This window comes from Ruditapes philippinarum, unplaced genomic scaffold, assembly GCF_026571515.1.
Source record: "Ruditapes philippinarum isolate M1 unplaced genomic scaffold, ASM2657151v2 ctg3009_1_1_1_1, whole genome shotgun sequence".
Lineage (NCBI taxonomy): Eukaryota > Metazoa > Mollusca > Bivalvia > Venerida > Veneridae > Ruditapes > Ruditapes philippinarum.
This window is the reverse complement of record NW_026855695.1, coordinates 1-62,571: the sequence shown is the minus strand read 5'-3', so window position 1 is coordinate 62,571 and position 62,571 is coordinate 1. Positions and strand designations below refer to the sequence as shown.

The 62,571-nt window shown below is 32.1% G+C and overlaps 3 protein-coding genes across 6 annotated transcripts in view; 2 read left to right on the top strand and 1 right to left on the bottom strand.

Moving 5' to 3' along the window:
• Positions 1-10,107, top strand: part of LOC132744129 (uncharacterized) — a 16,299-nt gene extending 6,192 nt beyond the window's left edge. Inside the window, exons 2-6 of the mRNA XM_060732747.1 lie at positions 3,141-3,443; positions 7,263-7,379; positions 7,855-8,028; positions 9,215-9,354; positions 9,747-10,107. Of these exons, the coding sequence (XP_060588730.1) occupies positions 3,141-3,443; positions 7,263-7,379; positions 7,855-8,028; positions 9,215-9,354; positions 9,747-9,800 (788 nt within the window). The 3' untranslated portion in view covers positions 9,801-10,107. The remainder of the gene's footprint in view (positions 1-3,140; positions 3,444-7,262; positions 7,380-7,854; positions 8,029-9,214; positions 9,355-9,746) is intronic.
• A 10,759-nt stretch (positions 10,108-20,866) lies between these two features.
• On the bottom strand, positions 20,867-44,114 carry LOC132744126 (GRIP and coiled-coil domain-containing protein 1-like). Of its 4 annotated transcripts, none has more exons than XM_060732742.1 (13): positions 43,993-44,114; positions 37,406-37,570; positions 34,450-34,694; positions 33,731-33,877; positions 33,120-33,209; positions 32,358-32,486; positions 28,901-29,095; positions 27,808-27,990; positions 25,274-25,457; positions 23,788-23,915; positions 22,620-22,790; positions 21,950-22,119; positions 20,867-21,385 (listed from the first exon to the last, which is right to left on the bottom strand). In XM_060732742.1, the coding sequence occupies exons 2-13, from the start codon at positions 37,497-37,499 to the stop codon at positions 20,917-20,919; spliced, it is 2,205 nt and encodes a 734-aa protein (XP_060588725.1). In that variant the 5' UTR covers positions 37,500-37,570; positions 43,993-44,114; the 3' UTR covers positions 20,867-20,916. The 4 variants fall into 4 exon arrangements, with proteins under 4 accessions (XP_060588725.1, XP_060588724.1, XP_060588726.1 ...); XM_060732741.1 differs by having other exon boundaries at positions 37,406-37,567; positions 43,993-44,094; XM_060732743.1 differs by having other exon boundaries at positions 44,006-44,065.
• A 2,877-nt stretch (positions 44,115-46,991) lies between these two features.
• Positions 46,992-57,137, top strand: LOC132744125 (major facilitator superfamily domain-containing protein 1-like). Its single transcript, XM_060732740.1, has 12 exons — positions 46,992-47,876; positions 48,233-48,446; positions 49,372-49,427; positions 49,810-49,959; positions 50,846-51,001; positions 51,670-51,785; positions 53,467-53,567; positions 54,350-54,458; positions 54,932-55,069; positions 55,619-55,758; positions 56,120-56,231; positions 56,674-57,137. The coding sequence occupies exons 1-12, from the start codon at positions 47,870-47,872 to the stop codon at positions 57,076-57,078; spliced, it is 1,704 nt and encodes a 567-aa protein (XP_060588723.1). The 5' UTR covers positions 46,992-47,869; the 3' UTR covers positions 57,079-57,137.
• The last annotated feature ends 5,434 nt before the right edge of the window (positions 57,138-62,571 follow it).

The window sequence follows — 62,571 nt, the reverse complement described above, 5'->3', positions numbered from 1 at the left end:
ATAAAGAGAATAACAAAAATCTGAAAAAGGAAAAAAATTGAAAACATACTTGTTGGTTGGGAGGATAGTTTGTCTGTTGTACTAAATTTTGATAGAATGATAAATGTTTAGATTATTTTAAGTGAAAAAAAAAATTTTTCTTATGCGATCATTGTAGGTATGAGTTACACATTTACGCATGTTTTTTAATCATAAAATTTATTTCAAGAATAATAAGACAGAAAATAAATACTAGTTCCTATTAACATTAATGTAAAAAAGCGTGAAGAGCGAATAATTCTATAAGTAGGTCGTAATCTAATGTGCTAAATATAATTTTGTTAAGGATATTGAAAAAAGAAAAAAAAGTAATGATATTAGAAAATTGTTTAACAGTAAAGGATTCGTACATATAACATATTGTCATGAACGACATATAAATATAAATATATCAACTTATTAAACGTGGTCATGTCTACATTTACTTATATCGTCATCATGTGATATAACATAAAACCATCGGCAAATAGAAGATAATTGTACAAGATCAATATCATATCATACATACACAATAATATAAACATGCCATTAATATAACATTCACGGTACCATCAACAATGTCTACACTTTGTACATTATCATTATCATGTTATATATATTTCACAGTGACATATACAAGTCATTCAATACACAAAAATCCATCATCAGGCCATTTTTATGTTACTAAATTATTATATCTGCAAGGCATTAATGTAATGCAAATCAAAACCATTACCATACCACATGCTACGCAATACCATAATAATGGTATGCATGTTATACAAAGCCATTACTGCTATATGTAAAAAAAAAAAAAAATCTATAAGTGCCTAACATACCACATAATTCCATTATATATATAAAAAATTATATATATTTATAACTCGAGCCCATTCAAATGACATATAAGAATGAGCATAAACATGTCATATATGATGCCATATAACAAGAAGAACATGAAATAAACATGTCATATAACGGTATATTGCACCATTGTCATGATATATGTGTAATTGTGAAATAAATTTACTTATACGATCAGAAAAAAGTATGAGTTACGCATGTTGTTTTCAAAATCTTAAAGTTGATTCCGAAAAAAAAAGATAGAAAATAGATAATAGTCTCTCAAACTAGTTTATAATAATATTAGTACAAAAAGCTTCACGTGCAAATGATTGATTCCATAAGAAGGTCGTGATCTAATGTACAAAAGATCATTTCTATAAAGATATTGAGAAAAGGAAAAAAAGTAATAATATTAGAAAATTGTTGACAGTAAGGAATTCGTACATGCTACAAAGTGTCATGAACGACATATAAAAATATATGCATCAACATATTAAACATGGTAATGTCTTCATTTACTTATATCGCCATTGTACAACATAAAAAGCATATCATACCTACAAAGCAATACAAAGATACTATTTATATAGCGTTTACAGTACCATCAACATAGTGACATACTGTCATACTAAAACGCAAACATGCTAAAGAACAGGGTTTACAGTATATAGTTTTCATCATGTTACGCATGTTTTTTAATATTGTAATAAAGACTTTTTGACTTCGCAGACATGTAGTGACTTCTATGAACCGTTATAATTATGTCATATATCCTACGTTACATTTATTTAGTCATTATTTAGATGTACGTTATAAGTATATCAAAAATTTAATTAACCGTATAAGTGCTGTATTGGATTTTATCCGGTATTTACATAAGATCTGTGAAAATCATAATCAAGTATTTAAAACATAGAACAAATTTTACATGCAAAAATGTGTATTCAGATAACACTGATAAATAAGCGTGGCTTTCGGTATTTTGACAACACCTCAATCATAGATTATAGTATATCAATAGCACAAGTATTGCATGATCACGTGATTTATATTTAGTTTATAGATAGATTTAGTATGACACACTAGTACTGTCTGTTCAAATCAGCGATCAAATCTTACTAGGTCGTCACTATTGGTTATTCGGTTGCAATTGCAGTTGGTAGCAAGCAAGGGGATTCGTTACCATTTTCTTTGATAATGAAATTAAATAAAAAGGTTATTTTTTCGTTTTTTTGTGAAATATGGTATATATTTTCACTCAACATGATAAAATGCTACATATTTTCACTCGCCGTACCGGCTCGTGAAAATATGTGGCATTTTATCATGTTTCGTGAAAATATATTCCATATTTCACGCAAACGAAAAAATATCCTCTTAATATTCCGTTTATCTAATAACGTAACAAATAAAATATTAACATATTGCACAATATATCTTATTGTGCTTGAACACATAAAAATTAGATATGACTGTACCACCACATTATCAGAACAGTGGAGTGATGGTAGATCATTTATGGCAGGATTCTCTTTCGAAACAATTCGCACTGGTGCGATAACTGGTTATGATACCCAGGAAGCAGTCAACAGACGTGACGTGGCGTGTCCATGTCCGCTAAATTAGCTTTCAACAAACAAAACAAAAACAGACTTAAATGAGATGCGGGATAAATAAAATCACCGCATAAGATGGATTGGTGGCTCAATAGGTAGAGTGTTGGACTGTGAATCGGGCGACCCAGGACCGATGCGGTGGTTGAACTGTGCTCTGATAAAATTAATGTGGCTTACTGTCGTGATCCGGAGTGAAAACTACCAACACCACCACAATAGACCAACGCCCAGTTACTTGCAAGGATTGTTCAATTTTAGGCACAGATATATCCCAAATGTATGTTGCATATCAGGATGTTATTTTTACTATGCCTGAAAATTATACCTTGCATTTGGGTGTCATTTTGGCGCATTTTAGAATGAACTGCATTCATAAGATGTTGTCATTCGCTCGTTATGAATGAAGTTGTAAATTTAATCGCTACTGTAGGAAAAAAGTAACGGATAAAATGATATTAACTTTCATGAAAAAAAATAATTTGAGGTAAACATTGCAACATTGACATTCCGCAAATGATGCCTTTGATACATGCACATGCACTAAATTTGTTAAAAGTAGTATGTGTATAAAACACAAACTGCGCTTACATGCTTCTGTAGATACAATTTGTGTTGCATCTCTATAAACAGCCATAATTTATATTGGAAAATTCAAAACAGGTACTTGCCAAACCTGCCCAAAACCCAAGGGAAACAACTGTCTCCCGAACAGGAGTCCACCTACATCCTGTATTACACAAGTTGAGGATGGTACGAGATTAACGTGGTTCGACATGCAGGAAAATTGTGGTAAAGACGAAGGGAGACTGGTATGGCTTAGAGATGATTTCACTGCTAGTAGTTTAGCAGCCACTGAATCATCGCTGACCGGCGCAAGCTTTACGACCACAGATTTTCTTGTGATTGGCCTTCTACACTCAATGAAAAGAGATCATTTGAATTTCTGGAGGAACCCTTATAGTAGTAAGTAGAACATGTGACTATCAAATGTTATTTCTAAAAAGGTTTATAACACCGCACTTATGGATCAAACGCACTTTGGGGTCAAATCGAGAAATGAGCCCTTAAGTGCGTTAATTTGCAACATTTCAACGCACTTTGGGTTCCATATTTCTGAGAGTGTCAACTCAGTTCTGCTTAAGTATTGAATACTCACTTATTTTCCATTTTCAACCTTAAAATATTTAAGGTGGAGTTTAAGATGACGGTCAGTAATTAGATACAACATTGTGTAATCAAATATTCTTACTTTGTGCTATTTAAAAATGTATTTGTTGCTTACTAAATGTAAGTGAGTTACCACTATAAATATCACGAAAATTTTGACAATATATATACAATGTACTATTCAAATTGTAAAATTTTATGTATTCTTTAAAATTGTAGATGTTTCGAGGAGCATTCTAGAAAAATTTACTCACACTCCGTTTGCTTTTAATTGATAACATCGCCGCGCACCATTTATAAAGTTCAAAGTTTCAAAGTTTTATTCATATCAAACCAGAAGGTCAACGACCCATGTGGCAAAATGCACAGTACAAATTACAAATATGGCAATTTACATACTAGCATATAAGACCTGCATAAATAATATTAACGAACATATTTCCGTATCAGTGTATGTAACAGTAAACAAAACTTATTTAGCAAAAGGTATAGAGTTTTGCATATATAACAGTTTACATAATTACAAACATATAGAAATGAAAACTGATGACAGATATGAATATAAACTGTCCAAAATACATAGATAACTAAGTGATATATGCAGTTTACCGAAAATAAAGCATATTACGATTTTAGTATTTCTGGTAACAATGATTCGCTGAATGAGTAAGATAATATATTATCTGAGAAGACCATATTTGTCAGCCTTGTCCGAAAAACGAAGGCAACAAGATTGACATATGGTAAAACAAATAGTTGCTTAGCAATATCGTGTATACACTAAAATAAAAGATATATTTACTAATTTCATTTTACAATCACTTAAGTTGCACAGTTGACAAAGTTTACTGCACCTTAATTACCTTAATAACGTTGAATGAAAATAGTGTTGTTCCTAACATTAAAAGCTTTTTCAATATAACATGCAAGACGTTTTATAATAGTATCATTATCAGAGTTCATAAGAGCAATAAATTTTATCATATTTGGGTGTCTCCAATAATATGGCGATATAAACTGCTTTCTTAGGTTAATATATCTATTACATTGTAAAACAAAGTGAAACTCGTCCTCTAAAACATTACATTCAGAACATTTGCGATCATCATAAGGAATAGCCCTTGGCTGGTGCCATCTACCTGTTTCAACATATAATCTGTGTGATGACATACGTAATGGTAACAAAGATATACGAAACTTTTTAAAATTTAAAATATTTAAGTACGGTTGAAAGCAAAAATTGCTAATGTTTCTAAAAAAGATTGCTCTAGTGGAATTGTTTGGTCTATAATTCCATTTCTGAACAAACTGGTCTTTTATTCTTTCTTTGACATTTAACAAAAACGATCGACATCACCAACTGTTTGAAATATCCATGCGTCTATGAAATCCAATTCACAAAGTAAGTTTTTAACTAACGTACACCAATTTCTCCTATTAGGATTATAAAGAACATCATTATATAACATATTATATACTTTTTTAACATATTTGTGATCTGACATATACAAAATTTTTATCCAATATTTAATAATGTTATAAAATCTTATGTTTTGTAATGACATTCGACCTAAGTCTGCATAAACAAAATCATTTTGAGTGGATTTCTTTACACCCAATAAACGTTTACAAAATTGTGTTAATTCCCTCAATGGTAACACCGGGGTGAAATCCCCAGACCTCAGAACAATTACAAATAGGTAGGACTAACTTATCAAATAATTCTAATCTATGTTTTACAGATACATCAGTAAATTTATATAGATATTTGTTCATTTTAAATATTGCCTTTAACCCTTGGCCAGCTTAAGTATTTTGTGCATCAGCAAAACAACCAGATGTCGTAAATACGATCCCTAGATATACAAAACGATTAACGATCTCAATGTTATTTTTACCATATATAAACTGCAAATTTGCTCGAAGGCGCCCACCCTATCTAGATATAAGTATTTTAGTCTTTGATGTATTTACTAACAACTTTTATCTATTACAGTAATCATATTGTAAGTCTAAACTAGATTGCAAATTTGTTTCACTATCAGCAAATATATCAATATCATCTGCATATAAAATAAGGAACATTTTAAAGGTATCTACACTAATGCCATCAAGGTTACTATGAACAAAAATGTCTTCAATATCATTTAAGAACATAGAAAATAAAAATGGGGATAAACATTCCCCTTGTCTCACACCTAAGATACATTCAAAACTATCACTTAATTGATTTAAGTATTTTACCCTAGATTTAACACTTTAATTGAAACATCGAACGCATTATATTTTAAATATTTCCCCTAATACCTAATTTTATAAGTTTTGTCCAAAGGCAGTCCCTACTAACATAATCAAAAGCTTTTCTGAAATCTATAAAAGCACAAAATAATTTTCTTCCACTATTTATGACATGATTAATAAGCCCATGAAGTACAATAAACAATAAATGAATTGCGCTTTTAGGGCGACTTTGTCGTTATAAAATGTAAGTTTTCAAAATGCGTGAAAGAAAATGAATCAAACACCGGCTATTGTAACTTTCCTTTGCACTTTCCTGTTTGGAAACTTCACGATTTCAACTTCACGAACTCAAGATTTCAATTCACGAAGTTAAAATCATGAATTCACGAAGATAAAATCGTGAAGTTAAAAATTCGAATTCATGAAGTTAAATTCGCGAAGTTGAAATCGTGAATTCGTGAAGTTGAAATCGTGAATTTATTAAGATGAAATCTTGAATTCATAAAGTTAAAATCATGAATTCGCAAATTCCGTATGTTCATGAAGTTGAAATAAATGATTGCAAATTCGTAAAGATGAAAAAGAGAATTTAAGAAGTTCAAATGTCACCACCGGTTTTTCGTAACAAAAATAGATGGATTTTGTATTTTTCGAAAATTAAATTGTACGTGTTTAGAAATAATTTCTGTCGCGAATTGACGTGAATTTCATTTAAAAATGGTAGCAGGATGGCACCCGCTGAAATTTAATTCAATGCAGGTCTGTTCTGAGAATTATTACTTAATTGCATGTTACCTCCCTTTAATATAACTATAAAAAATGATATGGGTCGTCACCAGGTGATAATTTTGATCAGATTGAAATAAGTGTGTCACGCAACCGTTACGTACAACCCTAGTGCATGGGCTAAGCTTAAATACTATGTTATCTAATGAACAATGAATTTTTACACTCAGTACATACCAAACATTTTCATATGTATTATCTCTATGAGAAACATTATTGAATATAAAAATACAATCAATTGCAAAAAGGAAACCAAATAAATTCAACTATCGTCTGCTATTGTATCCGACACACACTGTACACGCCAAAGCCTCTACTTGTAGTTAAATAAGATGGTAAATAAAAATGGGTATGGCAAAATTAAAATAAATATAATACCGCAGCACCATCTCGACATGATAAAAATAATTAGTGTTTAAATGGATACAGCATCCACAGGTGAAGCATGTTGCAGAGCAGCATTATAAATATATATAATTGTATAGGTTTGCATAATATGAAATAAAAACTGTTTAAACCAAATATATGAAGTACAAGTATGCTGTGTATTATGTTATACATGTATAATGTTAAATCTCTGTTTGACAGATGATACACTGTCTTGTGGAACAGACGACACGGGTTTATGTTTGCAATCACCTGCAACAGAGAAACAGTGTAACATGATAGGATGTTGTTGGCTACACGGGAAATGTCAATATCCAGGTATATATTAAATTACCAGTGTGAGATATAAGACGACAAAAATCGACTTATTTAAGAAATAGTACATAGCACTTGGGGCCACATGGAATGATAGTGACCAATCAGTCACCCCGCAAACATTTAACGGACCGAAAGGGTCCTTGCTGACTGGGAGGTCACTATAATGCTTTGAGGTTCGAAGAACTGTTTTAAGCTATTTCTTATATTATACCACACTTTACTAGAATATAATGCTAACAGTTCAACGAGGATCCGAAGAAGTCATATTGTTTAATTGGAAAATTTCTAGTTAATTGTTTGTTTTGCGCGTTTTGTAAATCAATTTGTATTGATTGTAAAAAGCAACAATTTATTCATATCTAAGTAATTTAATGATTTATTCTTTCTAAAACCTTGACGTCTTAAATACAAAATTATCATATGTATGTCTTAGAATTTCAAATTAAATGTGACAGAGAAAAATACAATATTTTAGAGCGTCAATGGCTGCTTGAGAAAACCGGAAGTGACGTCATAGATACAACAGCAATCCCTGGGGGTTCAGACAGAAGTTGCGTTGGACTACAAAGAAGTGACAAGGCTTGGTCATTCAAAGCATTTAGCTGTTCTTCACCGCCGGCTTCAAATACAGGATATGTCTGTGAATACAGTAAATATTTCTTTAAAATCCGACAACTCAATATGACAATACATAAAGCATTTTTTTCTATCATTTTACATAACGAATATATGATTTCTATGTCAAAGAAATATTTTTTTTAAAGTTACATTACTGAAATTCAAAAAGTGAAATTTTGTATACAATTTAGAATCTACATGCATTTATTTTTAATAATTTGATAATTACTAATTGTTATTTCGTATTCAATTGCTTCTTTGGAGCATGACAATTTAAACAGGATTTGTAAAGTATGGAAATATTCATTAGTTCCTTTAGGTATTGTAATTGTAATTGGTTCTTTGGTGCGTTTCAATTTGCACTGGTTCTTAGATATATGGCAATTTGTATTGGTTTTCTGATGTATGGCAACGAAGAGTTAAAGGGCATACGTATACCTTTGTTCACTATCTTTATTCTTGATAAACCGATGCAGTGATTATTAAATAACTCGACAGAAAATTAATTCTCTCGTACTGATCTACCATGTAAATATTTAACTTCAAATATTACGTCTTTGATCATTTTCTATATAGACTTTAAGACTTTTTGAGGCCATGATATATCAAATGGTGGAGTTTTTTGTCAATAATTATCAAAGTTGATATAGACATATAGTTGGCACGTAGAATTTTGTTGTTTATCTCAAACTTAGGTCTAAAAACCAAATAAACATTTATTAACATTCTACTAGGTTTATTTCATAAACCAGATCTTTAAACAAAATCAAAAACTTTCTTTGCCACAAATCTCTTAGAATTTCGTTCAGTTTTGAAAATACCAGTCTTAAAGAGTACGTTCTATCAATAATGAAAATATACGTTTTCTCGATGATATAAATATATATCACTTTAATGTTTTTACTTTACTTTTTAACAATAATGAAAAAATCATTATCTGCGTTTTATCTGCGATAATGAAAATACATAAACGTATCTTTATCACGTTCTTCACGTTCTATAAATAATGAAAAATATCCATCACTTAATGTTTCTACTTCATATTCTATCAATAATAAAAAATATCTACAAGTCATAATAAAATTATCTACAAGACATCACTCAAATAGACTGATGCTAAACATCATGCGAAAAAAATGAAGAATTTAAAGAAATGTCTAAATTAAGGACCATCAAGACATTTCAATGCAAGTATATATAAAATGCTTTGTTTGCAGAGTGTCAGTCAGCCTGGCCGATAAGTCCGTTAAAGAACGTGTCGTGGCCTAGGAGCGGCTCGGCCGGGGTAAGTTCAACACCTGGCACAGTGACGACAACAGTCGGAAGAAACGGGGCTGGAGAGAATTTCAACAATCGAGTACGTTTTGTCATTTTTCATGCAAACATTTTCAATCTAACTATATTTCTTTATCAACATATTTAGTCTGGTTCCTTACTTAATTATATTTCCATTATTATCCATACTGTAAGGGATGGGTAAACCAAGTAACCTCAAATGCTGCATGATGTTGCACTCAACAATAAATGCTGCAATCACTTTTGATATTGTATTTATTACATTACATGTAATTCGTTTTTCGTTAGGGTGAGTTAAATTTACATGATAAAAATGAATTAAATTCACATGATGAAAATGTGAAATTGCGTAATTGATTTGAATCTGAACTTCTAATATGTTTAAAAGGTTTGTTCAACATACACACGATTAATGTATATGAGTGATAGCTGATTAAATTCTTTATATTTCAGGAGATGATCGCGATTTCCTACGTCACTGTGTGTCTTATGCTACTGTTTAAGTAATGTGATATGGACTGACCGGACTACTTTATTTCGCTTTTTATTAGTTACACAAACTCTCCAAAACGCTTGTAAAATAAGACTTTAGTTTTCTATGTTAAATGGACTATCGTTATTTATAAAACAAACTTCAAACAACTCATAGCAATTTATCTTAAAGATAAAACATCAAGTATCAATACTTAAAAGTATTTGATATTTAGGTATTTCAAAGCGTTAATATGTCTCCTTAAAGATAAACAGTCAAGTAGACGTGATTATATTTGAATTAAACGAAATTGAAACAAAAAATAAATTGATCCCTGGTGAACTTAATTTGTCTATCATTTCAAATGTGTTTAATTGATAGTTTTTTCTTATAGTAACTGATCTGTTTCTAATACTTTCAGTGTTAAATGTACTTTATTTCTATATAATAATAAAAACATACAGCATTTTGATAAGGCATTGGCATGTACATATTATATAATAACTTGTAAACAAATTTGAAACTCCAGCGACTACTTTACAAAGATGAAAGGCAACCGTCAACAAATAAAGGCTATATCAGCCTGGTCTGGTCTGTCATTAAATAAGGCACTGACCAATATTCTAATTGTTAGCTGTTAACAAGGCTGTCTTGTAGACCTGTAGTTAATATTGCCATTTTAACCGTTGTTTGTTTCTTTTTTAAACCACCATTATTGCTGGAATTGACCCCACCCCCGCCACTTATCCTATTCCTACGTGCCTACTTCCTCTCACTGGTGTCTATAGACCTTTTTACAATACGATTTTTCCATAGCAACCGATGTTGCATTTCGCGCATGCGCATTCTGCGTAGGGCAAAAGCGCAATAACGATAGACTACATTTAGCGTACTTGAAGGCTATAAAAGACGTGATTAAAAGTTATGTCACCCAGAAAACAGAATTTTTGTGATGAATTAAAGTGGTAAGTACTTCAAACGTGAATTGATATTTATAACAGATATATAAAGTTAGCGGGACTAATAATTCAATGACCAAAAAGTCCTGTTCAAGGTATCATACAATGACTTTTTCGTCAGTAATTTAAATTGAAACAGCAGGGTGTTAAAGATACAATTTTATTACCCATGTATTACATAATATTAGACAATCCTATATTCCTTCGAAAGTGGTTTGGCAAGGCGGTAAGTGTCAGACGGATTGACACGTGATCGAGTGACCGCTTAATTGATATTTGCCAGCTATAGTTTTCAGTATCATTCAATCGGGGCGTCTTAGTACCATGACATATTTAATCACATAAAATTATGAAATCATCGTAATTTAAGTTACTTTTTAAGTTTATACCATCGATGTTTATTAATTTTGTAAAGTGACAATTAAATAGTGTACGTGGCGTGTATTTTAGGTGTCGGCCCGGTGAATTTTCGTATTCCTTGTCTATAGTAAATCATTCACATTTGAGGCTTAATTCTGGATTCCACTGTTCTTGTTGAATTATATACTGTCTTCAACTTTAAACATCAACATTATCAGTCAAATGAGGCCCAAAATATAATAGGTTAGCCATCTACTTTTTTCAAAATCTTCATTCTGTTGTAACACTGTTTAAATTCACCACTTTAAAAACTCCTGACTGCTGGTGGGTGGTCCATCTTTAATCCTTCCGCCAACAAATGAGTTCCTGGAGAATACACAAAACACAACTTTTAAAGTCATCATATAACACACAAAACTACACACATGCAATAAATACACATTAATTATGACCAATCTAACTAGAGATGACTTAAATTGGGCCACTTCAAAATTTTAAAGAACTACTTTCTAGACAAAGGGTTCGGTCTAATTCCGTACCGGGTTGAGACCTTTAATGTTTTACGAGAAACCGGATAAAATGTGTGTTATTTTATAACCCATCTTAATCTATCAAGAGTTTGAAACATTATTTAAATATATCTATGTGTCTTAAAAAGTTTCTGCTTGGCATCACAGTCAAGTCGGATAAAGGATAATATTAGGTAAGCTGAAAACTAAAAATACATTAATTATCACGTGTTCCGACTTATTTTCAGAATAATAATTAATACACCTCTATTTTAAATGTTATAAAATTTCTTTAGTTTTTATAAGAACAATTTTAACAACAATTAAATTGACTTCTTTATTTGATAATATATATCGTATCGATTTATTCAGGGAATAGACATATACACATACAATTTTATCACAGATATCAACTTGCATAAATATAAAAACACACACATAAATGCAACAAAAATTATTATAAGATTAATTAATGAGTATATTCTATGTAACCCTAGGTTAGCCCATTAAGCTAAAAGCTTATTTCCAATGGGGTCCATTTTCTGTAAAATTATTACACTAACTTACATAATAATAAATGAGTTATAAAGAAGTTAAAATAAATGACAATTTTCAACAATCAAGACACATTTTTCAATATAATAAGACAAGTACATTGTACACAAACAAAAAGAAATAAATTTTGTTTAAACTAAAACATATCAAGTACACATAAACATGTTACAAAACCTTATCATAAGTTACACATCAATTTAATAATAAATAAACATATTATTCACTTGTTTATCATTTTCATTACTTAAAAAAAGTTTTACTTTCGTTTTAAATGTTTGGATATTGTCAATTGATCTAATGTTATCTGGTAAAGAATTCCAGTCTTTTATGGCATTGTAGAAAAATGATGTTCTTGATTTACATTAAAATTATAACTAAAATAGCATATCTTAACCATATCAAGAGTTTGAAACAAATTGGGATTTAAATAAGATCTATTCTGTGACAAATAAGTTAAACGGGTGAACCTTAATTCTGCTTGGCATCGACAGGATCAAGTCGTGTTATAAACCATAACCTTATAATTTGAAGCTAGTGTTTAAAGCTGGCTAAAGGGAACATAAAAAATACATTAATGTATCAACGTTGTTTCTGACTTATATTTCAGAAGTAAGAATAATTAATACACCTTCTATTTTAAAATGTTATAAATTTCTTGAGTTTTTTTATAAGAACAATTAACAAACAATTAAATTGGCTTCTTTATTGATAATATATATATTTCGACATTTTTTACAACAATTATCTCATTGTCATGTCCGTGATCGTAAGGGGGAATTCTTAAACAATCGTCTTTTCCGTGCCTTTTTGTGGCAACGCAATAAATGTATCTTTCATGCTTGTGTAAAAAGCTAGTTTATATGATTTCCTAACTTTTACCTTAAACTAACTCGGAATTATCAATGAACTTCTACTACATTTCTATTGTAGGGCAACGCTTTTTTGCCCTACACAGATTGCGCATGCGCGAGAAAATACTGCTTCCGGTCAATTTTTCATAGCAACGGACCGCGTTGTAAAAAGGTCTATAACTGTGTGAAGTTTGAAGAAGAATCCATCGATAGTTTATAAGTGTTATCCTAGACAAGAATTTTTTAGTTAAAAAAAGCAAATGGGAGGACGGGAAATTGACAAGGATGTGAGCATGCAAGAAAAGTGCTGTGCATTGTTGCCCATCGAGATTGTATGCACGAAAATGCATTTACTTGTTTTGATAACATTATTATGGAGTTCATACTTGAATCAGCATGTAACTTTATTGTAATCTAATTTTGATAAGCAGACGGTAAAACTTTGACACCGATTCATTCTCGTACAACGTCAACAAGCACTTCAACTGCAAGTACTTGATCAAGTAAATCTTTGAAGAAAACAAATAAATTACCAGATGAAGATTAGCCAAGTTTGTAAGTCATAAAATGAATGGTTAGACTTACAAAATGACTTTGAAAAAAAAGATTCCGCTTGCAGTATTGGCTATAATATGTTTGAATGCATTGTTGTAGAATAATGGGCGGTTCAAGTGCGCAGGAATATACATGTACTCATGCAGGCCAGTAGACCTGAGCGATTAATTACAAATCATTTGAACAATAAACAATGCATTATAGTAGTACAAACAATACAAGGCAGTCTGAAGGACAGCTAAATCCCCTTCTGCAGTGAACATGAATGTGAACCATGACCTTGATGTTGTGCCATGCATATTATAAGCACATAGTCTCATGATACATATTTTTTGTGCCAAGTTATTTAAAATCTTCCATAAAGTCAAAATGTTATGGAGAACATTTAACCTTGACCTTGGAGTAGCAACCTGGATGTTGATCATCTTAAAAACATTGCAGCGGTTTAAACGTTATGGAGCGGACACGAAATGTAACTTTATACTATATGTTAAATAACCAGGTCCCGTGATTTAGGATTAAGATCAGGATCAAATAAAAAACTCTAATATTCTTCATTGTTTATCCTCATAGATTAAATATCTATTATCAATTTGATAAAACTGAATTTGCAATAGCAAGTTTATGAAATTTTAGAATGAATGTATTGTTATTTTTACAAGATACGAGTATTTTACAGTTGATTCAAATATTGATCCCGATCATAACGTTGATCCTTATTTTGATCCGAATAATTTTGTATATGTTTTGTTATTTGTTGATTTTAACCCAAAATAGTTTGCTTTCTTTGCAAATCAGCAATTTTACACATTTTGAATATTTACCATTTAATTCAAGCAAAACACGGTTAATTATTTTAACATCAAACAATGAAAACAAGAGGGCCGTGATGGCCCTGAGTCACTCACCAGAAACAACTGCTTTTCAGTAGTGTTGGAAATTATCCATTGTTAATATTTTCTCATATTAAATTTGAGCATAGAATATCTTATAAATAATTTAAAGAAATGCCATGACCTGGGGCATTGAAGCTTTAGCTTAAACGAGGCCAATCAAAAAATATGAGCAAACGTGATAAAAGACTACCTAAGAATGCTACAGACAAGGTTTGGTGAACATCCATCAATTATTTCAGTAGAAGATGATGTTCAAAGGTTTTCCTATTTTAAGCTTTATCGGCCCCTAAAAGGGGCTAATCAAATTGATATGAGCAAACTTGATAAATGACTACCTAAGAATGCTACAAACAAAACTTGGTGATCATCCATCCATTAGTTCTGAAGAAGAAGACATTTAAAGGTATTTCTATTTTTAGCTTTAGCAGCCCCTATAACTTACCAATAAAATTAATATGAGCAAACTTGATAAAAGACTACCTACCTAAGAATGCTACAGACAAAGTTCGGTGATAATCTTTTAATTATTTCAGTGGGAAATAATGTTCAAAGGTTTTTCTTTTTTTAGCTTTAGTGGCCCTTAAAAGGGGCCAATCAAATTAATATGAGCAAACTTGATAAAAGACTAACTAAGAATGCTACAGACAAAATTTGGTGATCATCCATAAATTAGTTCTGTAGAAGGAGACATTTAAAGGTATTTCTATATTTACATGTAGCTTTAGCGGCCCCTAAAAGGGGCCAATGAAATAAATATGAGCAAACTTGATAAAATAATACCCATGAATGCTACAGACAAAGTTTGATGATCATCCATCAATTATTTCTGTAGGAAATGATGTTCAAAGGTTTTTTTCTATTTTTAGCTTTTAAAGTGGCCCCTAAAAGGGGCCACTCAAATTAATATGAGCAAACTTGATAAAAGACTATCCAAGAATGCTACAGACAAAGTTTGGTGATCATCCATCCATTAGTTCTGTAGATGTTTAAAGGTTTTCTATTTTTAGCTCATTTGAAATGACATGAGCAAATTTAAGGATGCTACAGATCAAATTTGAAGTAAATCTGCCCAGCAGTTTCAGAGAAGAAGACGATTGTTGAAGCATGACGACGGAACCCTGAGCATCCCCCTTTGATACTTATAGCTCACCCTGAACCTTCCATGCTAGTGAGCTAATAAAATTAGGATCACTTGATCCCAATCCTGATCTTTTCTTAGAGAACACGGGCCCTGGATATTTAATATCTAAAGTCAGTAACATGTTCGTCTATCTACAATCAAGGTTTAAACAACTTTATTGCGACTTGAAAGCAACTAAAATTTTGTACATTACACACACATAAAGTACTGTAATACAGTCTTCCAATAATTGTTGTTTAAAAAAAAAACATGGATCTAAATCAATGATCAACTAATAATGAATTCAAATGTCAATTCATTTATGTAGTTTCTTGCAAAAGTAATACTGAAAAGATCCTGTTGATGTATGATTAATTCCAAGGGACAACAGAAAGAATAAGTTCTCTATTCAAATAAAAGGATTAAAAAGACATCTGTTATTCAATTATTTATTTTTTCAATTTGACATAAGATCAAATATATCACAAATATCACAAATAATATTTAACCATTCCTGTTCCAGAAAATGAAACTTCAATTAAATCACCAAACAATAAAATTCACAATCAAACAATCAGCAAGATGTTACCATGTATGTATTAATATTTAACTTTGCAATAAATAAATAAAGCAACCAATCAAAGATAATTGAAAATTGTTTCAGGATGTTTTAAGAAAAAAATGTTAGCTAAATAATAAAGAAATTTAAATACATATACAGATATCAAGGTTTGTTTGATTTGTTAGGTTTTTGTCACACCAAAACAGTAAAGTCATATGGCTACTTGTGGAGGAATACTTCAGGTGCCCCCTGTGCATTATTTCATGCATGAGCGGGCATCTGAGTAGAACCACCCATGATCTGTTAGCTAGCTGGATAGCTTACTTAAATGAAAGAATCGAAATTCCCTTGAGGTGAGGTGTATGAAGTCAATGACCAGAACCACTTGGCCACAGACACCCCTGAATTACAAGGTCAAAACATTAGATGTCCATTTTTATTTGACACTTTTCAATATCTTTTTTTTTCTTTCGTAATAATTATAAATGACTGGTCAATGAATGAATGTTATTGAAAATACACAATTTGAATTGGATCCTGAAACAATCTAAACATTTTTGATTTTGACATTTTCAATTGATTTCTACTCTAAAAATATAGTATATAATGATTCAACCATGGTAAGCCCTTTTACAAGTGAGCAAAGTTTTAAGTGTGAATAAAAGATATTGCACTATAAACATAACAACACATCATATTACCAACTATATACAGCAAGTATCACTAACTCATTAACACCAGTGTGCCATTACAATGTTGTTGAACAACATGACATTTTATGTGACATATCACTTTTCCTGATTCAAAGGGAGATTACTCTTACCAAAAAAAATAACAAATATTTCTTACAAAAGTATTCTGATTTTCAAACAAGTTGAATGTCACTGCTTGAAATATATACAATCAAAAATTTCTTGCATATTGAGACATGGCAGCAAAACATTCAAATTTCATAAATGATGAAATGTGAAAATTTTGAGAATTTTGCCCTATAATTTATAACATATACAGGAAACTTCATTCACCTGTATCAGTGAATATAGTTTACCAGTATCATATGCATCATTACCAAATTAATAACCAAATACCATAAAGCAATACCATATATAATCATATAGCTATATAAATATGAAAATCTACCTAGGAAAATCTAATGCCCGCTAGCCAAATTTCTTTACTTTTGAACAACCAGTCTTCTTGTAATTGTTGTATGTGATAAAATATACTAAAAAGATAAGTAATTAGCAATATCAAATAACTTTCAGACTAAGTTTTCTTCTTTCATTTAACTTTCTTATTATCATTTAATATGTTAACAATTCTAGTTCAAATATCCTATGACATTTCATAAATTTAATGACAAAAATAATAGTATGATATAACAATGTCATAGCATACAAATATAAAACTATACCCTACTTTCATCTATTACCGATAATTAATTCATAGACAAGGTTTGTGACTTTTTTAGCATATTATAATATCCTAAACTCAAGAAAGAAATAAAACGTTATTTCGTGGACAAACAACTTCTGCTAGAAAATATATTCTTTTTTTCTAAGTTGTTCCCTTTTGTAAAAAAAGTTAACATTCTACACATTACATGTTTTTCATTTTAATACATACATTTACCAATAATAAATGCAGTACTTCCACTTAATTAATAAAGGCACTAAATATAATGACAAATTTAAGCATAATGAAATGTTTAAAATCAAATTCTTACAAAATAATTCTGTGGAGAATATTTCCTACAATAATTTTCACCAATCCCTGCTTATCATATAAATAAACTAGCACTGTGGTAGTAAGAAATCCCATAACATTAGACAAAATGTATCTTAATAAAATAAAGAGCAGCTGGACCTGCATATCACATATGAGCCGCGTCACAACAAAACCAACATAGTGCGTTTGTGACCAGCATGGATCCAGACCAGCCTGCGCATCTGTGCAGTCTGATCAGGATCCATGCTGTTTTGCTATCAGCTTCTCTACTCGTTAAAGGGTTTGTAAGCGAACAGCATGGATCCTGATCAGACTGCATGGATGCGCAGGCTGGTCTGGATCCATGCTGGTCGCAAACGCACTGTGTTGCTTTTGTCATGATGCGGCTCATATATAAAACAGTATAATTTATGAAAATATTTATACAGTCAAACACTGTCCTACACCAACCTCTAGAATAATCCATACCTATAAAATCTTCCTTGCCAAAACTTATATTCTATATAAACAAGGTTTGACTGTATAATGAATATGGTCCCTTTCCAATGAAGAAAATGATTACAAAATATGTTTACAACCCAAATCATAAATAGAGAAAAATTTATTAAATAAATATAATAATTTTACTAGAAAAATACCTCATAAACAATGATATATATATATGATATATTCTGTACTGAATTTAAGCATGTTTTCTGTATTAAAATTGTATTTTGGTAACAGTATAGACAGGGAATTTATTTATAATTTGTGCTTGATAATAATATCAATTATTTAATTTTACCCATGAAATATGGTGCTATATCAGTCAAATATATTTCATATTTTTTAAAAATAAATATGAAACATAAATATGAAAGTGGGCGGAGTCAAAACTCATATTTATTTTAAGGGACTTCTTTTGCCGTTTTGTTTGAAAAATCTGATAAATACAAAACAACTTTTTCTTGAATTTTGTTTTGAAAACTATCTAGCATGATAGAAAATGGTCTAACTAAGAAAATTAATCCAAACACCAATATCTTTAATTCAGTAATTAACGCTGTACAGACGTTTAAAGAGTTGTTTACATGACGTCACAATGTAGTGCCAAACAGCGCGTGCTTACGCATAAATTACTGCGCGCTGTACAATTCCAGTTAGTAGCAAGCAAGAGGATTCGTTACCATTTTCTTTGATAATGAAATTTAATAAAAAGGTTATTTTTTCGTTTTTCGTGAAATATGGTATATATTTTCACTCAACATGATAAAATGCCACATATTTTCACTCACTGTACCAGCTCGTGAAAATATTTTGCATTTTATCATGTTTCGTGAAAACATATACCATATTTCACGCAAACGAAAAAATATCCTCTTAATATTCATACAGAAATATCAATAAATACCATTATTTTAATGTAAAAATTTGATATTAATATAGAATTTTTTTTAAATGATAATATGCTTTCTATTATTTTTATATTTTTAGGAGTATTTATGTTAATTATTTCTAAATATTTAATTATGTATTTACTGCATCAATCAACCGTCTGAGTGTAATACATGTACCTAGTGAAATGATCATGATATTTAAAAATATTGATAAAATACAAATAACCTCCCCTGATTAAACATTTGTTTTATTTTTTCAAGTCCATTCAACCATGGGATAAATATCTCTTAAAAAATAGCACTGAAGAGGAAAGATCACATTATGGCATTTTTTACCAACAATGTGTCATGCTAAAAAGTGAATGACAAGTCATTTCTGTGTAATTGCAAAAATGCTAGAAATTTATTCATAATCCAAAGAGTTAAGACAAGAAAAATATGACAAAAAATATAATTATTTTTTTCAAAAATTAGTGCAAGAAATTTTACATTTTCCTTTTAATCTACATTTTTGAAAAATACTTATAAATGTGTAATTCCTTAACAAATGTGTAACTCTGAAATGGTATAATATAAATAACAGACTCCCTAAACAAATGAATTACACATGTTTTTGTCACATTTCAAACAGGGTTTTTTATGATCCTGTTTAAATGATTTGGCCAACCTTTAATCATTATCACTGCAGCACTGATTAAAAGGAAATCAAAAGTGGTGCTAACTTTCATTAAATGCACACAAAACTTGATAAAACAATTCATGCATGTTAAATTTACACAGATGTTGTGACGATAGTGTATACTACCTACTGCCAAAAAAAGACCCAATCACAGTGTAAACCTTTAAAACTCACTGATAAAGAACCAACTGATGCCACAGGTGCAAAACAACAACAGGCACTCGTCCCCTGAAACTATTTATTATGTCATCTTGCTGTTCAATATCAACACATCCATATCGTACTGTCCGTGGACAGATCAATGCCCAGAGACACTGTTTACATTTTATTGACAGTTGCTGTGTTTGTAATTTTTTTAAAGTGGCATTTTTTTAATGAGAGAAATAAATATAATAAAATTCAATCTCTGATATTGGGAATAGGGGTCAGGGTCAAAATACCTGGATTTTTTTATCTTGCTGGGATATCGCATTTATGTGAATTGTTTTGTCCAGACTGAATGATGGACAAGTCTATTTGACATAATATCTAGTGAGGAAAGGGTTAAAAAATACATTTGGAAGCCACTAAGCTATACAGCACCAATTTTTAAAACCAAAAACCCAAAATATATAAGTATTCACATAACAATTAGAATTCACATACAATAATGCCTATACATGAACAAAGCATCATTTCAACTTGTATTCATAACTTTATCTTATTATAGAGAACAAGTCAATATTAACCCAAACACCACTCAAGTCGTGCCTTGCCCTCTTATGGTCTTGACTTTACTTGTGTCAAAATTTGAAATTTAAACATTAACTGATCATAAATTTTCTCAGTTTTATCCCTTTTTTTTAAAGAACCAAATAATCAAATAATCCATCATTCAACTATTTTACCATTTAATATAAATGAAAGGATTTGATTGATTGTATGTAATGATCACATGTATACAGAATAAATATTATCAAAATGATTATATATATATATATACATTTTTGTATCCATATAACCTATACAGAACTTCCCCACCAGCCCCTATTCTGAGCTTGAACTGATGTTTTCTCCTGTGGACTAAACTGTAGAATTGTGGTTATTGCATTCAACATTTGTTGTTTCCCTACTGGATCATGGCATATTAAGAATTTATATGTCACATTTTTCAGATACTCTAAATTAGCACCTTCTCTACTTATACTCCTGTCTAACTTCCTTATCTCTTCCTTCAATCTGTCTATCTCCTCATACAACTGTTCCTGTTTATTTCCTGATGTCACTTGTAAATCTCTTAAAGCTATTTCTAATTCACGCTTTTGTTTCCTCAGAGAAGTTATCTCAACATCCTTGCGTGCCTGCTCCTGAGCAAAGTATAATAGAGTCATCTCCCCTTGTCCAGAAGGAGGTGTGGCTAAAAGTCTAGTGACTGCCTCATCCTCAGAGTTCTGCCTTTCAGATGAAGCTCCACCCATGTCATGATTAGCTCTTTAAAATATAAAATAAAAAGAAAATTTAGGAGTATTGTCAATTACTATAATCATTAAAACATAAAAAGTCATACAAATTCTCCAGCTTTCTGGTAAAAGGGGCACCAAATGCTCCTGCATACATTATTTCAGGCATAGGCAGATGCATAGGGAGAACCACTTGCTATAAACAAACAAAGTACTTTTTCTGCATGTTTGTTTGTTTGTCTGATTGTGTTTTACGTCACACCAAAACAGTATAGGTCATATGGCAACGTGCCAGCTTTACTGGTGGAGGAAGACCTGAGGTGCTCTTCCGTGCATTATTATAGGCACGAACAGGCACCCGAGTAGAACCACCGATGTTCCGTAAGCTAGCTGGATAGCTTCCTCACATGAAAGAATCCAAAGTCCCATTCAGGATTCGAACCCACAGTGGTGTGGGGCTTTTTTCCACATGAAAGAATTCACAGTCATTGGAGGATACAAATCTATCACAGTCAAAAACAAAACTTTGGAAAAAACGTTTGGAAGTTGTCAAACATTGATGTATAAATCATGAAAATCATACTAAGATAATCACCTATACTTCATGAGGTAGTCTGATTGTAACCTCTGTGATGATGATGACCTCAACACCTCTAATTCTCTCTCTTTCTCCGCTAACATTGATACAGTACGATCTCTCTGTTTCTTGATCTCATCTTCAAACTCCTGTAGCTGTGAGTGATGCTCAGCTTGTAAATGTGTCACCTTAATATATAAAATACATGTATAGAATATTATACAAATCTGACACAAATCTGGGATGATTTACATTAATCTACTAAAAGCAAATAATCAACTTACAAGAAACTTATGACATTACCCACTCATTTATATGTCACATTTTTCAGATACTCTAAATTAGCACCTTTTGCACTAGCTTGATGATATTTCAGATTCAAAAGTGTTATTTCATCTCTTGTTTATGTTTATCCTGCAATATAGCATTAATTACCTTTTATTTATATTTATCCTCTCACATTAGCATTAATTACTTGTTGTTTATATTTATCCTGTCATTTTTGCATATAAACTATATCATCAGCATAAATTACCTCTTGTTTATAATTATTCTCTCACATGAGCATAAAATTTTTATGTTTATCTTGTCATATTAGCATATAAACTGTAACATTAGCATTAATTACCTCTTGTTTATGTTTATCCTGTCACATTAGCATATAAACTGTAACATTTGCATGAATTACCTCTTGTTTATGTTTATCTTGCAACATTAGCATGGTTTTACGAAGATTTTCCTCTCTTTGTTTATAATGATCAATTTCCTCCTCTTGTTGTATATGCATGGTACGTAACTTTTCTCTTAACTCATTTACATGCTCCTTTAATATGTCCTCATCTTTAGATGGTGTATTCTCCTACAACATAAATACATGTATATTTAACATGTCATGACCATTGCCATGAGAAAAACAACCCACAAGGCCATTTACTATTTTTATTAATTTACATATTTGATTAAAAAAGTATCCATTTCTATTGCCCTTAAAATAAATTAAGTCTTCTGAAATTTGCTTAAGTCACTTATTCATATTATCTTTAACATTTCAAAAGCAATTCACTTTTTTTATTTTTAAAGTCAGACAACATTATCATCTTTTGACGTCATTTGTTACATGATGGTAAGGGTTATTTTCTCATGCAGGCGTTCATTTTACATTTATTTGCATACCATAATTACTGTAATTATTCAAAATTCAATATTGAATGGCAGAAGTTTCACAGGCAGAAATTGTTTTTTTATGAAAAGGTTAACAATACCGTAAAATTTCAACAATATTTATCACTTAAACTGTGAAATTTTATTTCTAAATAATATAAAAATAAATCCATACACTACTAGCATCTATTTAATGAATTTTATAGATAAAATAGCTGACATGAAAAGTAATTTGTCCACTTTCCCTTTGTGATAATAAAGGCAGTGCATAAAAGTTTATTTCTTTCCCTTCCTAATAAACTAGATTCTGCATTTTCAAATTCTTTTTTTTAATATGACAAATAAGTTTAAGCAAAAGACAAAGAAATCAATGACTAAGTTAATCAGGATAAAGTAATGATCAGTTCTGTTAATTCTTCTGTAGCGTTTTGCATAGACACAATAATATTTTATCATATACTGGTAGTTAGATATTTTATCATATACTGGTAGTTAGTTCCATAACAAGAGTTCTACGACTCTGTTTCCGCAATTAGAAGTTCTACGCAGATTAATTTGAAACTGCAGTAAATAAGAATGATAATAGACAGACTCTATCTACCAAATCACAAAAGAAAGTGCCAGATCAATCAGGCACAATAATTCATATTAGTGTACATGTATGTACAATAACAGTATAACAATAAAGATCTAACCTTTTTATTTTTAAGTACAGACTGTGCTCTAAGTCTGTATCTCTCAAACTCATCTTTAACCTGCTCTAGTTCTTCTCTATACTTCTTACATAGAGGATGTTCACTATCAGAATCATCTAACAACAACTCTGAAATAATGAAAATACAAATGTATTATGTCAGTCATAGTTGAAGTATTTACCCACAGCATATTAAATACTAGGACTAATAATGAAAGAAATTTACATTATCCATACAATGATCATTAAGTTTAGTATTGTAAAGTAAAATTTAAGATATAACTATCACAAGAACTACACAACAATCTGCCTTTTGGTTAAGGACAATAACTTTGGCAAAGGGAATAAATACATACCAGTAACTCTGTATCAAATATATGTGTACAAGTATGATGAATTATTAAATGCACATTATGCCCCAGAAATCCATATTAATTAAATTCTTTAGAAAGGTCCAACATGTGTTTAATCATATTTTGATAATGGCTTTAGCATTTTGAAATCCTTACAAAAATTTGGAGAAACAAGAACTGTCTGAGGACAGTAAGGCTCGACTATTCGAAAAAGTTGTCACAAGGGTGTTTTATTGAGTATAATAATGCTTACCTATGAATACATAAAATTGACTGAAAAGGTACAAAGGCTTGTTATTATGATGTTTCATCAAGTAAATCACTGCTTAATTATTATGATTGCATAAAATTGTCCCAAAAAAAGGCACAAACCCTTCAGTACTTATGGAGATAACAGCTTACAAGCAAAACTTTACCATTAATTTCTTAGTTGAAAAAGAGGAGAAAAATCAGCCTAAATGCAAGACAGAATTATGGATCTTGGTCAGTGACCTACAATTATGACCCTTAATGCATATGTGAAGTTTTAAATAAATATCTTTAATAGTTTGAGATATGTAAAACTTGCATGTAAACATTAACCAAGAGACTAAGTAGAAAAGGGGAGATAAATCAGCCTTAATGCAAGATAGAGTTATGGAACCTGGTCAGTGACGTACAATTATGACCCTTCATGCATATGAGAAGTTTTAAATCAAAATCTCTGATAGTTATTGAGATATTTGACTTTACAAAAAAACTTTAACCAAAATCACTAAGTTAAAAAGGGGCATAGTTCTGTAAATATTGTAGGCAGAGTTATCCAACTTAAGCAATAATTGAGATATCTGACTTTACAAAAAACTTTAACCAAAATTTCTAAGTTAAAAAGGGGCATAATTCTGTAAATATTGTAGGCAGAGTTATCCAACTTGTCAATCTTATGTACATTGTTACTATAAATAAGTATTGTAAGTTTCAATTGAATATCTCAAGCAATAATTGAGATATTTGACTTTACAAAAAACTTTAACCAACGCAGACGCCGACGTCGGGGTGACTACAATAGCTCTCATATTCTTCGAATAGTCTAGCTAAAAATGATTGCATTTTTGAGGCATAATGGGCCTTTAACATATAAGAAAGTAAGACTACCTCCAATATTAACAGGTTGATCTGTCTGAGAATTTGCTAATTTCAGTTTGGATTTTAGATTATTTATTTTCTCTACAAGTGTTGGTATATCCATGATGTCATCATCTTGATGTGACTTGGCAGATGAAGCTTCGGCTAGTACCGTATTCTCCTGATCTAGCTGAGATATCCTATCCTTCAGTTTCTGATCATAAAATGAATGATTTGTATTAATTCTTACATAAACAAACTAACCTTATGGAATTTTAAAAAGTGTCAAGCTAAATTAAGAATTTAGACAAGTCTGTGATATCAATCAGAATGCATCTAATCAGCAACTTAAGCAACATCTTTATACACATATACGGAAAGAAATGTTTAAAATTAGAAATGTGTCCTGTATCTAACAACAAGACATTTCCTGAAATTTTATCATCAAATATTAAAGTATTTTTTAAGCTTCAGTTGATATTTGGGTTGGTAAGAATAATTTGAATAAACAATGTCACACAATTCAAAATACTATGCCAACAGAGCCTGAAAAGTTTCAAAAGGTACAAAATATTTTTCCTTATTAGGCAATTTTATGATGCAAAACTTTCCCAAACTGATTAGAACAAGAGGGCCATGATGGCCCTGAGGTCGCTCACCTGTAAAAAGGCCCCCCAAACCCCCCCCCCCCAACGTTGCAGGGCCAATTTAACCCAAGGGCTTTTATTTGCACAAACTTGGTAGACACCCATAAGAAGATGTTTCATGCTGAACATCTAAGCTCTAGCTCATTGGGCTTTTTAACAGAAGATTTTTTTAAAGTTTTTACTATACACATATAGTTAAAAACAATGACACCCCTGGGGCCGGGCCAGTTTTGACCCTTGGGCTTTTATTTGAACAAACTTTGTAGACACTTACTAGAAGATGTCTCATGCTTAATATCTAAACTCTAGCTATTTGGGTTTTTTCAAAGAAGATTTTAAGTTTTTGCTATACACATATAAAGAAAATCAATGACCCCCGGTGCGGGGCCAATTTTGACCCCAGGTCTTTTATTTGAACAAACTTTGTAGACACTCACTAAAAGATGTTTCATGCTAAATATCTTAACTCTAGCTATTTGGGTTTTTTCAAAGAAGATTTTTTAAGTTTTTGCTATACACATATAAGGAAAATCAATGACCCCCGGGGCGGTGCCAATTTTGACCCCAGGGCTTTTATTTGAACAAACTTGGTAGACACCTATTAGAACATGTTTGATGCTAAATATCTTAGCCATAGCTCTTTGAGTTCTTTAAAAGAAGATTTTTTAAGTTTTTACTATATGCATATAGGGAAAATCAATGACACCCCGGGGCGGGGCCAATTTTGACCCCAGGGCTTTTATTTGAACTAACTTGGTAGACACTTATTAGAACATGTTTCATGTTAAATATCTTAGCTCTAACTCTTTTGGTTCTTTAAAAGAAGATTTTTTATGTTTTTACTATATGCATATAGGGAAAATCAATGACCCCCTGGGGCGGGGCCAATTTTGACCCCAGGGCTTTTATTTGAACAAACTTGGTAGACACCTATTAGAACATGTTTGATGCTCAATATCTTAGCCATAGCTCTTTGAGTTCTTTAAAAGAGAATTTTTTAAGTTTTTACTATATGCATATAGGGAAAATCAATGACACCCCGGGGCGGGGCCAATTTTGACCCCAAGGCTTTTATTTGTACAAACTTGGTAGACACACACAAGAAGATACTTCATGCTTAGTATCTAAACTCTAGCTCTTTGTGTTTTTAAACAAAGATTTTTTAAGATTTTACTATACACAAAACAGGAAAATCAATGACCCCCGGGCGGGGCCAATTTTCACCCCGAGGCCCCTTTTTGAACAAACTTTGTACACACCTATTAGAAAATATGTCATGCTTAATATCTAAGCTCTAGCTATTTGGGTTGTTAAAAGAAGATTTTTTAAAGTTTTTACTATATGCAAGTAGGGAAATCAATTACCCCCCCCCCCCGGGGCGGGGCCAATTTTGACCCCAGGAATTTTATTTGAACAAACTTGGTAGACACTCACTAGAAGATGTTTCATGCCAAATATCTAAGCTCTAGCTCTTATGGTTTTTTAAGAGAAGATATTTAAAGTTTTTTCTTTTGGTTGCCATGGCAACCAGAGTTCTGCATGGAATTAAATTCTTTGAACAATTTTTAAAGGTGACCACCAAAGGAACATTCCTGTGAAGTTTGGATGAAATTGGCTTAGTGGTTTATGAGGAGATGTCATTTAAAGTAAAAGTTTACGGACGGACGGACGGACGCCGGACGAAAAGCGATCACAAAAGCTCACCCTGTCACTTTGTGACAGGTGAGCTAAAAAAGGCCTGAAATCTACATGCACCACTGAGTGGGGAAATAAAGGAAGAAAGTTTTTAAACAATGTTAATTTTATACTGATTTAAATTTGATACAAATGCATGGTCCGATTAAATATCATAATACACTAACACAGGTCATGAAACATTTTAATGAGAAAATAAATTACCTATATAAACAACAGTACCTGTATATTTTGTTGGTCCTGGAACCTCAACCTTTCATAGTTTCCTACAGACTCTGATAACTCAGATAATTTGGATTCAAGCTCAGCAATTCTTGTCTCACATTGAACACTATAGGCCTGGGCCTTAGATTCCACATCCTTAGCACGATTCTCATCTTCTTGAAGCATCAAATTATGCTGGGCCTGACATTATAATATGACATTTTATTTTTATAAATAATCTTATAATACTGCACGTTTGTAACGTCGCTTTTCATTGGATAATCGTGACATTTATATAGTCTTATATACACCTCTTCTGTCGATTCATGAAGAAATCTTACTTTTTCTTTAAAAAAATGATGCTTGCTCTATTTTAAATTTGTAATAAAGATTGCTGACAGGTTATTTGGCCCTATATAAATGACTGTTTGCAACATAACCCTTGCCTAGTGGCTCCGGTTATATTTACAAATAGCCATTAATATAGGTCCATATAACCTGTCAACAATCTTTATAACTAATAGTATAACCTATTTATATAACATAGTAATAAAAATTCATTTATACTATAATAGATTTTAAAATATATGTCGTAATAAATCAATGTGAAAGATTTTGATCAAGGAAAAAGAATACTTTGCAACTTTAAAGCTTAAACAATTACATGTTATTAAACATTAGGGTAAAATTTTCAAAGCTTATATATCAAACAAAGTCAAAGATTAAACACCTGAAACATTTTTATCTTAAAAATAAGGTTTAATCAAACTTCTTTTTATTGTTAACATGAACAATGAGTATAATCTGTATGTGAAAGATAACTTCCTTTCAAACTTAACTGTTTTGACCTTAATTTTGAATTTTTTGAAAGTTTTAACAGCCTATGGTAATTTGCCTCTGTCACTAGTATAGAGCCAGGCCTGCCTGCACATCCTTGCAGTTTGGCTAGGCTCTTCAGTGTTGACTGACTTACTTAAAATTTTCATCATAATATCCCCAAATTGAAAATGAACAGAACCAAAAGTGGCAAACTGGAAAAGTCCATTACAAGAACCAACTTACACTACCTCGAACTAATATACAAATAAAACATTCTGAGAACAACTGATACCTTAAGTTCTTCAGCTTCTTTTTGCAGAGTAAGCAACATGGGAGAAGGTTGTTGAGACTTGAGCTCCACTTGTTTCAATTGCTGATTTAATGTTTTGATCTCCTCCTTCAGATGGATAATTTGTTTCTCATGTGTGCTTGTTATCTCTGGTATCAACCTGTCCTGCTCCTTTAAACTAAACTGTACCTCATCTAACTGTAAACAAGGTAACAGTTATATCTGACTATATTATATACAACACTTATGCCATTCGTGCCTTCTCATCGATTCGTGCCTAGACAATTGTTTGGTATAAATACTTCTGCAAGGACATACACCATCCGAAAACTACACAAGTTTTATTAGACACTCGATTTGACAATTCTATCCAATCAAAATGTGTAATTGAACAGGTTGTAAATGAGCTAACCCTACAATCAACTGATGACCTAATTACTTAAAAATATTCGATATTGATGTTTTAATTTATCAAAAACACTTACAATTAAGCCAAAAAAATATTCATTATGCTGTAAGAATTAACTTAAGACTTTGAAATATATATTGATCAGATCAGACTGAAAAAAAACATGTAAACATTTAGTGGTGTGAGCACCTATATTTTGATGAAGTCACAGGGTGAATCGGATTTCACGAATCGATGGGTAAGCGTCCAGCTGAGCAAGACAGTCATGGTTGACATGTTCAGATGCTCTAATCTTTGAGGGGTTGTTTTTAAAAGTAATTTAAAGTTTTTTAACTTTTAGATAATGAATTTATTTAACAAATGCGCTAATTGAACTGTATGTATGTCTGATATTTGTTGTGTAAGTGCAATTTTTCCAAATAAGAGTCACGAATCGACGAGAGAAAAGCATACACAATTATCTTATTATTAACAAGGTAACCGTTCTATTACATCTGACTATATTATATACAACACTTATACAATCATCTCACAAAATGAAATTGGGGGCGTCTGTGGCCGAGTGAATAAGGTTGTTGACTTCAAGCCACTTTCCCCTCACAGCAGTGGGTTCAAATCCCGACAGGAACTTTGGATCATTTCATGGCTATCTAGCTAGCTTACTGAATGTCTGTGGTTCTACTCAGGTGCCTGGTCATGCCTGAAATAATGCACAGAAGGGCACCTGAGATTTTCCTCCATTAGTAAAGCTGGAACATCACCATATGACCGATACTGTGTCAGTGTGACAGAAAACACAACAAGAAGGCCATGATTGCCCTGAAGTCGCTCACCTGTATATAGGCCCCAAGAGTGGGGCCAGTTTAAACACCTGGGCTTTTATTTGAACAAACTTGGTAGACACCCATTAGAAGATATTTCACACTAAACATCTAAGGTCTAGCTCGTTGAGTTTTTAAAAAAAAAGATTTTTTAAGTTTTAACTATACACAAATAGTTAAAGCAATGACACCCTTAGGGAGGGGCCAGCTTTGACCCTAGGGCTTTTATTTGAACAAACTTTGGAGACACTCACTAGAAGATGTTTCATGCTTGATATCTAAACTCTAGCTATTGGGGTTTTTTTTATAATAGATTTTTAAATTTTTTCTATACACATATAAGGAAAATCAATGTCCCCTGGGGCAGGGCCAATTTTGACCCTAGGGCTTTATTTGAACAAACTTTGAAGACTCTAACTGGAAGAGGTTTCATGCTAAATATCTTAACTCTAGCTATTTGGGTTTTTTCAAAGAAGATTTTATAAGTTTTTGCTATACACATAAATAAAATCAATAACCCCCAGGGCAGGGCCAATTTTGACCCCAGGGCTTTTATTTGAAAAATCTTTGTAGACACTCACTAGATGTTTCATGCTTAGTATCTAAACTCTAGCTATTTGTTTTTTTTTTCAAGAATTTTTAATTTAAAGTTTTTAATATAAACATATAAGGAAAATCTATGACCCCCGGGGCAGGGCCAATTTTGAACCCAGGGCTCTTATTTGAACAAATTTGGTAGACACCCATTAGAACATGTTTCATGCTAAATATCTTATCTCTAGCTCTTTGGGTTCTTTAAAAGAAGATTTAATAAGTTTTTACTATATGCATATAGGGAAAATCAATGACCCCCTGGGGCGGGGCCAATTTTGACCCAAGGGCTTTTATTTGTACAAACTTGATAGACGCTCATTAAAAGATGTTTCATGCCAAATATCTTAGCTCTAGCTCTTTAAGTTCTTTAAAAGAAGATTTTATAAGTTTTTACAATATGCATATAAAGGGAAAATCAATGACCCCCTGGGCGGGGCCAAATTTGACCCTAGGGCTTTTATTTAAACAAACTTGGAAGATACCCATTAGAAAATGTTTCATGCTAAATATCTTAGCTTTAGCTCTTTGGGTTCTTTAAAAGAAGTTTTTAAAAGTTTTTAATATATGCATATAGGGAAAACCAATGACCCCCTGGGGCGGGGCCAATTTTGGCCCTAGGGCTTTTATTTGAACAAACTTGGTAGACACCCATTAGAACATGTTTCATGCTTAATATCTTAGCTCTAGCTCTTTGGGTTCTTTAAAAGAAGATTTTTTAATTTTTTACTATATGCATATAGGGAAAATCAATGACCCCTGCGACGGGGCGAATTTTGACCCCAGGGCTTTTATTTGAACAACTTTAATAGACACTCACTAGAAGATGTTTCATGCTAAATATCTAAGCTTTACTTCTATTGGTTTTTTAATTGAAGATATATAAAGTTTTTCTTTCGGTTGCCATGGCAACTAGAGTTCTGCATGGAATAAAACTTTGAACAATTTTTAAAGGTGACCACCAAAGGAACATTCCTGTGAAGTTTGGATGAAATTGGCTCAGTGGTTTATGAGGAGATGTCATTTAAAGTAAAAGGTTACGGACGGAGGGACGCCGGACGAAAAGCGATCACAAAAGTTCACCCTGTCACTTTGTGACAGGTGAGCTAATAAAAACAAACAAACAAAATGCAATTGAGCAGCTCTACAAACTTCTGTCTATAATAAACTGTTAAATGTCTGTTTAATTTTACTAAATGGGATAAAATGATTGCAATAATTTTATTAAAAGCACATGTAAGCCATGCCATTGGTTATTTAACATCTCAATAAATGAAATAGTTCTACAAATATCTGATTGAATCAAACAAATAAACAGACAATTTGAGTGTATGAAACAGTGCTACAAACATCTGCTTGTCTGAAACACTTTTTATTTTCATCTGCCTATAAAATTTTAAAGATTATGTACTCTGGCAATTTACAATAGTTATTCAAAGGATATCATGACAGAAATAAGTGCTACTGTTGACATAAATTGTTCAAGAATGTTAAGCATAAATTTTCTTTTATTTGGGTCTCAAGTCACAATAACAAAGCTGTACATCAAATGCCAAACTTCAAGCTGAATGGAACAAGAAAGATCTCAAGTGAAAGATTGTACAATTTTTACAAGTGGGCGTCAAACAATTTAAATTACCTGATGCTCTAGCTGTTCTTTTGCCTGTCTCTCATTGGCTAACAGTTTCTGTAGTTCACGCAACATGACAGCATGGTCCGTCTGCTCCTTCTCTCTCTCTATCTGCTGGCTACGAACACGATTCTTCAACTAATTAATATATATCATATAACCCTTCAATATATACAAAACAAAGAGCTAAGTAAAATATTCAATTAAGACCACTTTATCATGACATTTCCTTATACACTCATGATATACACAATGTAAAAGTCTATATGTATTCTCCTGATAATTTCTGTAATAAAGTATTTACACACATTCTGCTTGTTATTACAGAAACTTCAGAAAATAACCTTTCTATCTCATAAGAGCAAAATCATCATTTGATCCTGAATTTAAAATCAATTTTGTGTTATGTCAATTACAAATGTAGTCAATGCCTAAGCAATTTTTTCCCAGAACAAAGTAGATTTAGATGAAGAATCTTTGTAAGTTCCAAAAAGGGCCATAAAGCCCATAATTTAGTCAAAATCCATGCAAGAGCTATGGACCTTGCACAGTAATTTCCTACTATGTTCTCAAATAAGTGTGTGAAGTTGCAGTTCATTCCTTTCAGTATAAGATACCAACTTGTTAACTAAAAGTATGATGCTGACACCAAGTGAGTAGAATAGCTCTCTTAATTTCTTCAAATAGTCCAGCTAAAAAATGCTATGGGTATGGAATCATGGTCATCGGAGGGTGTATCTTACCAAAGAAAGTATAATATAAATAAAATACCTCCAGCTGTTGTTGTTGATTATCATGCTCTAATTTTTCAATTTTTGCTGCATGATTCTTCACCTTCTCCTGTAGTTCTTCATTTTCTTGCTAAAATACATTATTTGTGATTTTGTTTTAAAAAAGAATTAACTAGAAAATGAAAATTTAATTTGTTATTAAAATGATAAATATCCTATATCATATTTTGGTTTAACATAAAAAAAACAGTAAACATAACCTTGAAATTTGAAAACTTATGTGATAAATTTGTCAGTAATAATGTTAACTTTTGAATTCCTAACATGCTAATATCTACAGTCCATCTAAAATTGAAGACCCATCATTTAAGGAAAGGTGTATAGCACTTAAAATTTGAAATCTTTAATTTTCTGTCATAAAATGGTTATTCCTTAAATTTTATCCAAGCTAATTTTCTTTTGCTGATTAATCGTCTTTTGAATTATGAACTGTACATTGTGCGATCAAAGAATTTGAATAATGAAATGCTAATTAAAATTAAGGGGTTGGCAGTATAGCATTAGGTCAGCTTGAACACAACAAAAATTTAGAGAATCGAATAAAAACATCTTATTAATTTAATTTTGTAAACAAAAATTATAGTGAGTTACCTTGATGACTTTTTTCTCAGCTATATAGGAGGCCTCTAACTTGGATTTTTCTTGTGTTAGAGTGAGTAGAGAGTTTGAGAGAGTCTCCACTTGCTGTTGTAGCTCTTCTATCTCACTACTACTGGCATCATCTCTAACATCAACATTCTATAATCAAGTTAAACATAAATGAGCCACGCCATGACAAAACCAACATAATGGGTTTGCGACCAGCATGGATCCAGACCAGCCTGTGCATCCGCCCAGGCTGGTCTGGAGAAACTGATAGCGAACAGCATGGATCCTGATCAGACTGCATGGATGTGCAGGCTGGTCTGGATCCATGCTGGTCGCAAACCCATTATGTTGGTTTTGTCATGGCGCGGCTCAAATTGACATTGGAATATCTAGCACTTTTTAAAAAATTCATTGAAAGGCATTTCTTTTCCGACAGAAAATGTGTTGTAAGTAACAACATACCAGTAAAGGACAAAAGAGTAGGATTGGATTAAAAATAATTGTTGTTATTATTTTTATCAACTGGCCTATACATTTAAATGGTAATCATATACATTTTTAATAATTATTTATGTTGTAATTCTGTTACAAAAGAATTTAACTATTTATCTACCAAAATAAAATTAACTGAAAATAAGAAAATTAAAAAGCATTATAAATACTAGACTTTATCAGAAGAGAAAAAAACAATGACTTAAAAGAGACATTAAATGGGTTATTACTCTGGTAACACATACTTTAGAGTTTGAGACATTAAGTGGATCATTAATCTGTTGGTGATCAGCTGTACTCCCATCCTCAGTCTCCCTGTCAGATTCCTGACCCCGATCACTGGCAGTGTCTGATGATGGACCTTTACTATGAGGGACGTCTAGTTGTACCCTTGACTTGGTCTGAGATAATACCTTGATACTAGACTCAAGAGCCTCCTTCTCCTTACATACTCCCTTATAGGCAATAATTACATCTGAAATATCAATGCATTTCCTAGAAATTACATGTATATGATCTATTTAATCTACTATTGGTAGTCATTTGTACCAATAAACAGTGAAATTCAATCATACATGCTGAAGTAATGGTCCAAAAAACTGCAGTTAAGAATATACTATTTAGACAAATACATCTAGTTCAATCACTTGCTATGAACTTTACAGTGTTACAAACTTAACCAGGGGTCAAAACCACCTCATCTGCTGGAGCTAAGAGATGCATAGATATTAAAATCCATTTAGTCACCTCTCATGATCTTGCAGGGATAAAAGGTGGGTGCAGTTCAGATGCCTCAACCCTAAAAGGCAACCTCTCAGCCACAAGGGATGAATTTATGGATCAACATTCCTGTCAGTTCCATGACTCTAGGTCAAATACATTTCGAGCTACATGCAACACAAGTTGAAAATTTTAATAGTCAAAGGCAACAACTCTATCAATACTAAATAAATCCTAACAAAATACCCAGGTGCACAACTACACATGCTAAGCAACATTCCTGTGAAATTTTATGACTCTTGGTCAAGTACTTTTAGAGCTACCTGCGACACAAAATGAGAACAGATGGACAGACATATGACCGAAAAAGGGATAAAAGGCCATTTCTTTTGTTATTTTCTTTTGTTTAAGAGGGCCATGGCCCCTTTTCTATTGTTACGGAATGAATTCTATTTTTCTCTTTTGTTCTGTTTACAGTTAGATGGCCCCCTATCCCTACTCAGTATTGCAGAAGGACGGATGCCCCCCTCCCCATATATGGTCAGGGCACAATAAAACATCTCCATAGTATTACACGTAGAATATGTTTGACCTTACAGTACATGTACAAGAGTCCTTAATTAAGTTCAATGACTATAATAGGGTTGAATAAGTTGGTCAAGCTTAACAAGAGCTGTCGGTAGGACAGCAACGCTCGACTATTCTTAGTGCTTGATAGTAAAAAAAATGCTTGATAGAGTTACCTCCTCCTGTTTACAGGTTGGGGTCATGATGGTGAACAAGTGTGCAAAGTTTCAAAGCCAAATGTCAATGGACTTTGAAAATATTTGAACTATTACAAAAACTTTAACGTAAATTCTAAGTCGAAAAAGGGGCATAATTCTGTCAAAATGCTTGATAGAGTTACCTCCTCCTGTTTACAGGTTGGGGTCATGATGGTGAACAAGTGTGCAAAGTTTCAAAGCCATATGTCAATGGACTTTGAAAATATTTGAACTATTACAAAAACTTTAACGTAAATTCTAAGTCGAAAAAGGGGCATAATTCTGTCAAAATGCTTGATAGAGTTACCTCCTCCTGTTTACAGGTTGGGGTCATGATGGTGAACAAGTGTGCAAAGTTTCAAAGCCATATGTCAATGGACTTTGAAAATATTTGAAGTATTACAAAAACTTTAACGTAAATTCTAAGTCGAAAAAGGGGCATAATTCTGTCAAAATGCTTGATAGAGTTACCTCCTCCTGTTTACAGGTTGGGGTCATGATGGTGAACAAGTGTGCAAAGTTTCAAAGCCATATGTCAATGGACTTTGAAAATATTTGAACTATTACAAAAACTTTAACGTAAATTCTAAGTCGAAAAAGGGGCATAATTCTGTCAAAATGCTTGATAGAGTTACCTCCTCCTGTTTACAGGTTGGGGTCATGATGGTGAACAAGTGTGCAAAGTTTCAAAGCCATATGTCTATGGACTTTGAAAATATTTGAACTATTACAAAAACTTTAACATAAGTGGTTACGCCGACGCCGACGCTCGGGTGACTGCAATAGCTCTACTTATTCTTATCGAATAGTCGAGCTAAAAATGGACAAATCTTATCTAAATGATCTATATAATAGTTACTATAATTAGCAACCACACATATACAGACTCTACACTTGAACAGGTAAACAAATATTTACTTATACTTTGCGACCTTATGTATTCGGCCAAACTTAATTAATACAGCATAGTAGATTTTATATACAAACACAAGACTGGCATTAATCATACAGTAACAGGTCACAATCTGTTTCTTTACCTCTCAGTAAGTCAAAACATCATCAAAGGTTTAAATGGACCTTTCCGTTTTTTCTTAGCGGAACATTTAGCCACACCTTTTCCATTCATTGCTTGGTCAACTGCTCACAAACAGTATCACAAACATAACCATGTGTTCTTTTGTGCAAACCTGGTCAACCAGTGACTATGTATTATCTCAGTGTAGCGATTGGATAACAAGTTAGCCAATTTACATAAAACTGTTAACACCGGAAAGGTCCATATGTGAACTTAATTACAAACAGAAGTTACAATAAACTATGTTTTGGATAGGCATAAAATAAAAATAGAATCAATCTGTATATAGTGTATTAAGTTTTTAGAAAAAAAGGATTAGAGTAAAAAATATAATGGTTTAATTTAAAAGAAAAACATACACTGTATATGTTGGGTTATAAAAATAAACAAATGAAGAAGATGAAAAAAAATATCAAGGTACTGCAGCTCATTATTTCTAATTCATTCCATATAATCCAAGTACATGTAAAATAAAGTTGATACTTCAACTTTAAACTCAAAATCAAATAGGAAAAGTTATTTTGCCAATTTCAAGCAAATAAAAAGTATGTGACCAACTGACTATAATACAACTTAAGCTTCTACAACTTTTATCATGAAAAAGGCATTGTTTAGAGTTTCAGTTACCTCTAAGTCGCTGCTCCCGACGTTGAATAAGTTCTTTTTGCTGCTCTATCGTCTTGAGCAATTCAGATCTAGGAGCCCTCTCAATATCCATCATCAAAGCTTCTATATAATCCTGAACTTAACTGTTTACACCATAGTTTAAACTATTTCTTCTCTACCATTCTACTGTAAAAAATATATTCAAAATAGTTTACTTATATAATTGATACACATAAAAATCATGACGGTTCACAGACTTTTTTGAACAATAAACATGTGATACCGTAAATTTACTTTGTGGAATATAAATTTTCTTGTCAAGTAAAGGTTCAACACATTTGTAAATATTTATTTTCGCGTTTTCTAAGTTTTATAAAAAAAAAGTCATTGATTTTCAAGTCTGAGGGGTCATCAAAACAGTTGTTTTTGGGCAACGTTCAGCTATCTTCAATAACTGAGACTATATTCTTTATGGCATTAATTATTTGTTGTATCATTGCTCATGCCTATATGATTTCAATATTTGGTCATGTGGCGTAAACAATCTCCAGACAAAATAACATTACATTTTTTTTACCAAATAATTTGTAAAATCCTGGGACATATTTGCGCGAAATCATTTTCATGCCTAATTGCCTTGCATGAACAAAACAAATATTGATATGGTCAAGAATGTTCATAGGGTTACAGTACCTCATGCTAAAACTACATTGAAATATTGAAACATAGCTAAGCAAAATATCATAGGTATTTACTTTTTAGCCCTACTTTTTGAAGAAAAAGCACAGCTACAATGTATTGTCATGACCCACTTGTCTGCGTAGCCATTGGTTTACCTTCATCAAGTTTTCCTTTATGCTCATCACAGGTCAAGGTCACTGTTATGCATAACAGATAATAGGTTAAAGCAGCATGCCACCAGGTTCATGCTATTTTCAAGAAAAAAAAATTTACACATTGCAAATGGCATTTACAGTCCATGTAAATTACCAAAATGGTAAAAATATGCAATAATAGATGTTAATTTCCCAGTAGAAATATGGTGATAAATACTTTAACTGCCAAAATCATTAATCGCACATAACATGGATATTATGAATTGAATCTTGTATCTATTTACTAAGTACATTTTTCACAAGTTGGATTTTCAAGAAATATTCTGGTACATCTGGAGGCATGCAGCTTTAAAGTCCATCTTCTTATAAACTATCAAAGCTATTAACTTTATACTAGGTATACTTGTTCATTGTCAAATGTGACACCATATCACAAGGATAAATAATCATAAAATTATATATTCTGTAAATACATGTCCAATTCTGACTTAAAATTTTTTGCCCTTGTTAACCTTTTTAATAAGTTTAATTTCTCAAACACTATTAAAGCTTTTAACTTCACTGTCACATACTTGTTCACTATCAAAATCACTATTCTACTCAATATTATAATATCCACAACTGAAAACAAGATTGCATTTGAGAAAAATGCTATGCCACCGCATGGTTCAAATTTCATAGCTGTGCATCAAAGGACAAGAAAGTAGGTCACATCATCAAAATCTAGGTCAAAGTTCAATTTTACAACTTAAACTGTGCACATGGTCAAAATTTCATTGCTGTACATCAAAGGACAAGAAAGTAGGTCACTGTCTCCTTGGGCAAGGCATAATTTTGACCCAAGGGTTTAATAACAATCTTGATACAGGTCCACCAAACAACATTTCAAGTCAAATATCTAAGCTATAGCTTTCTCCCATTCAGAAAACATTTGTTTTATTTTCTGTTTTTAATATGTGTACATAATGAGAATCACTGCCCCCGAACAGTGCCAATTTTTGACATTTGAACAACTTTGGTAGAGGACCTATAGATGATATTATATATCAAATATCAAAGCTCTATGCCTTGAACCTTCAGACAAAAATATATTTTTTTTTTCACTATGTGTACATAATGAAAATCAATGACCCCCGGGGCGGAACCAATTTGACCCCAGGGCTATAATTTGAACAATCTTGCTAGAGGTTCACTACACAATGTTTCATGCAAAATATCCTAACTCTATCCTTTGTAAATTTAGAGAAGATGATTTTTTAAGTTTTAACTATATACATATAAGATAAACCTATGGCTCCCAGGGGCGGGGCTAATTTTGACACAAGAGGCAAAATTTGGACAACTTTGGTAGAGTACCTTTAGATGATATTATTTAACAAATATTAAAGCTCTAAGCTTTGATTTTTTACTATATGTATATATTGAAATCAATGACCCCCAGGGCGGGGGCAATTTTGACCCCAGGGCTATAATTTGAACAATCTTGCTAGAGGTTTACAACACAATGTTTCATGCAAGATATCTAACCTCTAGCATTTGTCAATTGCTAGAAGAATTTTTTTTAAGTTTTTACTATATACATATAAGGAAAACCAATGACCCCTGGGGCGGGGCCGATTTTGACCCCAGGGCTATAATTTGAACAATCTGGGTAGAGGTCTACCAGACAATGCCTTATGCAAAATATCTAAGCTCTAGACCTTTTGGGTCTTTACAAGAAGGTGTTTTAAGTTTTTACTATATGTACATATAGCGAAAATCAATGACCCCGGGGCGGGCCGATTTTGACCCAAGGGCTATAATTTGAACAATCTTGGTAAGGGTCTACCAGATGATGCCTGATGCAAAATATCTAAGCTCTAGGCCTTTTGGGTTTTTACAAGAAGGTATTTAAAGTTTTTACTATATGTACATAGTGAAAATCAATGACCCCCGGGGCGGGGCCAATTTTGACCCCAGGGCTAAAATTTGAACAATCTTGTTAGAGGTCTACCAGACAATGCCTTATGCAAATTATCTAAGTTCTAGGCCTTTTGGGTCTTTAAAAGAAGATTTCTTAAATTTATTCTTATAATTCCTTTTGGTTGCCATGGCAACCTGATTTCTGCATGGAATGAAATTCTTTGAACAACTTTGGAAGCCCTTCATCCAAGGAACAATCCTGCCAAGTTTGGTTGAAATTGGACTAATAGTTTTTCACAAGAAGATTTTTTAAGTTCACTATATAATCTATATAACACACACACACACACACAAACACACACAGGTGAATCGCTATATCCCACCGCATCGCAGATTGCGGTGGCATAAAAAGAAGCACAGTGCTTAACAGACAGCCTTATAGGCTTTGTTTAATCTATTTTAAGGGATATAAAGTATGTCAAAAATTAAATTTTGTAAAGTTTAGTCTTGTACATTAAAGATATATCATTATGAAAATTTCCACCTTTTTAAATATATTCAATGTTTTAGTCACAATTTAAATGTACAAACATTTAAATCTTAAACAAATATATTTTCCAACTCTGCCTCACACTTTTCTAAATATCTAGCAAAATGTACATATTACAAAATTAACTAAAATATACACATTAACCACACTTTTTATTGAAATTCAATAATTATGTAACCACTAAAATGCCTTGCAGTGATTTTTCATATAGACAAGAGGGCTGTGTTGACTCCTGATCGCTCACCACATTATATAAATTTCCGATCATGACTTCATTATAATCCCAATTCTATTGTGTTTCATCAAATGCCATCCTGTTTGTCAGACAGTAACGATGTTCACTCTTTTTTGTGGAGGGCTATCCAAGGATTATCCCTTTTGAGTTTTATCAAAATCTACCAAGCAGTTGTAAAGGAAATTAAGTTCAAAGCTAAGTTATTTTTAGCCTGTAATTTATATTTATATCCAGCCAGTTGATTTAAAAATTGTTTCTATTTTTTAGCTCCGGCAGCCATCTTGTTTAGCAACCATTAAAGGATCATTCCTTCGAGTTTTATTAAAAACTACCTTTTTAATTCTAGCTCTGAGCAGGATGTATTGTACAGGATCACCTTAGGGTCAGTCCTATTGAGGTTTGTCAAAATCTGATCAGAAATGATTTTGGTTTGCAGCTTATCTTTATCTCTGGCTACCATCATGTTAAGCAGACAATTCTAGCTATATTTGTAGAGCATCATCCAAGAAACTGAATCATTTATATTATTTAAGAGAAGGAGATGTTTACACAATTTCTTACTTCCTATTTTTGAAAACAGGATTATTACTAAATGTCATTTGCAGTAAAATGCTGATGACTTACACCAAACACAGTGTGACCCCAATGGACCTTTCCGCTGTTTACAGACTTAATGTAAATTGGCTTACTTGTTATCCAATTGCTACACTGAGATAGTACATAGTCACTGGTTGACCTGGTTTGCACAAAAGAACACATGGTTTTGTTTGTGATACTGTTTGTGAGCAGTTGACCTAGCAATGAATGGAAAAGGTGTGGCTTAATGTTCCGCTACGAAAAACCGGAAAGGTCCATTACTCACCTTGAGCAGTTGTGCTCAAGCGAGCTAAAAATTCCTCAATATTTGTAAGTAACTGATTTCGAATGTATACTTACAAATGAATAACAACATGTATATCACAAAATAATTTATGTCCCATATATCAAGAAAGGAAAAATTTATATCAGTATCACTTTAATATAAGCTGTATGTGTCCAAAAATAATTGTCACAAATGTAATTGTAACAATATGTATGTACTTGGTAAAGTAAAATCACCACTGTAGAACTTTATCATAGTTATTCATACTCAATTGAAACCAGTAGTTTTTGAGTATGAATAACTATAAAGTTTTGTGACAGACAGACAGACAGACATTCTAACAAGGCAGTACTTATGTAGCTACTCTACTGTTCTTTTTAGCCATAAAAAGGAAAATAGCCACAGAAATTATAAAAGCCTTACAGAATGAATGACACCAAAGAGAAAGTTTATATTGTTTATCAATATCGTTGCAATTGAAATTATTAACTGCATCCGGTTTATATCATTGCTTATACCGCTGTTTTAATTTTCTCATCTTAAAATATTTTTAACACAAGAGCGATCAGTAATCACTTGTCGCCTCATAATGGCCAATTTCATGTTGGGACAAGTTTTGTGACAGACAGACAGACGGACAGTGCACAACTAGACTTGGTACTGATCATTATTGTAAAGTTTGAATAAAATTGCACCAGTAGTTTTTGAGGAGTAGTCTGGACAAGCTTTTGTGTATCTGGCAACACACAGAAAAAAACACCTTTTTATCAAAGGGCCATAACTCAGCCAAAATCATTCAACCGGAAAACCCGTGCAATATGCGCAAGGACTTGAGCTACAGATCAATCCTGTAAAGTTTCAATGAAATTGCATCAGTGGTATAAGAGAAGTAGTCCGGACAAACTTTAAAAATAAAAATTATAAAAGGGCCATAACTCTGACAAAAATCATTGAACCGGAAAATGCTGACAATATGCACAACTAGACTTGGTACTGATCATTCCTGTAAAGTTTGGATGAAATTGCACCATTAGTTTATGAGGAGTAGTCCGGACAAGCTTTTGTGTATCTGGCAACCTCAGAAAAAAAACACCTTTTAAACAAAGGGCCATAACTCGGCCAAAAATCAATCAACCGGAAAACCCGTGCAATATGCGCAAGGACTTGAGCTACAGATCAATCCTGTAAAGTTTCATTGAAATTGCATTAGTGGTATAAGAGAAGTAGTCCGGACAAACTTTAAAAATAAAAATTATTAAAGGGCCATAACTCTGACAAAAATCATTGAACCGGCAAAAATGCTGACAATATGCACAACTAGACTTGGTACTGACCATTCCTGTAAAGTTTGGATGAAATTGCACCAGTAGTTTATGAGGAGTAGTCCGGACAAGTTTTGTGACGGACGGACAGACAGACGACGGAGAAGTGATCCCTATATGTACTACTCCGTAGAGGCGACACAAAAATCATTATCAAAGACTTAGTGCAAAATTACCATAGTTTGTCATTGTCAATAAAACCTGCAATAAACATACCCTTTTGTATTTACATGTACATAAGATTTTGCCATTGTTTATTTTTCACACTTCATATTTTTACACATACAGTATTAAAATTGTTGTCATTGCATGTAACTTATTGTTGTTTTTTTTGTTTATTATCATTGCATGTTGTTGATTATTTGTTTATTAATGAGTATATACTGATACATGATGTTTACGATGTAACACATTATCAGTCCTCTGCATTTTTAATCGGCAGTAATGTAACATCAACAAATCATGAAATGTTGTCTCTTTATATTGGTTAATGTTGTACAAATATCTTAATCTAAACGCAGAAATAAAATGCATCAGTGGGAGAATGATGCCACCACAAATAACATACACAAAATTTAAAAACCCCTATTTTAACAAAAATCACAAAATATTAGGCCCCAGAAATAAGTACTTTAATATATACGACCATATATAGTTCACAAGTACTAGATAGTAGTTCTGTTCTAGTTTATTTACAGAAAATAAAAATTAACATTATTTTCATCATTACAAAACTTAAACTAATAAAAATGAAACAAAATGCCCGAGTGTTGAGCAAGATTAACTGAACAAATGCTTGTCCGAAAACTATTGCACTTACAGACGGATGACTACAATCATTTACATGACCGTAAATAGTTTCTTTTTGGGAAATATTGTTAAACACAAATGATTTCTTTACCTGAAGATTTTACCTGATACACCAGCACGTCAAATAATTGTGTATGGTTGAAAACTATAAAAATGTTACGTTGTTGTTGATCCGGAAGTATCTCATACTATGCTAATTTCTGTAAAATGCCGTACTTTAATTGGATTGAAAGATATTTTTTTATGTTTCGCTAAAATTTTGAAACAGTATATAAATTCGCGACATATCATGATAAATATCACATAATTATTGTCATGAGTGAAACTACAAAAATATATAAAAAATAATAAAATAAAACTAATTATGACTATAAAGTAAAACCTTACTGTAAGTCTAAAATATCAATCATTTTGACTTTATATAAAAGATATCAAATACCTATAAGTTATTCATTAAACCTTTATTGTAATCAGTTATACATGTACTTAGAATATTATATAAGAAGTAATTACAAATACCCTGTACCCAATATAAAGTAAATGCACATAACAGCCTTAACGAAACCCGTGCCACTTAGGGGTGGGGGTAGGGGGTAGGTTATACTGAATCCTTAGATCATCCATATTTATAAATTTATAAAATACACGAACGTTGATTTCTATCTGTTCGATTACTTTATTGTATATTGTTAAAAATCGTTTCTTACGATTCATTCCATCAACAATTATACATGATATACACTATGTTTATGTTATATGCCATTAAGTATTGAATATAGTTTTTTCGTTTCATTATCTACCGGGGAGGGCCGACCGCTAATGTTGTAAGAACTTGGGCCCAACCCGTTTGCTTTTGCTGTTTAAAATACATATGAAATTTGTATCTGTATTGTATATACATGTATATAGCAATAAAATATGATTAAACTAAAGTTATTAATAAAATGAAAAGCTGTACAAGGAAAAGTATTTATATACCCAGAATTACACACATAAAAATTAGTGTGAATCCTCTTGTTTCCATTGTGGTCCAGGATGTATAATGGCATGTCCTAGCAAGACACAAGAACTTTGAATTACATTTTAATTAGTCAAGGAGACTTATATGTGCGATCTAAAAGAAATAAATAAATATTTACGGCATGGAAAAAAGTTCTACACTCTAGTTAAAAGATTTTTTTACAGAAATCTTGAAGTTTTGCAGATTGGTCGAATTCTTTATATCTTATAGTATAGTTTATTCCACAGGGAGCAACCATTGTAGGGAAAATACTTTTTACCAAACCCTTTAACTTTAGGAATTCTGAAGCAAGACAGTTTACTAAACCTGGAATTATGATTATGTACAGCACTAGCTGGAATAAAGTTTATTCATGTAAAAAGAGGCAGAATCTGTATTATTTTAAAAATTTAAGTACATTTACGGGAGGGCTAACAATAAAATAATAATTGTTTAAAACGTCTGCATGTTTGTAAAGTTTATGACTATGCGTGTCTAATGGTAAAATTGTATTCATGTAATAAAATATTACAGAAACAACCTTTACGGGATATAATCAGTACAATGTCAAATATGTCATATACACGAAAAAAAGGTCATTTACTTTTTATCATCAGTTTGGTAACGCACTCTGTATACGGTATGAATTTTGGATCATTTTCTATGACATCTGATTAAACTTTAAACCGTGACTTAATTCGCTTTATTACGACCGTCAATTAATGTGTCCTATATAGTAATTAATGTATTCAATTGTCTTTGACTGTTGATATATAAGGTAAAGGTAAAGGTCTTGTTTATAATAGTGTCACCCCTACTGAAAGGGCCAGCCATTTCTGACTTATGAGACACCTTTTGCTTGCATACTATATATATATATACCTCCTAACTCCTACCACTAGGCCAATATAATTATGTTGAATTGTAATTTGTGTTTAGCGCAAGTTTGGTGATGATGATGATAATAATAATAATAATAATAATATAATAATAATAAATAATAATAATAATAAAATAATAATAATATGATGATGATGTTGATGACTGGGTATATTCAGCAGCTGCCAACATACTTATGGTTACTAAACCATTTTAAAGCCCTAATTTTTAATATGAACAAACGAAAATCAGCCTTTTGTAATATAAGTTTCGTGAATATTCTAATCCGCAAAATCTATTTTGTACAGGAAAGATAAGGTTAGGATAGGACAACCTTCACCACCCACACCATAATGGGATTTATCTGTGGACATGCTATATACGGGACTTTTATTTTTATGTATGGGGTCATTAAGGCCAATGTCGTTCAGTCAGTACATTTTTTACAATAAAGATTCAAACGATAACTTTTTCGAGGTCATATAATTCTTTAATTAATACAGAATAAGATAACATGTACCACAAGGTAGGACGTACTTTGGTCTAAATTTATGTGAAGTCCGACTCCTACGGGGCACCCATCTCGATTGTTTTGTCAGAGTGTGTATTGGTTTGTATATAGTGCAATAAACAGGTCCAAAGGATTATATTAGAAATTGCAGAACGATTATTAATTATTTTTATGTTTTACATTCATGGAAAAGATGTATGCTGTGGCCTACATGGCTTATATGAAGCTACGCCACCTATAAGGCATACTGCTCATTATTCTTTCTACCCTTTAAACCTTCCTTCGCTAACTATCTTTAAAATAATTGTCTAATTTTCAATCTTGATAAAACCATTCAACATTTTTGGGATTTTTCCAAAATATGTACGGAATGAAAGGCGAACAGTGCAGACCATGATTTTGGTCAGCACTGGTCGCTGGGTATATTCAGTACCTGCCCAACAGTCTACTGGTTACTAAACCATTTGAAAGCCATATCAAACTTAAATACAGATACATGATTGTTTTGCCTGTTCCTGAAACGAAATACAGGTTTAGAAAACCATCAATATATCATCAAAATCAACTCTAACGGAATAATTAATTGTTTTTCAAACAAAATCAAATTCTTAATAAAGTTCTCTTTTTTTTAAAATGCGCTTGATTAAAGAAACGTCTAGATATATATTTGTTAATATTTAAAGGCACATTATGCCTCAGAAATGCTATCTTTTCTCCTTTTGTATTGTTGGCAATTGGTATAATAATAGTAATTATTATTTTGTATGGAAGTCAAAATACTACTTTCATTACCTATTGCTACCTTTACGACACACAACTGTATGTTCAACACTATTTCCATCAGTTGTTAAACATGTAACATGCTCTTAATCCATTATTAAAACATTATAAAACACATCTTTGACATTTCTAAAGATTTTTTTTTAAATGTTGTTTTTTGCATAATGTTCCTTTTATTGATTTTGTATTTTAACCATTATGAAAGACCCGAATGTTTTTAAAGACTGGCAGATTTGATTGAAATTGCGCATGTTTCAATTTGTTGAGCAATAAAGGAATGGGTTACTGACCTATTTAAAGGTACAAACATAGCTGATCAGGAATCCAGACTGTCAATGGCAAAAATAGACTGTAGCAGGTTGGTTGACATATTTGATTGACAAAGGACATATTTCATACTTAACTACATGAATGAAGTATAAAATAGTCATTAAACATTGTCACAGTAATTTAAAACTGTACAACATAAACAGCATCATAATAAACACCGCATACATTTAACTGCTTCACAAATTGGCATTGCAGTGGAGTTCTTTATGAATAGCAACGGCACAAGACTAAATGTGGGTGTGGGAAATTTTATCTTATATAGGTCGTTATATAGTATATACAAAACAGATTCTCTTTGAGGCCACAGTTCTATAAATAGTGTCGTCATGACCAAGATAGCTAGCGGACTATAAAAACAAATTAAAGGTTGGTGTAACCTTAATTGTATTAAGAGTACGATAGTCTAACAAGACGTAATAGAAGAAACGACTTGTTGTTTGGTTTCTAGAGTGTTCATAATAAATAATAATGGCATGTGAGTACAGTAATACGATAATACGAAAAGTTAGGGGAGTATCATATGGTTTTATTTCATGTATTATTTGTTTACTTTTTAAATATTAATCGAAATCAAAGCTGCAATGGTTAATTCGACTAGTAAAGAAGCCGTCGATATGGAATAATTATTGCGTCATTGACAGCATTCTTTGGTCAGTTACCCATGCATACTATTGCAAATTAAAAGTATAATGATTATTACGTTCCATAACATTTCACAAAAAGCCAGCGGAAGGGGAATTTAAAAGAAAGAAAAACGTAACATGTGTGCTGAAGAAAGAGTATGAATTTCACGTCGAAAAATATTTATTTTAAGACACCAATTCATTACAGGGAATGGACGATATATCCTTTTGATTTTCGACTGTATGTTGGTAGTTGGGATATATTTCTGCACGGATATTCCAAGTGCACTGCAATCCCAGATTGAAATGCCATCAAGCGACAACTGCACTGAGGAGGGCGCTGAAAACAGTACGTGTTGCATTGATTGTCTTGGACTTGGCGCTACCCAATATAACCTGCTGTACACTGTATACTCATGGACGTAAGTAAACTGTTTTAATTGGTCAATTTATATACATATCTATATTTGGTTCTTTCAATTCAGAATATTTATTACTTATTAAGTTGTTCGTTAAAAGGAGCATTTACGAAATGTCGTGTGATTCTTGCGAAAGAAGTGTATATAACCTCTCTTAACGTTATGGCATATAAAATAAGGGTGACAATAGTAATATCAGTGCGTTTATAGTTGTTTCTTAAAGGTCAATTGTGCCGCAGATATGTGTTTTCCAAAAGCCATGTTTTTTGGTGTCCTGTTATAGCTTCCAAAAAATTACTAATTAGCCAATTACTTAAACCATATTTTGCTTCTGTTGCTTTTTAGCAATTATACTACTTTGTTTACATTTTGTCAGTTGTGACAAAATAATTTTATATTCCGAACTTTCTTCAGATGATAAGCATGTAACATGCCCTAAAACCATTATTTAAACATATACCATCTCATTCCTGCCATTCCTAAAGATAGAAAACATTATTTGTTACTGAGGAATAATGTGCCTTTATTCATTTCAATTAAAGTAAGTTGTGGTTCAATAGATAAGCTAACTGTGCTAACCTCAATTAAAGTAGGAAGTAAATAAATAAAATGGGAACGGTATTCAGATTTCGTACAAAGAGTTTTTGCGAACTATTCTGGTACATAGATAAACACGATAAACAGTATGACCATTTTTTGGTAATAGTGTTTTCCCTTTTTCAACACTTTCATGACTTATGTGTTATAATGATTAACAATTCATTAACATTTAAGTTGTATTATGCATACTAGTACATTTACCAAAGCGAAGGACACTAAGTTTTTCTTAAAAGAGAAAATGACGCCTTCGTCTAAACTCATTGTGTTCTTTTTTACAATGCCATTCCAGGCTCTAGTTCATACTTTTTTGTTTCTTTTACGTCTACAGAAGTTCCGTAATGATTCTTCCAGTTGGTTTTGTAATTGACCGGATGGGAAATAGAAGTAGGTAATTCTCAATATATTCTTATTATTATTCTTGCTGTATTTCTAAAATAGACTTGCACATTTTCCACATTTGGAACTGTCCATTACCCGTTTTGGAGATATTAAAATGGAAATTAAAAGTTAGTCAGCTGGCTCTTTTTTGGCCTGGCTCTTCTCTGGTGACAAATGGAAATCCCTTTCGATTCCAGCAGAGTAAGGGTTCAGTTTTATGTATCTCAATTAAAAGTGACAAAAATGACTTGCTGATACGGTTGTTTGGGTTTAAGAGCTCATCTGTAAAAAATGTTGTAACTGTAATGAAAATGTCTATTAAAATGTTTTTGCATGACAGTTTTGCTGTAAAAAGCCAAATTATTGTTTTATTTGTATATTCTTCCAGTCTCAGCGGTTCTATTTACTGGTATCGCTACCACTGGTTCCCTGTTATTTGCCATTGGTTCAGTTCCCGGTATTCGGAACACGTCACTTATGTTCCCTCTGATGATGATTGGTCGACTCTTTATTGGTGCGGGTACTGGCTCCTCCAGAAGTAAATATTTTTAGCATATCTTCTTGTATAAAACAACGTACACGATGTATAATACATGCGTTTAAGAATAAATCACTCGAGCACCCGCCGTTATTTTGCACGTTTTTATGTGTGACTCGGTGCCATGTAGCATGTAAGTTTCCCATCGTCGGAAACCCGCGTCGACCGAACCATTAACATTTATAAACCATGTGTATGCGACGATGTGAAGGTCCTGGTAATGTCATTATCAAAACAAAACAGTCAAAAAGATATTGCACTCGCACGTGAAAAGCATGACAAAAACCATTTTTGTTGTTGTTGTTGTTGTTTTATATTCAATCTTATTTATTTGAATTCAATTCTTATTTTAAAATATTTTTTTCCTCTAGATTTATTAAATCCCGAGCCCAAAGGGCGAGGGTGGGCATTACTTGCCTCCTGGTTCTAATGCAAATGTTAAGGCACACAAAAAGATGCATTGACCCTCTATTGTTGCTCCGGTTATTTACTTTTCCATCATTTTCAATTTTCTCTGCATATTTCGAAATACATGTACATTTTGATTTATTTCATGGTGTCTGCTATAATCAAGTACATGTATCAACAAATAGATTCTCTGTTCCACGATATTTTATGACAAAATATTGACAAAATGTTAAAACATATAATGACATGTATGTTGTTGTCACAATTCTTGGTAATACGAAATAATGTCCTGAAATTCAACTTGAATGTTATAAACTTAATTAATGACTAGAACTTAATATTGTAGAAAATCTTCATAAAAGATGTTACATCATAGTACAGAGATAAGTTTGTATGTTTAGAACAAGTGCTTTGTCCATAAAGTTTATTCAATATTATTTTTACATTTTATCACTTGTTTTGCTTCTTTTGCTACAAGTTGTGCGAGACCGTGTTATAGCCAGCTGGTTTCCAGATAGACTTGCCCTAGCGTTCGGTATCGCAGTGTCAACAATGGGCCTGGGAAGTGTTTTAACTTTTTTACTGACCTCAAACATTGCTAAGTGGATAGGTTTAAGTGCTACACTATTTGTTGGTAAGTTTAACAGGTTTTTATGTTGTTGTTGTTGGTGGTGGTGGTGGTGTTATTGTTTTACTGCAAAGCTATGTCTGTGCTTTGGGAGATTATTTGGCTTATGGTGTAGTACACATTTTATTAATTGCATAATTATATTGTCATGAAAAATTACAGTTCCATTCTAAGGAATAATATCAACTATTCTTACATATACCACATTCGTCATCACTCTCTTAGTATAAAAGATCTTTGATATTTACATAATTACACATGACAATCATGCACAAATACTTCTCTTTAAAACACTTCGTAGCTATTACCATAATTGTTATTAGAATAGATATAAGTACTCGTATTACTACAAAGTCTCTTCGCATTTTTACTTTTCAACAGATTTGTAATGACTATGTAACCATTCCATTCCAAGCACTATAAGACTGGGAGGACGATTATATGTATTTTTTTAAAAAGCAAAAGGCATTGTGCTTAACATTTCATTTGACTTTTACATGTCACAGAATCGTTAACATAGAATCTTATAAATTATCTAGCCTGATACATTTTTCTTTAATTGATTGCATGAGGAAATTCTATTATTTAACATGTTTTCACCTAATACTTCAGCAATTTTGTTTAACTCATTTAAGAGGGATTCACTGGGATAGATACTCTGATTTTAATTTCAGGAGCAGGTGTGTGTAGCACGTGTTTTATTTCAGCACTATGTCTGTGCTACCTCGACTGGTATGGTACCAGGCATCATAGTGACACCAAGGTCACTATACGAGCTATATCAGCTGCAGTAAGTGTTTAACTTCCGGCCTCTAGTCTCAATAATACTCCTTCATACATTAATTCCTAGATCAGGCATGCAAAATTACGAACACTAGGTCCTGCAAATCCTTGTTTAATTTAAGGTCACAACAACAACTAAAGGTCATATGACCACTTTTTGCTCAGATATCCCTTTGTGCGTTATTTCAGGCGCGAACTGGCACTTTTGACTGAATTCAACCTGTAGCAACGAGGGGAAGATACTTCAAAAATTAGGTGTCTTAAAGATATATTGTGCTCAAACTATATGTTTGGAATAAAGATAATTACTATACGTACAGTCTCTTTTGAAATGTAAAATAAACATCTTTTGAATACACACAGAGAAAATATGTTACGCTTTTACATAGTGACATTAAAAAAATGGCAGTTTTTATAAGAATAGACCAAAGTAATTTAACTAGAAATGTGTCCACATAGGACACGTGTGACCCCACACTCCACTGTTTTTGTCAATCTTATGACTCTAGGTCAAATATATTTTGGGCTACATGTGCCACAATTTGAAAACAAAAAATATTTCAAGTACTAAGTAAAGGGCAAGAACTTTTCAAATACTGAATAAATCCACAAGTGAATCCAAAGTTGCATAGGTATACATGCTGACCAACATTCTTGTAAACTTTCAGGCCTACAGGTCAAATACTTTTTGCGCTATGCATGAACAAGTTGTAAATTGCACATTTATACCTGGTCAATGGCAATAACTCTAACAAAACTGAAAATGTCCACATGCAAAACCCTAGGTGCACAGCTCCACAGTGATGTTGATCATTATTCCTGTAAAGTTGGTTGATTCTAACTCAAGCATTCTTGGAACAAATAACACAACATAATGAAACGGTTTTTACTAAGTCAAGGGCAATTACTCTAAAAATACTAAATACACAACTACATAACACATGCTGATCAACATTCCTGTCAAGTTTCATGACTCTAGGTGAAATACTTTTTGAGCTACTTGCGACACAAATGAGAACGGAGGGACGGGTCGACGGACGGACCGAAGGAAGGACGGACGCACAAGGGCAAATCTAAATCCCCCCGCCTAAAGTGGGAACAACAAGTAATAGAGAATGCACTTCCCAAACAAAGTTTATATAGTTTATACATTCACTTATTTAAATTTGACATATTCAGGAAGAATTTACTATATTTTAATAAATTTCTGCAATAAAAGTATTTTATCCAAGATGAAAATTTTATACGTTTTTAAGAACGCCCATCATGGTTGCCCTTGAGCCCCAGCAAATTTCTGACCACGGACAAATGATTGCACTGTTTAACAAATATCTTATATTATATTGAACTTATCAACTTTCATAAACTTATCTTATTTTTGACATTATTTCTACGTGATATATTACCGCAAAATTAGATATCTGAATACTGTTTACATCATGTAAGTTTTACGTTCTAGATTTTGTAACAATTTAACAACACATGTATTTAAAAGCACAAAAAATGTACTTGATAAACCATTTTACATCATTAATTTTAATCCAAATTAATAGATAAGTATTTTGAATAAACAAGTAAGGTTTAATGTAAATCAGACATAGACCCCTTATTTACTCTTCACTATCATAACAACAACAAGTTGATTAATGTGTTTCTTATTGTTTATTTTTGTCCTATACTTCTTCCAGAATATATCTACAATCAAACAGCTACCAAGATCATTTTGGCTGATCAGTGTAATGATAGCTACATATTACAGCTTTCAACTACCATTTACTGCCAACGGAAGGTATAAAATGAACTGTAATAACGAATAACTTGTCGGATATTTGTTAGATATGTCAGATGTTTGTTTGTTTGATTTGGGTATACGTACGTCACACCGACACAGTATAGGTCATTTGGCGACGTTCCAGCTTTACTGGTGGAGGAAGACCTCAGGTGCCCCTCCGTGCATTTTTTCAGGCACGAAAGGGCACCTGAGTAGAACCACCGAAGTTCCGTAAGCTAGCTGGATAGCTTCCTCACATGAAAGAATCGGGATTCGAACCCACAGCGGTGAGGGGCAAGTATTTTGAAGTCAACGACCTTAACCACTCTGCCACGGACGTCCCCTAAAAAAGTCAGATGAATAAGATACCCAAATTATATGTCGCACGTGTACTAGGGCATTTTACAATTGCCGGACATAAAATATTCGAAATTTGATGGAATATAAAGACGCAAGACTCTTAATTTTGTCCTGTTATTTTACATCACCGGACATATAACACTTTTAGCTATAATAAGCTTTGCGACAATTAAAACATAAAAAGAAGCAATAATCTTTTAAAAATGTTTATTCTTTATAGTTTCTATTAAGAATACATGTATTACAATGTTCACCAAATCGACACTAACATTAAAATAGGACATACATTTTGATTTTAAATACTTTGGTTACTACATTGACCATAATCAGATCTATTGGTTGTCAGAATTAAGGCACACAATCTTTTTTTTTAACATTGCATATGCCTACATCTCGGAGCATTTACTACTTTGGTTTGAAATATTAACTTTATGTTTCAGTAAATATATACGTGAGAAGTATAGGTATACGAAAACTGACTCGTCGTACATCAATGGTGTTATATACGATGTCTCTGTCGTCATTTCTCCATTTGTTGGTCTTCTGCTCGTAAGTTAACATATGAGTCGCGTCATGACAAAACCAACATAGTGCGTTTGCGACCAGCATGGATCCAGACCAGCCTGCGCATTCGCGCTCCATGCTGTTCGCTATCAGTTTCTCTACTTGTAATAGGGTTTGTAGGCGAACAGCATGGATCCTGATCAGACTGCGCGGATGCGCAGGCTGGTCTGGATCCATGCTGGTCGCAAACCCATTATGTTGGTTTTGTCATGGCGCGGCTTATATTTAAATTACAATTTTATAAAGCAATTCAAATATGTTATATGCCTTATGAAATTAAGTTTACCAGTCTCTGAACTTGTCAGCTGTTTTACGTTTAAAATTATAAAATAAAAAGCTATCATTTGCTTGTAGCGACCATCTAGAAATTTGAAAATTGAATACTTTTCATTCAGTCTCTCAGAGTCGTATTGAGACTAGTCTGAGAATACGTGATTTATTTGTAATAAAAATTGTAGGATAGATTTGGAAAGCGAGGTTGGGTAGCCTTCCTAGGAGCCATCCTGACTTTACCAATGGGACCAATACTTTTGTATACAGATGTGCCCCCTTTACCAGTATATATATGGATAGGCGTCATGTTTACAGCTACTGTCGTAAGTTACATACGTAATTTACATCAATTGTATATAGGATCAGTAATTTTCAAAACTCTTTAAACAATATGAGACAACTGTTTAAAACTTTTAATATAGACAAATTGCTATGCTTTTTGCAAGCATGAATGTCAAAAGGATTAGCATGTTTAAAGACAATGATTGGTGCATTCATCATATAAAGGCCAAAAGAAAGTTTACACAGCGTGCAATATTTCAGCTGTATAAAAACATGTTTGGGGACCATTAAATGTAGTCAAACAAAAATGAAATACCTACAGGCTCTGAGTATTTTGTCGTTCATTGTTGCCATTTGTTCATGGCCGCTGGTATACTGATTTTGTGGGATTTCAGCATTATTACTAGTAATAAGGCTGGTCATAAACATCCATGGATGCTTAAAAGTACTAGTAAGACATTTAAAGGATATTTAAAATAATATGGTAATAATTGATATGTAAACGTTCTGTGTCGAATGCGATAAATACAAAACACATGTAGATTTTTTAAAAATGCTAAAGATGTAAAGTTAAAAAAAAATAATGACAGGTTGCATTGTGGTCAGCAATACCTCATGTTGTACCCCATTCAGCTGTTGGAACAGCCAATGGAATCGCATCTTGCATGCTTGATCTAACTGTCGGAAGTACAAATCTTCTTGTTGGTCGATTATTATCAAAGGGAGAAACGTAAGTGTGTTAATCTTTATCAACATTACCCTGCTGAAACCAAGCTCTACATTGCTCATAGATTAAATCTAAATTTTCATTTTCATTTATATCGAAAATCGAAAATGAGGAGTCCTAAAATGAACGCTGGACAAGCTTGCGGGTTTTTGGTTAACGTCCGGTTTTTTGTTGGTCAGAAGTGTGTTTGTTTTATATTTTACATTGTTTTTTTTTCTAAAATATATATTTGTTTGTCATTTTGAATTTAAAACCAATCCTGATTTTCATAAATGAACTTTAAGGGGTGAATTATATACCATAAATGTTCTCATTATCGTGTAATTGTAAAATAATAAAATAATTGTATTTCTTTTTTTTACAGACAAGATAATAGTGTGAATATCAACTGGCCCTATGTATTTTTGGTCATGTTTGGCTTTGCGTTCATCTGTGCCGTGTCTGGAGTAATCATCAATGTTGGTTTTAAAAGAAAGGTATGACCTGTTCCAATAGATCAGTCTTCTTAACCATTTTGAGACAATGAATGATAATTTGAACATTTTTTACCAGACTTTGAGATTTGTTTTCGTTTAAAAGGTTCAAAACTAGTTTTTCTACACATGTGTGGTGACGGTTAAAAATATTTTTAAATAATCAGTCATTGCCTTTAGCTGACATTCGTAACAATGAACATTAGTTTTTGATGAATGGTAATTAATTAACTGCATTCAGTATTTCACAAATATATTTCTTTAGAAATGCTTGCGTCCATGAACAGGCTCAATCAAACCGAGCCTGCAACATTTAACAATTTTGCCGTGTTGGGCTTTCTTTAGGGATTCTGTTTTTATCTATTGCATACATATATTTGTTTGTATATTTCTGTACGATTTATTACACATATCATTAATGAGCATGAAAATAATTTATTTTCAGACTAACACTATCAACAGAAAACCTCTGAAACGCGAGAGAAGCATTTTGGATACAGACAAATCCGAGAATACTGATCACCAATATACCCAAAGTGTTTACTCTATTTACAATGATATTATAATAGAAAATAAAGCATCGGATATGTGGCGGAGGTTTTCAAGTAGAAAACAATACGAAGATGGAACGGCCAAATGCAAGAAGCAGAAAAGTTTATTTATAGATCTCGATAATGACAATGCTATTGAAATAAAGATTACGTTAACAGATAAAAACATTCTTGAGAACAGTGTAACGAACGAAGATCAGTTGGAACATTATTCAAAACTAGTAAATGATATATTCAAACATGTAACAAACATTTCTTTTGAAAATGACATATCTGAAAAGATGAACAGAACGTCATGACGTATCGATTGATGTATTTTTATTTGTGACATCATATGATATGAATAAATAAACATTGATCTTTATTTTATTTTCTCTCTCTCGACTTGCATACATATTTAGTATCATTCAGTGAATTGCCGAATTCAAAATTTATAGGTTACATTTTGGCAGATAATAACCTTTAAGGACATGAATGGTGACATGTATTGGTGTTGCTGGCAAGTTTGAGATACACAATCCAGTATTTATATAGCAGATAATAAAATTTTCTATAACAAAATATTATTATTCATCATTTAAATGTTTATACTAAATCACTTAGAACTTTATCGGTTATATTTTATAAGATTATCCAAATAATACAATTCTATTGTTTTAACTACGGGAAAATGCCCATTGTAGACCAATCCACTTTAAAAAGTTTTCAAATAATGTTCAATAAAGTTTGTGCTCCCCACCACCAACCTTTCACCATGAAAAAGAGCGATTGGGAAAGCCAATTAATCACTAACTGGATCTTTGTGGTATCTAGAATAAATTTAAAGATTCGAAATGAGCCGCGTCACGACAAAACCAACATAGTGTGTTTGCGACCAGCATGGATCCAGACCAGCCTGCGCATCCGCGCAGTCTGATCAGGATCCATGCTGTTCGCTATCAGTTTCTCTACTTGTAATAGAGTTGGTAAGCGAACAGCATGGATCCTGATCAGACTGCGCGGAAGCGCAGGCTGGTCTGGATCCATGCTGGTCGCAAACCCACTATGTTGGTTTTGTCGTGACGCGGCTCAAATGTTGACCGTTCTTGCAAAAATATGACTTTGGAAAACAGTGATATCATTTGCAACTCAGTAACTTAAAGATTACACATACTTGTGATCTCGAATTAAATGTGAAACTGGGAATAAAAGAACTTACATATTATTTAACTCCATTCTACCATCTTCAAATATAGACTTAGATACCTTACCTCTTCACCAGGTTTTACCAATAATCTATAGGATGATAAATGGAATATGTATATTTAATGTTAAGTATATATAGTTACGTTTTTCACTGAATATAAAGTTTTGGAATAGTTTTGTTGTTAAGTGAAACATTTTCTTCTCGGATAAATGAACGTGACAAATGCATTTACAGTGAACTTCATGGAAAGACAAAATTGAATTCTGTTTTGTTTTGTTTTAATAAATTTATTCTATAAAGAATAAAACATGTAATAAATAAAATAAATTTAAATAACAATAAAACATCACAATAAAAATATCCTACAAAACCAAAACATTTCATAAAATACATAATGCAATTAGTTATAAAAGAATTCAAATTACATTAAGAATCACAATTAAATACAGATACATGTACATATCACTTTTTTTTCATTGCGTATGTAATATAAATGTTAATTGAATGAAAAATATCAATAACATTGTACTCTATGAAGAAATTAGTGAAGATTACCTTGAATTTACGAAAGACTAGGACATTTAAACATTTTTTGAATTCTCGATTTTATCTTCGTGAACTCGCAATTTTAACTTCGTTAATTGACGTTTTCAGTATACGGAAATCACGTTTCAAGATTTCACATTCACGATTTAAATTTCACGAATTCACGATTTCAACTTCACGAATTCACGATTTCAATTTGAATTCAACTTCATGTTTTCATGTTTTGGACTTAACGATTGCATCTACACAAATTCAAGATTTAATATTCACGAGGTTGAATTCGGAGAGTTCTAAACGTGAATCCATGAAGTCGAATTCGTTCATAATATTACACTTTAGTACATTATAGAATAAATAAAATAAAGCTACATAATTATGTTTCGGAGCAGTGACATCAGATGTATAATGGGGCAGGACCATTTGAACAATTTTAATAGAGCTTCATGCTAGGAACATCCAAGGTTTTTTTAATCAAATTTGACCCAGTGGTTTCTGAGAAGAAGTCGTTTGCAAAAAGGTTAACGACGGGCGATCTGATACACAGACGATGGACGCCGAACAAATTGTGATCCACAAACGCTCACTTTAAGCACTTTGTGCTCGGGCTGGGACAGAAGATAACGTTATCTTCTGTCCCAGGCACAGGTGAGATAAAAAGCATGACACGTAATTTGTCATAGCTAAGAAACTGATTGTTCCTTTTACAGTTTATGGATACTATGTCTTTTAATCGTTTCAACTTTTCTAGGGCCGTTATTAAGATCAGGGTCTTTCAAATAATATAATCTCTATAGCCTTTGTCAAAACAGAGAAGATGCTTATAATATAATATATACATATATTATTATTTATTTTATGCTTTTCAGTGGATTATTGATTTATCCGTGAAAATTATATTTGGTAATTTCACAGTGAAAATTATCAAAATATAATTTCACTCTTTTCAATGACGAAACTACTTTTTTAAGATTTTCCCCATGTGGTACCTCAATTTTATTTTTGCTGACAATTCTGACAATGTCAGGCTGTTTAAAGAAAAAGCAAAACTGAAATTGATAAATAACTTAAATGTCAAAAGTAATAAAAAGAAGAAAACTTACTTCTATTCATTCAAATTCATGAAATTCCAATCACCAAATTTCGTTTTTTTGTTTCATTTTGACAGTCTCAAAAATACATTCCTTCCCCATGCAAAACTGCTCTTGATGACATTTGGGCATATTAAAGTATCCTACGAGCAATAACTGCCGTATGCTTTATGAAAAATTGAAAGCATTGACAGCCATTACTCGAAGAATAAGTTAAATCAACCCAGCGTTCTTGAGCAGGTTTCCAAGTTTTCCATTTTCCTAGCCCCTTTTCTGAATGTTTTCACATCTGTCAACACTTATTTTTTGTCTGTTACAATCCTCAAATAAGTTTTCTTTCTTTTAAAAATGTGTATGACTAACAAATCCAAATTATATCCCTCTGAATCTTACACAATTATTTTCCTCCCATGAAATACACAACTTTAAAAAATGGCTGCCGCTTACAATTTACAAAGCCAGGTCTAATATAAATTCGCACTAAGTAACAGAAATATGGATGGATGGTTGGACTTTTTCTCCTACAAGAATTGTTTGTTTTTATTATCAAAACAAGCGATCATTCATATTTTTTTAATAAAATTAATAAATATCACCGTCATTTAATGTTGATTGGCGGACTTATTTTTCAGCTCAAGACTTCTTTTTTTTAATGAGAAATTCCGAATAATGGGGCTCTCAATGGGGGGAAACAGTTTTAATATTAACGTTAAAATTATGGAAATTTCGTTTTAACTTGTTTTTAAGCATGAAATAAAAAGAAAATTTGTCTGTTTGTTGTGTAAGATGTAATTTTATTTCATCTCGTGAACTTTAAAAACAGTATTCTCACTCGTGGCTTCACCACTCGTGAGAATACTGTTTTTAAAGCCCACTCGATGAAATAAAATTTCATCTTACACACAAACAAACAAATATCCTCTATACATTTAACGAATATCAATGACTTCTGACCCGGGTGTTCAATGAAGCAGTAACGTTTGAACAATTTTGGAAGAGCTTCGTGCTAGGAACATCCCAGGAAAATTTCACCCAGTGGTTTCTGAGGAGAAAAGGTTGACGACGGACACTGACGGACGATGGACGCCGGACAAATTGTGATCACAGCTCACCTCGAGCTTACAGTATAAATTGACAAAACATTTTATCTCAGTCGTTGAACTTACATTTTGCATTTCTTTTATCAAATCTTATAATTTTATCAGGTGATATTGAATTAAATCCAGGGCCTAATGATATCAGTGACGGATCTCTATCAGTTTTTCATCAGAATATAAGAAATATTCGGAACAAAATTGAATATATTACAGATAACTGGTTAGACTTTGATATTATCTGTTTTACGGAAACACATTTGGACAACTCAATCAATATTGACAGTTTGAAACTAACTAATTTCAGCGAAATATACCGTAAAGACAACACGTGTCACTCTGGTGGACTTTTAGTTTATGTTAATGAAAAGTTCGTATCTAAAAGGTTAATTGATTTGGAAAATACCTTACCAGAATCACTTTGGATTGAAATAAAAGACCGTAATGAAAAAATTTTGATAGGTAATATTTATCGTCCACCTAATACAAATGTAGACTTTTGGGTTAGATTGAATATTTGTCTAGAAAATGCTTTTAATAAATCAAAAAGAGTCCTATTTGTAGGTGACATTAATGAAGACCAGTTAAACATAAGGAACCATAAACTTCGCGATGTATTAATTTTGAATAATATGTATAATGTTATTACGGAACCGACACGAGTCGCAGACAACTCGTCAACTCTTATTGATCCAATTGCAATCTCAGACCAGAATTTAATTTTACATTCGGGTATTTTTAAGACACCGAGGAATATCAGTGATCATTTTGGCACTTATATTTATATCAAATTTAAATTACCCCAATCAGTATCTTACAAAAGACTTGTGTGGTATTACAATCGCGCTGATTTTGAGAAACTTAACGATTTAATATTAACAACAGACTGGTCATTTCTTTACTCTAATACTCTCGATGAAGCAACCGAAAACTTTAATGTAAAATTTATGGAGCTTGCGAAACAGTGTATCCCTTCTAATTACATAACTATCAGACCAAATGACAGACCCTGGTACGATTCTATTATTCGTCTTACTTCCCGTAAAAGAGATCGTCAAAAAGCAAAAGCTGTCCAATCCGGAGAAATTACCGATTGGGTTAAATATAAACAACTTCGAAATAAAGTAAATAATCTTAAAACACACGCAAAACAAAAATACTATAATGACTTAGAATACTCATTAAGTGACAGTAGTGAAAACAACCCCCGTTCATATTGGAAAACAGTCAAACAGCTTGTGAAAGAAAATAAAAATTGTGAAATTATACCCCCCTTAAATATTGAAATTAATGGAAATGATGTTTTATGTTTTACTATTACCACGGTACATGTTCCTCCTTGTTAATTTGTGTCATATTCAGTAGAGTTAATACAAACACAGAAATTCGATTGATAATGTCTGGTAGAGCCAGACGTCTTTATTGTCTAAGAATAGATTATGATATAATCAAAAGATTAACCAGAATCTTCAAATACGCTTTCATATAGAAAACAATTGTTGCAAACGTTATAATAGATGACACAAAGTTGGACAACAAAAACCACCTAACAAACGTTATAATAGATGACATAAAGTTGGACAACAAACACGCCCAACATATATATAAATAGATATATTGTATATATAATATAAAGTACTGTTCATAAAATATTTCTCAAATCGTGGTCGACTCGCCCAGGAAAAACCATAGTCTGGAAACCTGTGCCCTTTTATCTTGTGTCTAGTACCACTTGATGTAGGGCTACATCCTTGAAAAATATTTTAAAAACCTTTAACTTCAAGTTAGTAGGCTGATAATATTATGCAAAAATATAAAGTAAAACAAAAACAAAAGGAAACTTATACAGGTAAAGTCCAATGTGATACATAGAGACTA

Excerpts from the sequence above, each read along its gene's own strand:
- LOC132744126 (XM_060732742.1), bottom strand. The coding sequence starts at position 37,499 with ATGATGGATATTGAGAGGGCTCCTAGATCTGAATTGCTCAAGACGATA. Across the intron at positions 33,878-34,449 it reads CTAAAGTATGTGTTACCAGA|AATGTTGATGTTAGAGATGA; the intron begins GTAATAACCCAT and ends ACTTGATTATAG. Across the intron at positions 22,120-22,619 it reads AAGATAAACATAAACAAGAG|GTGACACATTTACAAGCTGA; the intron begins GTAATTCATGCA and ends TTATATATTAAG.
- LOC132744125 (XM_060732740.1), top strand. Across the intron at positions 48,447-49,371 it reads TACACTGTATACTCATGGAC|AAGTTCCGTAATGATTCTTC; the intron begins GTAAGTAAACTG and ends TTACGTCTACAG. Across the intron at positions 51,786-53,466 it reads TACGAGCTATATCAGCTGCA|AATATATCTACAATCAAACA; the intron begins GTAAGTGTTTAA and ends TACTTCTTCCAG.